Source organism: Manihot esculenta, chromosome 15 (genome assembly GCF_001659605.2).
Source record: "Manihot esculenta cultivar AM560-2 chromosome 15, M.esculenta_v8, whole genome shotgun sequence".
Taxonomy (NCBI): domain Eukaryota; kingdom Viridiplantae; phylum Streptophyta; class Magnoliopsida; order Malpighiales; family Euphorbiaceae; genus Manihot; species Manihot esculenta.
The window spans coordinates 3472330-3541436 of record NC_035175.2 but is presented as its reverse complement, the minus strand read 5'-3'; the positions used below and the strand labels follow the sequence as shown (position 1 = coordinate 3541436).

Sequence of the window (69107 nt, the reverse complement as noted above, 5' to 3'; positions counted from 1 at the left end):
CTCAACCCTTCCTTCCTTTCTCCAAGAATCGGCGCACCACTCCTTCTTCTCCAAGGCCGCTGGCCACTCCCTCTCTTCTCCTACTCTTTCTTTTATTTTTTTGTTTTGTTTCAGCCATGAGTGACTGTAATATTTTTTTTCTAGTTAAAGATTAGGTGAAACTTTGGTTGTTTTATGGATTGGGAGATCTGAACATAAATTGTTTATCTTTTTTTTTTTAATATTTATGCAATTTCATGCTTAATTCCATTGTTGCTTTGTGGTTTAGATCAATAGGGCAAATTGATTCTTGATTGCAAGGTAATAATTTGTTAGTTTGGATAGTTTTAAGTCCGTAATTGCTTGAATTATTCAAATATAAGTAACTCTTGGTGTAAAAACTAAGAAAATTGCATGATCTAGCAATATCACCATGCATTTGAATAGCTAGAATTAGGTATCTCTGTCTCTTTATGCAATTGATAGAGCCAAATTTAGACCCATTTTTCATATTGTTATTTATGTTAATTTATACATTTTCTACCTAATTTTGTGATTTTGATCTTATTTTGCAGAAAATGGAGTAAAATGGTAATTTGGCAAAAATGGCCTTAAATCTGCCCAAAAGAGGGCAAAAGAGAACAAGTATGGTTTGCCCAAACCAAAGTGAAGCTGAAATGAAGAGAAGAATGAATTGCTGACTGACCAAGTTGTTTGCCCAAGCAAACTGAGCAAACAGCGGAGCAAGGCAGAAACAGTGCACAGACAGCAGGCAAGACAGCTTGTCAGCCCGCGCCGTTTGCCCGCACAACCTGGGCAAACAAGGAACGGCCTGCAGACAGCAGAGACAACAAACAGCTTGCCCAGTCTGTTTGTCCACACAACCCGGGCAAACAGCACCAGCAACCAGCAGACAGCAGATCTGCCAAACTTGGAGACCAAGTCATCAAGAGTCCTTTTTCACTTCAACCACGTGGGACAGCTCATGCACTCATTAATACACCTCAGCAGTCTCTCCTACATAATTAGGAAGCCAAATATCAAAAAGACACAAATGCCCTCCATGAGTTCAAATAGGAAAAGGAGTCCCATCTCAACAAGGAAACCTAGGGCAGCCTCTTCAAGCTATAAAAGGGCATGCAAACCAGCAAGGAAATTATCTTTGGATCATCTCTCATCTGCGGAATCAAGTCCAGCAGTTGTGTGCCACAGCAGCCGCACCAGCCGGCCCTTCCTCTTCTTTTTTCTTGTTTTCTTTCTTTTCTTTTATGTTTGTTTCAGCCATGAGTGGCTGAAACCCTAATTTCTAGTTGAAGATTAGGTGAAACTTTTGTTGATTATGGATTGGGAGATCTGAACATATTATGTTAATCTTTTATTTATCAATATTTATGCAATTTGATGATGAATTCTATTGTTGCTTTGTTATTTAGATCAATAGGGCCCATTGATTCTTGATTGCAAAGTGATAATTTGTTAGTTTGGATAGTTTGAAGTTCGTAATTGCTTGAATTATTCAAACATAAGTAACCCTTGGTGTAAAAACCTAGAAAATTGCATAATCTAGCAATATCACCATACGTTTGGGTAGCTAGAATTAGGTCTCTCTATTTCTTAATGCAATTAACAGTTGTTAGATGCCAAAGGCCCAAGAACGTTCCTTGGCAACTTGTTGATTAGTGATTAATTAGAGGACGTTCCCTAATTAACCTATGCTTAAGGAGGGATATGGAGGTGAGAAGCATCTTCCACCTCCATAACTAATTTATTGAGTCAACTAAAAGATATAAGCATTAATGATCAATCCCAACAACTAAAGTGGATCCAACTATTTACTTAATTACTTGCTTTACTTTGCCATTTTTAATTCTAGTTTAGTAATCAAACCTCAAAACCCCCCAATTTACTTTTATTGTCTATTTATTTTCTTGGTCTTGATTAGGAAAATAAGTAAGTATCAATTCCCTATGGATTCGATCCTTTTGCCACTATCTACAGTTGTAAAATTATGGATAACCAAAAAGGTTATTTTTGATCGACTTCGACAACCGCACAGTCAGCAATTGACAGTTGTTAGATGCCAAAGGCTCAAGGACGTTCCTTGGCAACTTGTTGATTAGTGATTAATTAGATGACGTTCCCTAGTTAATCTATGCTTAAAGAGGGATATGGTGGTGAGAAGCATCTTCCATCTCCATACCTAATTTATTGAATCAAACAAAGGAACCTAAGTATCAATTATCAATCCCAACAACTGAAGTGGATCCAATTCTTCAACTAGAACTTTTCTCATATTTGAATTCCTTTACTTTAATTATTTGCTTTACTTTATTGCTTTCAGTATTAGTTTAATTCAATCAATCTCAAAACCCCCTGCCTTTTTATTTTACTTTCAGTTTATTTACTTAGTCTTGATAAAGAAAATAAGTAAGTATCAACTTCCTGTGGATTTGATCCTTTTACCACTATCTACAGTTGCAAAATTGTTGATAACCAAAAAGGTTATTTTTGACTGGTTTCGACAACCGCACAGTCAATAGGCATTGTCATTAAACTTCTAAATGATCAGGAATTGACCAATCTTCTTGGAGTCAAGCTTTTTTTGTCCTCCACCACTATAACGACCCGAAAACCGGACCGCTACCGACGCTAGGATCCAGATCGACTTAAGGTCGCCGGGACCTGTAGCAAGCCTAACATACATCCTGTCATACCTGATAAATCTCATACAAGATCATACATTTGCATAAAAACTTTAAACTTTTTCATACACCAAGCTTGACTTGTGTATGCACCATAACTATAAACATAAAACCCCACACTAGAGCCCTCATCAAATGCTTTAGTGGGGCAACATATCATATGTCAAGCCTGGTTCAACATAACTCATCATTAAAACATTTATTAAAGATCATGTACAAAAAGGGATTACTATACATTAGGGCCAAGCACAATACTAATCCTCAATACATAACCGTACAATACCTTACATTACATTACATTACATGTCATCTCATGTCCACTACTACACTATTACATAACAAGCCTTTATCCTTGACGACTTCCCGGACTATCCTGAACCTGCAAACCTGGGGGTTAGAGGAAAGGGGTGAGCTACTAAAGCCCAGTGAGTAGAACAGTAAAAACAGTTTAATAATCACATGCTTTCATGGAATGCATCACAACACAAGTAAATCACCTTAAGATAGTATTGTCACCAATAGTCCTCTACATATCCAATAAGTGTCTAGCCCTCGACGGAGCTCCTCAGGACTTCCTCTTAAACATAACATAACATATCCAATAGTGCCAGGGGCGTAGAATGGGCCTCGACCTGGACTTCCGTACCATACCATATCATATCATATCGAGGACTAATGGATCATCCAATAACCATCCACATCAACAATAATTAATGCAATGCATCATATTCGTGAATTCTAATGCAACAACCTATAAACATGAGAATCGTGATGCATGAACATGCTTAACATTTTAGTTGCTTTGAAATAAAAATAGAGTTGTATTCTACTCACCTCTGGCTGACTCTGAACTGACTCTGAACAGCTAACCCTGCTGGCCTCCTCGGTTTCTAGGGTCCGATCCTACATAGGTGGACTCAAATGAGGGACCAAACAAACTCTATTAAGACTCTAAAAATCTCCCCAAAAACCCCCCTAAAACATCATAAAACATTCATAGAAAACATGCAAAGGAAGGCTGGACATGGCACTTTCGGCGGCAGGTTCGGCGGCCGAAAGTACCTCCAGAGCCGAAAGTCAAGCACTTTCGAGGGCAGGGTTCGGCGGCCGAAAATCCTTCCAGAGCCGAAAGTCACCCACTTTCAAGGGCAGGTTCAGCGGCCGAAACTCCCTTTCAGAGCCGAAAGTCCAAACTTTCGGGGGCGAGTTTAGGCGGCCTAAACTGCCTTCCCTGGCAGGTTCGACGGCCAAACCTTGCTTCGGCGGCCAAGCCTGGATCCTTCCGAGTGGCAGAACCCGATTCTGCCATCCCAACTTCCCAACATGCATTCAACTATTCTAAAACATGCATAAACACTTATTCAAGCACATAGGGACATAAAACTAGCCTATACCCCAACAAACATCACATTTAAGCATGCATTTAACATAAAGGGTACATAAACCCTAACATTAAACAACTAGCCTAAACATGCATCAAAACCCCTTAACCCTTTATAAAACTTACTTAAAAACATAAAAGAAGATAGGATCTACACTTACCTCTTAAAGATCGAGAGGAAAGGTGATCCAAACTTAGAGATTGGGAGAAATCGAATTCCGGGGTCTCCAAGCTTCAAAAACTTGATCTTTAGCTCAAAATCTTCAAAAACCAAGTAAAAACTCATTAAAACTTGAAGGGATTGAAGGAAAACACAAAATCGACCAAAGGAAGGCGAAATCTCACCTATGCCCGAAAATAGAGAGAGAAAACTCGCCCATTTTCGGACAAGGGGCCCTTTATAGGTGGCTGGCCAGACCACCTTCGGGGGCCAAAGGTGCCTTCACAAGAGGCCAATGTTCGGCGGCCGAACCTGGCATTTTCCCCTTGGTCTTTTCTTTCAAAACTCAATTTATTTCTTCATTAAAACCATAAAAACATGTAAAAATATTTCATAAAAACATAATTTTACTCTTCTAGAGGGCTCCGACATCCGAGAAGTTCCAGATTCCAATGGAGATTCCGCCGGAAGGTAGGAATTCCGATGTCGGGGTCTAGCCGGGTATTACAACCACATTCCTTGTGTAAATATACCATAACTTGGCCACCGACATTGAAGGACTTGAAACGCCTATATTAATCAACTATAGCTTTATATTTGTCATTGGCTTCTGTAAGACATTGTTATATCTGTTTGAAAACATCCACATGTTATTAAAAATTTAATTTTTAAATAGTTAAATTTTAACTATTAATTTTTATCTATAAACAGTCGATAATTTTATCATTGATATTTTAAATAATTGGTAAGTCATGAATATTTTCTTTTAATTATTATTTTTTTCCTTGATAATTTAGTTAATAAATGTTATTATTATTAATTTTATTATACTATTAATTAATATTTAATATATGCATTTAATTGATTTTTTAATGAATTATCGATTGAACTTCTAATCTACTCCTCCTTCCTCCCTTCATCCCCAATGATAATGCTTTACATAATTGGCGGCAAGATGGATTTTTAATATTTCGGATAAGAGAAATGGTTTGTAACCGCTTTATTTTTATTTTTTTCTTAATAGACATAGTATTTAATTTGTTTAAATATATATATATATAAATAGATTGATATGTTTAGAATAGTTAATTATAACTAATGCTAACATTAGTTATTTTTCTAAAAAAAGATATGAAAGTAATGAAAGGAGGTAAATTACTTCAATCACAAATCACACACACGGTTAATTTAGCTATAAAAGATAGAAAATAAAGTTATTGTTTCATCATTGAATCTGAAAAGTCTTTTCTTTTACTAAAGAAAATAAAGATTCAATGATGGCCTCTGTGAAATGCTTCGTCATCTTAGCCCTCCTTATGGTCTTGACCTTTTCAAATATGCATCTTAGTTTAGGAGCTCACAGCCGTATGCAACAGTCATCGGTGCCGGTGGCGGCACCTGGACCCGCCTCTTTGGTGGCTGCACCTGGACCCGCCTCCTTGATTTCGGCTTCTACTTCTAACGAGTTTGCAGGCTTTCAAGTACTTAATCCAATGCCATGGCTACGGAGTTTATTTTCACATGCTTAATTGAACCATCGCCCCTTATATAACTATTACCATTTCAATTATCTTACACATCGTATCACTTAATAAATTAGGTGATATTAAAAAATACTTTGTAAATGGTGATGTTATTTATTTTTATAAAATTATTATTTAATTTAAATTTCTTCTTTTCATTATGCACTTACATTGATTGTTACTATTGAGATTTTCTATGTGGTAGGTTTCCTTTTTATACTTTTATGCTAAAAAATTTTGGAAAAATTTTCCACCAAAAGTTCTATAAATAACTTATTATCCTAAACCATAATACGCATTTAATTGCATACTCATTTCGTCTAAAAGGATAAGAGTTTATTTTTTCTATATTAAATAAGAAAAGTATAATATATATAACTAAAAGTAATAAGTTTCAGATGTATAATTAAATTAATAATTTTTATATTTTTAATGCATATGAAATAGCATATACTTTGAAATTTATCAACGAATTATGTCTCATAAAAAGATTAGCTATAATTTAAGATAAATAAAGAGACTTATTTTTATAAGACAAAAAAGAAATACTTTATTTCTCTTTGGATTCCTCCCTCTTTCAAGTATGCGAGGTTGAACCAATTGCCCTCTTCTAATCCTTTTTCTTTGTTACAAAAGAATACAGATCTCTCTGCCAATTTTGCTGCATTGTACGATTTATAAAGTCATTTTCTATGTTATTTTGTTGCTCTAAAGATTGACGACTTGACTTTAATTCGATCTTTTTCAAAACAGACTATACACCTTAATTAACGGGATTAACACGAGTAAGCTGCATTGATGATAAAGGACTGATTAAACTCCATCAGGAATTTTAACCAATTTCGTTTGGCTAAGACGATATAAAGGAAACGATAGGAGAGAAGCCGAAAAGTCTTTTTGAAATTCCTCAAGGATTGAAAAGTGAGTTCCAAATAGAAAAAGAAAGCTATTTATAATATAAAAAACCCTAATATGCAATATTATTAAAAAATATCCAAAAAAATTAAAATGCAAAATTGACCCCCTAAACGGTGGAACTTTTGCCTCAAACTTTGTGACCAGCCCTAAGACCCTCGTCACACTTTTGAAAGTTGTGCGTCTCGAAATTTCCTTTCTGAAAAGTGATCGTGGGTCTCCATCAGACGTCAGCAACAAAAGTTAGGTCTAGTCCAAGTCTGCCGTAAAGTCCAAGGCTAGTTGCCCCATGTCATTCCCTTCCACTTGTAAAGAACTCGACCTCGAGTTGTTATCAGTAGGGTAGTACTGAAATAGATCCACAACATTAAATGTCTTGAAAATTTTCATCTCATTTGGGAGATAAAAAACATATAGGCATTATCATTAATCTTCTAAATGATCCGGAATGGACCAATCTTCTTGGAATCAAGCTTTTCTGACCTCCACCACGTTCCTTGCGTAAATACACCATAACTTGATCACCGATACTAAAGGACTTGAAATGCCTATGCTTATCAGCTGTAACTTTATATTTGTCATTGGCTTCTGTAAGGCATTGCTGTACCTGTTTAAAAACATCCACATGCTGTTTTGCTAAGTTGCTTGCTGCAATACTGTTGTGAGAACCTGTAGGAAGGGCAATAAGATCAACTGTATGCGTTGGGACTTTCCTATACACAACTGCAAATGGTGACATCTTTGTGGAGCTGTGGATAGCACTGTTGTAAGCAAATTCTGCTTAGGCAAGAGCAAGATCCCAAGCATTTTTCTTATTATTGCAGATGCAACGCAAAACGTTGCCCAGCTTGCGATTCACCACTTTAGTTTGTCCATCAATTTGGGGATGGGCAGCACTGCTGTATGGAAATTCAATTCCAAAATATTTCCATAAAGTCATCTAGAAGTGAGCTATAAACTTCACATCTCTTTCAGAAGTAATGGTTGTAGGGACGCCAAGTAAGCGAACAATCTACTAGAAAAACAGTTTTGCAACATGAGAAGGATTATTAGTTTTCTTGCAAGGAATTAAATGCGTCATTTTGGAGAATCTGTCAACAACAACAAAAATGGAATCACTTCCACGTCAAGTACGTGGAATACCAAGAACAAAATCCATAGACATGTACTCCTAAGGATATGCTGGAATAGGCAGAGGAGTGTATAATATTAAAACATAGTTATAAATTTTTATTATTAAATTACTCTCTAGTTTTACATAAAATTTGTGTAAATATAACTTAATTTATAATTATTAAAAATTTAATTTTTACATAGTTAAAATTTAACTATTAATTTTTATCTGTAAGCAGTCGATAATTTTATCGTTGATATTTTAAATAATTGGTAAGTCGTGCATATTTTCTTTTAACTATTAATTTTTTCCTTGATAATTTAGTTAATAAATTTTATTACTGTTTATTTTATTATACTATTAATTAATATTTAATATATGCATTTAATTGATTTTTTAATGAATTATCGATTGAACTTCTAATCTACTCCTCCCTTCATCCCCAATGATAATGTTTTACATAATTGGCGGCAAGATGGATTTCTAATATTTCGGATAAGAGGAATGTTTCATAACCGCTTTATTTTTATTTTTTTCTTAAATAGACGTAGTATTTAATTTGTTTAAATATATATAAATAGATTGATATGTTTAGAATAGTTAATTATAACCGATGCTAACATTAGTTATTTTTCTAAAAAAAGATATGAAAGCAATGAAAGGAGGTAAATTACTTCAATCACAAATCACACACGTGGTTAATTTAGCTATAAAAGATAGGAAATAAAGTTATTGTTTCATCATTGAATCTGAAAAGTCTTTTCTTTTACTAAAGAAAATAAAGATTCAATGATGGCCTCTGTGAAATGCTTCGTCATCTTAGCCCTCCTTATGGTCTTGACCTTTTCAAATATGCATCTTAGTTTTGGAGCTCACAGCCGTATGCAACAGTCATCGGTGCCGGTGGCGGCACCTGGACTCGCCTCTTCGGTGGCTGCACCTGGACCCGCCTCTTCGATTTCGGCTTCTACTTCTAACGAGTTTGTAGGCTTTCAAGTACTTAATCCAATGCCATGGCTACGAAGTTTATTTTCACATGCTTAATTGAACCATCGCCCCTTATATAACTATTGCCATTTCAATTATCTTACACATCATATCACTTAATAAATTAGGTGATATTAAAAAATACTTTGTAAATGGTGATGTTATTTATTTTTATGAAATTATTATTTAATTTAAATTTCTTCTATTCGTTATGCACTTGCATTGATTGTTACTATTGAGATTTTCTACGTGGGAGATTTTCTTTTTATACTTTTATGCTAAAAATTTTGGAAAAATTTCCACCAAAAGTTCTATAAATAACTAATTATCCTAAACCCATAATATGCATTTAATTGTATACTCATTTCGTCTAAAAGGATAAAAGTTTATTTTTTCTATGTTAACTAAGAAAAGTATAATATATATAATTAAAAGTAATAAATTTCAGATGTATAATTAAATTAATATTTTTTTATATTTTTTATGTTATTTTGTTGGTCTAAAGATTAACGACTTGACTTTAATTCGATCTTTTTCAAAACAGACTATAGACCTTAATTAACAGGATTAACACGAGCAAGCTGCATTGATGATAAAGGATTGATTAGACTCCGTCAGGAGTTTTAACCAATTTCGTTTAGCTAAGACGATATAAAGGAAACGATAGGCGAGAAGCCGAAAAGTCTTTTTAAAATTTCTCAAAGATTGAAAAGTGAGTTCCAAATAGACAAGAAAAAGTTATTTATAATATAAAAAACCCTAATATGCAATATTATAAAAAAATATATAAAAAATAATTAAAATGCAAAATTGACCCCCTAAACGGTTGAATTTTCGCCTTGAACTTTGTGACTAAGCCTACGGCCCTCATCACACTTTTGAAAGTAGTGCGTCTCGAAATTCCTTTTTCGAAAAGCTATCATGGGTCTCCATCATTCGTCGGCAGCAAAAGTTAGGCCTGGTCCAAGTCTGCCGTAAAGTCCAAGGCTAATTGCTCCGTGTCATTCCCTTCCACTTGTAAAGAACTCGATCTTGAGTTGTCATTAGCAGGGTAGTACTGAAATAGATCCGCCACGTTAAACGTCTTGGAAATTTTCAAATGATTCGGAATGGACCAATCTTCTTGGAGTCAAGCTTTTTCTGTCCTCCACCATGTTCCTTACATAAATATACCATAACTTGGTCACCGACATTGAAGGACTTGAAACGCCTATATTTATTAACTGTAGTTTTATATTTGTCATTGGCTTCTGTAAGACATTATTATACCTGTTTGAAAACATCCACATGCTACTTTGCCATATTGCTTGCTGCATTACTGATGTGAGAACTTGTAGGAAGGGCAATAAGATCAACTGTATGCACTGAGACTTTTCTGTACACAACTGCAAACGGTGACATCTTTGTTGAGCTGCGGACAGCAATGTTGTAAGCAAATTCTGTTCGAGCAAGAGCAAGATCCCAAGCAGTTGTCTTATTACTGCAGATGGCGCAGAAGGTTGCCAAGCGTGCGGTTCACCACTTTAGTTTGTCCATCAATTTGGGGATGGGCCCGCCTCTTCGATTTCGGCTTCTACTTCTAACGAGTTTGCAGGCTTTCAAGTATTTAATCCAATGCCATGGCTACGGAGTTTATTTCCACATGCTTAATTGAAGCATCACCCCTTATATAACTATTGCCATTTCAATTATCTTACACTTCGTATCACTTAACAAATTAGGTGATATTAAAAAATACTTTGTAAATGGTGATATTATTTATTTTTATAAAATTATTATTTAATTTAAATTTCTTCTATTCTTTATGTACTTACATTGATTGTTACTATTGAGATTTTCTACATGGGAGGTTTCCTTTTTATGCTAAAAATTTTGGAAAAATTTTCCACTAAAAGTTTTATAAATAACTAATTATCCTAAGCCATAATATGCATTTAATTGTATACTCATTTCGTCTAAAAGGATAAGAGTTTATTTTTTCTATGTTAATTAAAAAAGTATAATATATATAATTAAAAGTAATAAGTTTCAGATGCATAATTAAATTAATAATTTTTATATTTTTAATGCATATGAAATAGTATATACTTTGAAATTAATCTACCAATTATGTCTCATAAAAAGATTAGCTATAATTTAAAATAAATAAAGAGACTTATTTTTATAAGATTAGCTATAATTTAAGATAAATAAAGAGACTTATTTTTATAAGACAAAAAAGAAATATTTTATTTCTCTTTGGATTCCTCCCTCTTTCAAGTATTCGAGGTTGAACCAATTGCCCTCTTCTAATCCTTTTTCTTTATTACAAAAGAATACGGATCTTTCTGCCAATTGTGCTGCATTGTACTATTTATAAAGTCATTTTCTATGTTATTTTGTTGCTCTAAAGATTGACGACTTGACCTTAATTCGATCTTTTTCAAAATAGACTATAGACCTTAATTAACAGAATTAACACAAGCAAGTTGCATTGATGATAAAGGACTGATTAGACTCCGTTAGGAGTTTTAACTAATGTCGTTTGATTAAAACGATATAAAGGAAATGATAGGCTAGAAGTCGAAAAGTCTTATTAAAATTCTTCAAATATTGAAAAGTGAGTTCCAAATAGTCAAGAAAAAGCTATTTGTAATTGAAAAAAACCCTAATATGCAATATTATAAAAAATTTCTAAAAAAGTAATTAAAATGTAAAATTGACCCATGAACGATAGAATGTTTGCCTCGAACTTTGTGACAAGGTCTACAGCCCTCGTCATGCTTTTGAAAATCGTGTGTCTCAAAATTCACTTTCTAAAAAGCTATCGTGAGTCTCCATCGGACGTCGGCAGTAAAAGTTAGGACCGGTCCAAGTCTGTCGTAAAATCCAAAACTAGTTGCTCCGTATTGATGATAAAGGACTGATTAGATTTCGTTAGGAGTTTTAACCAATGTCGTTTAGCTAAGACGATATAAAGGAAATGATAGACTAGAAGCCGAAAAGTCTTATTGAAAATTTTTAAATATTGAAAAGTTAGTTCCAAATAGTCAAGAAAAGCTATTTGTAATAGAAAAAAAACCCTAATATGCAATATTATTTAAAAAATCCAAAAAAATAATTAAAATGTAAAATTGACCCCTAAATGGTGGAATTTTCGCCTCAAACTTTGTGACGAAACCTACAGCCCTCATCATACTTTTAAAATTCGTGTGTCTCGAAATTTCTTTTCTGAAAAGCTATCATGGGTCTCTATTGGACGTCGGCAGCAAAAGTTAGGCCCATTCCAAGTCTGCCGTAAAGTCCAAAACTAGTTGCTCCGTATCATTCCCTTCCATTTGTAAAGAACTCGATTTCGAGTTGTCATCAGTATTGTAGTACTAAAATAGATTCGCCACGTTACCCGACTTGGAAATTTTTATCTCATTTTGGAGATCAAGAATATAGGCATTATCATTAATTTTCTAAGTGATCCACCACATAGTTATAATTTTTTATTATTATATTACACTATAGTTTTAAATAAAATTTGTACAAATATAATTTAATAATATAATTATTAAAAATTTAATTTTTAAATAATTAAAATTTAACTATTAATTTTTATCGATAAACAGTGGATAACTTTATCGTTAATATTTTAAATAATTAATAAGTCGTGAATATTTTCCTTTTAACTATTATTTTTTCCTTAATAATTTAGTTAATAAATTTTATTACTATTTAATTATACTATTAATTAATATTTAATATATGCATTTATTTAATTTTTTAATAAATTATCCATTCAACTGTTAATCTACTCGTTCCTTCATCCTCAGTGATAATACTTTACATAATTGGAGACAAGATGGGTTTCTAATATTTCGGATAAAATGAATATTTTGTAACTGCTTTATTTTTATTTTTTTTTAAAAATAAATATAGTATTTTATTTATTTAAATATATATAAATAGTTAATTATAACCAATACTAATATTAGTTATTTTAAAAAAAATGAAAATAATGAATAGAAATAAATTACTTAAATTATAAATCACATGCTATTAATTTAGCTATAAAAAGAAGTTATTATCTCATTATTATTAAGTTTGAAAAGTTTTTTTAAAAAAACTAAAAATTCAATGATGGGTTGTGTGAGATACTTCATCGTGTTAGCCCTTTTCGTGATTTTGACGTTTTCAAATATACATGTTAGTTTAGGAGTTTGCAGCCTTATGCAATAGTTGCGGGTAACTGCACTTGAATCCGCCTCTTCAGTTTCAAATTATGCTTCTAATAAGTTTGCCAGCTTTTAAATATTTAATCTACTCCCCAAATCCGTAAATCCTCATTTCTCATTTCATAAAAATAATAATAATAATATAATAACTAAAATGATAATAAGTTATATTAGAGTAGCACTCCAAGATTTAGTCTGGTGGAAAGTGCATCCTGTAGTTTTGAAAGGTCTAAGATTCGAATCCCCCAATCCCTATTTTAAAAAAAAAAAAAAGTTATATTAGAGTAAAATTTTAAAAAGGAAATTTGATATTTACTCAAATACATTTACTATTAAACTAAATCTGTAACTATATACATTCTCTTTTATATTTTTTATATTTCACTTAATAAATTAAATAATATTAAAAAATATTTTATAAATTATAATATTATTTATTTTTTTATAATAATTAAAAAAATGTAATATGTATAATCAAAAGTAATAAATTTCAGATGTATAATCAAAATTAATAATTTTTATACTTTTAATGCATATGAAACGTGCATATTATGAAATTAATCAATAAATTATAAGATTAATAAATTATATCTCATAAAAAAGATTATCTATAATTTAAGATAAATAAAGAGAGTTATTTTTATGAGACAAAAAGAATATTAAAACAATGAGAAGAAGCAATTTAAACTCCACAAGCCTTAATAACTATTGAAAACATGCCAAATAAATTACCAATATATAATCTACTGGGAAATTTGGCATACCTCTTATATGAGATATCTAAGACCAAGTTGATTTGTTTCAGCAATAATTAGGAAAATGTTTGTAATTAGTGGAGAATAACTATCACAAATTACTATTAGTGATTTAGCTTTTGTGAAAAATTAAGTATAAAAAAATTCTAAATTTTTAAACTAAAAAACATTTATTACATCTTAAAAAATATATATATTTATTTTAATTAAAATTTCAAAAAAAATTACTACTTAATATTTATATAATTTTAAAACTCACTAATTAATTTTTTTATTTTTTATATTAAAATTTCTTTAATATTTTAAAAAATTTACTAATTAATCTCTCTGTTAATTTTATCAGTTAAATATTTTATTATTTAATTATTATAATTTAAAAATATTTATTAATTAATCTCTTAAATTTTTAAAAATTTTATTAATTAATTTTTAAATATTTTATTTTTTATAATATTTAATTATTAAAATTAATTAATAAATTTTAAAATATTAAAAATATTTTAATATATTTTTTAAAATAAAAGAACAAATAAATGAGTTTTATCTATTGTAAATAGTAAATTTTCAAACTTAAATGGGCCCAAAAATACCGGGAACAAGGCCACAAGCATCGCATTGTAGTCATTGACTACCCAGCCCAAAAGGACCGTTCTCTAGCGCCGCCTCAATTTTCTATGCATCTAAACGCAGCTTAGATTTGTGTAGTTCTACGAACACCCACTGTTGCCATGGCTTCCCCCACCATCGTCCCTGCCTCCTCTTCCTTCATCGCCAACAAGGTTACTACTACTTCGAGCCAACAAATTTCTCAGTTTTTACTCATTGTTAACACTTCGCAAATCGTTTTGGTTTTATTTCTCTTTTGTTTCCTCCTTTCATTATACGAGTTTGACCCAGCTGCCCTCATCTAATCCTTTTCTTTGTTGCAGAAGGATCTGGGTCTCTCTGCTTTCTCTTCTTCGTCATCTTCATTTTCTATTCCCAAATGCAGGAAATCAATTTCAAAGAAAATTGTATCTGTCATGGCTCCCCAACAATCAGAGCGCAAAACTACCACCACTGGCTCAGTTAGTTTCTTTTCATTTTGGTTGATGTTTGACATTTTCGCTTAAGGGTTTTTGTTAATTTTCTCGTCCAATCGGGTTTATTCTTTTTCTTTATTGATTTCATGTGGTTTAGATTAAATGGTCTTAACCATTTTTGGTTTTTGAATACCTGTTTCTGTTGAAGCTTGAGGTTCATTCCTGCTTATTCCATTTTGCTATTGGCTTGTTTCGTGGTTTGTTAATGGATTATTTTTTTGGCAGGTGAAGACAGCAATGACGATGACAGAAAAAATATTGGCTAGGGCCTCTGAGAAGCCTCAGTTGAGTCCAGGTGAGAATGTTTGGGTCAACGTTGATATCTTGATGACACATGATATTTGTGGCCCAGGTTCCATTGGAATCTTCAAGAGAGAGTTTGGAGAGAATGCCAAGGTACTGAATTCTCTTTGGCTTATTTTTGTTTTCAATACAATCTTAAATGTTTGGGTGGTAAGTAACTGGTGGTCTAATGAGCGCCTGATATTTACTCCTTGGATAAGGTCACACATTGAAAGAATTATAAGTAGGTATGTCTTCCTCGTCACATTTGTGTAGCAAAGCATTTGAATATGTAAGTTCGAATTTTCTGACTACTGCATATTCTCCAAAATAAGTTTCTCTCTTTCTCTCTCTCTCTCTCTCTCTCTCTCTCTCTCATAAAAAGGGTTCTATTTTCCAAAGGCTGCATGAAGTGCAAGGTTGATCCAGATGTCATATGATGTCCAGAAACCTTTTATCGCCTTAGTGGTATAGGTGTTTGGTTTTGGGTCTGGTATGCCTCTAGCTAAGAACCGAAATCAAATCTTCAGTTCTTTGATTTTTGGGAATTAAACTTTGGTTCAATTTTGGTTCTGTTTAAGCAGTTTTGCACGGTTAACACTAATGTTAAAATAATAACAACATTAGTATAAAAATATATTATATGTAATTCTTAGTAAAATTATTATATAGTCTTATTTATATATTTCTTAACTATATGGTTTTTAATTAAAAGCTACTCATATAATTGTAATTAACATATAAAAGGATATTATATAACTAATTTGTATTTAGTCATACAGTTAAGGATTAGTAGGTAATTTAATACATTTATAACTGAAATTATTTAAAAAATAAAAATAAAAGATAAATATTGAATTATGTGTGTGTGTGTGTGTGGGTATATATTTAAAAAATTTATATAAGTTATTGCTATTTGATTCCCTACTCCCATCCTGTTCTATTTGTGCTTTTAATTTGTTTTATTTACAGTTTGTCCTTATGGAATGCTTGAACTACCTACCTGAATTGCTACGTAATCTTGAAGGTTTGGGACCATGAGAAAATTGTTATTATACCCGATCATTATATATTCACTGCTGATGAACGCTCAAACCGTAATGTGGATATATTGAGGGATTTCTGCCTGGAGCAAAATATAAAGTACTTCTATGATATCAAGGATATTAGTAACTTTAAGGTGCGCTTTCATGATTATAACTTGACTAAAAGTCTCAACTATTTTTATGGGAAATGTATTTTTTTGGCTCTTCACAGGCATTCAAGAGTTATGTTACTTCCTGACTTTGCAGGTTAATCCTGATTATAAAGGTGTATGCCATGTTGCACTTGCCCAAGAAGGTCATTGTAGGCCAGGCGAGGTTTGATTCTTTTACAATTATTCATTGCATCATTTGTCAAGTTTTATGCCCTTACTTCCAAGACACTCTCATTTAATCATTCATTACTGCCCTCAGGTCCTGTTAGGTACAGACTCTCACACCTGCACTGCTGGAGCATTTGGCCAGTTTGCTACTGGAATTGGCAACACTGATGCTGGTTTTGTATTAGGCGCTGGGAAGCTGCTGCTCAAGGTCTGTAAGATCTTTCCTTCTTTAATGCCTAAGTTATTATTTTTTCTTCATTTGTTCTCTGTTCATTCCATAGGCTTCATGCAGTTCCTGAAATTCAGTGGATCTAGTAGCTTCGTTTAGGTGTTCTGTCGGATGAAATTTGACACTTTGCAGTTGGGGTTAATTTCTAAAATGGTTGTGATGTTTCACTACTCACTTATTGATCTCCTCTTTTCTTAAAATTTTAGGTGCCTCCAACTCTGAGATTTGTAATGGACGGTGAAATGCCTGATTATTTGCTTGCAAAGGATTTGATTTTGCAGGTGAGTTTATTCTGATCTGAGACATTTGTTTGCTTTAGTTGGCATCAACTTATGCTTAAACTAAAGTATGTGACTTTTCTTTTTCCCTTTTTCTGTCATGTGATATATGGGAAATGGTTGTCCTTTTACACAGATTATTGGTGAAATATCTGTGGCTGGTGCAACATATAAATCAATGGAGTTTGTGGGTACCACAGTTGAAAGTTTAAGTGTGAGTATTTTTAGTTTTCTTGCTAATGTATGGTCACTTAATTACTGTTTGCACTTGTTAATATTACATCGACAAATCATTTTCTTGGTTTTATTTTCTGAGAAGATTAGATGGAAGAGCGGATGACATTATGCAACATGGTCGTTGAAGCTGGGGGGAAGAATGGTGTTGTCCCTGCAGATAGCACTACGTTCAAGTACCTTGAGGTACTTCAGATGGATTGTATGCCATTCCTTAGAATTTTTTTCCCTTGTTGCACATTTTGTTGGGAGAGAGCATTTTCTCTTGCATAATGTAGAACTTTTTTTTTTGCTTAGCAAGGGAAAAAACTGTGTTATCTTTTGTTGTCTACAGGATAAGACATCTGTGCCCTATGAACCAGTTTATAGTGATGAGCAAGCAAGGTAGATATGACCTCTTATTTTTTACCGTTCTTAGGATCCATGTAATTGACACTAACTGGAGTGAGTTAAAGTTTAAATGACTTGATACATGGATCTAGGTGTGTTTTGAACTATGATTTCAATTTTTTTTAAAAAAAATTTTCCCAGCTTAACATAACTACATTAAGACGTAGTATATCAATTAGTTCATGGTATCCTTGGCACTTTGGTCGCACTTGATTTAGTATGATGTGGATTTTTTTTAAAAAAGAATATCATTTGAAAAATACTATAATTATGTTTGATTTTTAACTGAAGTAGTTAGAAATATTCAGATCTATAATAGAAAATTTATATATTTCAGTTTTGACATTGAGCTATATTCACTGAGTTCTCTACCTAAAGTTTTCTTCGAAATTTACTTACACTTAGGTTATTTTTTATGGTTTTTTCTTTTTTTTTTTTTGAAACTTAATACTGGATTTGAAAAGCATGAAACTCGAAGTTAGATGAGTACATTGTAAATATTACTCTGTTTCTAGAACCTTGAAAGTAACTATAACTTTATCAGGTAATTTGTAGTAGAACATATTGTTTTTTCATGTAACATGGTGCTTCTGGTTTTGCATATTGGATCCTAGGTTTCTTTCCGAATACAGATTTGATATCTCAAAATTGGAACCATTGGTTGCAAAGGTGTGTGATTTTATTTAGTTTCCAGTGTATGAGTGTTACGGCTTCATACCATCAGTCATTATCTCATCTTAGTTTTTGGCTTAATACCCTTTTCCTTCATGAGGGTGACAATTAGCCATGTTTTTTTGCAGCCTCATTCTCCTGATAATCGTGCTTTAGCAAGAGAATGCAAAGATGTCAAGATAGACAGAGTGTACATTGGATCCTGCACTGGTGGAAAAACAGAGGATTTTATGGCTGCTGCCAAAGTTTTTCTTGCTTCAGTAAGGATAGATTATCTTATTTAAGTTACTGTTATTGCTACTGAACCATCACTTATGATGTTCGTGAATAACTCTTTATGTTGTTCTGAATAGATTAGGCTTCCCTCCTTTTTCTTTTTTGATGTTCTTATTGTTCTTGTGTGAAAATCTGTTAATTTTCCTTCATTAGTTAGTTTGATAGTCTGGAATCTTCTGGAGTTTAGTGCACCTGTAATAAGAATGTGCAGTATTAACCATGTGTCTTTACTCTAAACAAGTGAACAAAAAAGGGGTGGGGCATGATTGTGCTGATGGGATCATGACTGCATTGGATGAAGCCCGCCAGGTTCTCCGACTTCGAATTACTTGTTAAGGAAACTATTTTTTGATGAAGGCCAACTTTGGAGATTGATAAAATTTTCACATTGTCCTTTTTAAGCTGCAAAAAGGCATAGGATTAGGGGGGAAGAAAGACGGTCCAAAGGTTTAGGAATTAGGAATATATGGATTATTTTTTATGTCAGACATGCATTTCCTTTAATTTTTGCTTTTCTTCCCCTCATCAAGCTTATACTGTCTATTTGATTTATGTTCAGGGTAAAAAGGTCAAGGTTCCCACGTTTCTTGTCCCTGCAACCCAAAAGGTTTGTAATACTGGATAATTTTGTGTTGATGTTTGTGGATTCACTAGTTACGAAGGATACTGATGAATAATGATAAAAAGCATTTGTTATAAATTTACTGATAACATTTAATTGTAAAATTCAGGTTTGGATGGATGTGTACAGTCTCCCAGTTCCTGGATCTAGTGGCAAAACTTGCTCACAGATTTTTGAAGAAGCTGGTTGTGACACGCCTGCGAGTCCGAGTTGTGGTGCTTGTTTGGGAGGCCCTAAAGACACTTATGCGAGAATGAATGAGCCAATGGTGAGGAGTATAATATTGTTTGTCCCTTTAATCAGCACCCCTTAATGTGTAGGCATGGCTACTCCAGCCTTGTTTTTTCTGCATTAACATGAAGCATATGATCAATTTCTGTAATGGATTACTGTTAACAATGTGAAGGACCATGGGATTGCAGGTCTGTGTGTCAACAACAAACAGAAACTTCCCAGGCAGGATGGGACACAAGGAAGGCCAGATATATCTGGCTTCGCCCTATACAGCAGCAGCATCTGCTTTGACTGGTTATGTCACCGATCCAAGGGAGTTCTTGCAATAAGCTTTTTATGTTGTGTACTCTACCCATTGTTAAGAGTAATTTAAATGGTGGTTTCAAAAGTAGATTTCTGAGCCTGTTGTACCGAGTTGTGGAAATTTTTGTATGTCATGAATGTTAGGTTGGTATTATGTATTTGTCGAGTTAATGTAATGCCTTATATTTTGATGCAAATAAAAACATGGTTAAATGCTTGCATGAGAAATGTGAGAGACATTAAAGTTTTGGATTTTATGTTGCTTTCAATGGGAATGGAATTCTCATCCCTTTCGTCCGCTGGTGTATAAATTTTGCATAATTTTGCCTCGTACTGGAGCAGCTGCCCTTGAGTAAAGGGTATTTGAATAAGATGTTTGGAGATGGAAGTTTCAGATCCAATTGTTATTTCATACTCGTTTGGTGAGACATCAAACATTTTTGTTGAATTGATCAGCTGTTAGAGTTTTAATTTTTTTTTTTTTTAAAAAAAAAAAAAAAAACCTTTTTCTTCACTCTCTCTCTCTCTATAAACATAATAAATTAATAATGATATTGATTTAAAAAAATGATTGTTATTTGTAAAAAAAACTCTGTATTTTTCTCATTCTGTACAGTTGAAATCATTCTTTCCGTTGATAGAAAAAGGGCAAAAATGGTAAGCTTCACCAGTTTGAAAGGTAAATTTGGTTAAACATTTTCGGAAAAAAAAAAAAAAAGGTTAAAAACATTGACAATTACACAAGCCACCCGCTCCAACCAATGAAATTTATAAAAAAAAATTATCTTCAGATTCATATTTAATGTTGTAAGCATTGAATTTCATTTAAAATTTTAAAGACTTCTTGCATGTAATGATCTCACAGATCTACCCGACTACCCCCTGTTTCCTGGGCTTAATAGATCCGCTGCCCTCTTTCCATGGCTTCCCTGTTCTCTTTGCTTTTGTTGTTTGTCTCTATCATAATTCTAGTCGACCTTCGGGCTGCTCTTTATTTGCATACTGGTTTAGCCTGAATCTGTAATGGGCCTCAAATCACCTGGTTTACATCTATGACTCTTTTTCAAGAAAAAAAAAAAAAAAAAAAAAAAAAGACAACTTGCCCATTTAGGGAATTTAAGTAAATTGATGGAATAGTTCTTAATTTCAAAGAATTATGATTCTTACTAATAAGCTTTTGCTTGTCGGTATTGAAGATCGATCGGAGTCAATACTATGAAAAATAAACCTTGAATAAGTATTATTACTTATTGAAATGCATAACTATTTTAACAAAATTCAATTAAAAACTTTGGAATTATCAAAAATAATTTATTATAAATTTATATATGAATTCAAAATCTAATTAAAAGGTTTAAAATAATAGAAAATAGAGTATTGTGAACTCAAAATATAAATATACAAATTATAATTATTTTATATATCTTATATTTTATTATTTGAATCCATAACGAAAGCAATTTATTTTAGAGTTGTCATGATTTTAGAGTTGTGTTCCGCAATCTGAATCCCTCCAGCCACAAAAATCATGGGTGCTGGGAGTCCCTTCTCAACCAATAATAACCCATTCATCATTAAAGATTCAGAATAGTAACCCATGTTAACCTGAATATATTTTGTCGGTTTATTACCCACTCCCTCATCGCATGCCCTTCTCGGGTTAAAAACAAAACAAAACATTGGAAACAAAGACATCACTCGTGTCGTGTCTCTCTGTCTCGCACTGTCATTCAACATTTTGAAACAATCCAGACTACTTAAATATCTCCTGCCAAACAAGATCAATTCCAGCAAAATTTTCATAATTATGCAAATTAAATAATAATCAATAACAGTGGGAAAACAAATCATGGCTCTTCACCATGCTGAATCCCCACCATTGATTTAGATCTGGAATTACCCCCCACACTTCCTCTTTTCTTTTACTCAATTCTCATGTCTTGGCTCTCAAGTGCACACAATTCCTACTTTTTCTCCGATTGGACTCCAATCAATACATCAGCTTACAGCTTTCCAGCTGTTGTTAATTTCTTTCCCATGCCCATAATTTTTGTTTTTTCTCAAACTGTCATATCATGTCATCAAAAATTATATATTTAAATATAGTTACTTTTAAATTTAAATAATAAAAAAAATCACAGTGATTATTATTTATATAAAAAAAATTTACATTTTAATTTTTACATATTACCAAGTTAATTTTTATATTTTTAAAAATTTATTAAAACGTTTTTAATTATTTTCTTTGTCAATAAAATAATCTTTTTATCATTTTTTTTGTTAAAAATAGATAAAAAAATAATAAGAAAATTTTTAAAATTTAATTTTACATTCAAATAAAATTATTTATTTAGTATTTGAATATTATTATTATTAACAATTCATTTTTTATATTTTTAAAAATATATTAAAATATCTTTATTTTTTTTATATTTATTAAAATATTTTTATCGTTTTTTTTAACAACAAAATAATTTCTTTTCCTCTTTACAGAAGAAAAAGAATAAGAAGATGACGACGACGACGACGAATGAGAAGAAGAAGAAAAATAAGAAAAAAGAAGAAGAAAGAGAATAAGAAGATGACGATAACGAAGAAAAAGAAAAAGAAGAGGCGGAGGAGCTTCAATCAATAAAGAAGAAAAAGAATGAGGAAGAGGAGGAAATAAAAGGAAATAATTTGATTTTTTATTATATAAGAACGTTTTAATGAATTTCTAAAAATGTAGAGATTGACTTATTGATAATAATAATATTCAGAAATTAAATTATAAATCTCTAAAAAAAATCTTAACATATATTTGGATAGAGTAAAAATACGTTATAAATTAAAATAACTGAAAATAATAGAGTTGAGATTTTTTTTTTTTTCTAATTCGTCAATTTAGTGAGTTGTAGAATGAATGGAGTTGTGCTTTAATTTAATCAAATTGTAATAGAAAGTAAACATGGAATGGGTCACACTATTAATCAACACACAGTATTTTGCAGTCAAATTCTAAATGATTGCATAATCTTTGGCAATAAATCTGTCTCTATCTTTCCTACCACATCATCATTGGAAACCTGCCTTTCCATTTTTCCCAAAATATATATATATATATAATTATAAAAATAAAAACTAGTTGCAGATATGATGGGTTTCTTCCCTTTTCAGTATGTTAAAAAAAATTATTTTTACAAATAAATATATAAAATAAAAATCTTTATAGATATATAAATTTGTTCTTATAACAAATTGCCACAATTAAGTTTTTTTTTTTTTTTTTCTGAATGGTTATCTGATTATTTCATTGTAAATACTTGTTACATTTAAAATTGAAGGTTAATTAGACTATAATTAAACATTAACGTAATTTCCTAATTTTACTTTTGTCTTCAGAAATTTATTATCAGTTCAAATTTTTAATATTATCATTAAACTGTTACAGTGCCTCTGCCATAAAACAACTGCTGAAACTGACTTCAGATTCACAAGCGCATTGTAATGAAATGGAAAGTTAGATTAATAACTAGAAAAGGGTTGTTCAGTTGAGGTACAATCAATCCAAATGTGCCAAGCTGCACACTTCCAAAATATATAAAACAAAACCAACACAACGAGGAAGATCTTTTCAGACATCAAAACCACACCAAATATTGAAACTCAGTCCACTAGATTGCAGCAAACTCCACAGTACTCTCATATATACAGTATGAGAAAGCAGCAGTCAGGTGTGCAAAAAAGCCTGTGTGGCAGCACTGTATGCGACAGAAACTAAATGAATTTCACCTAGAAAACCAGATAGTGGTCAAGCGACAAAAAAGAATACAACTAAAAATGCAATCTCAGTGGAATGTTCTGATTCATCAGCTTTTTTTTTTCTACTGTTTTTGTTTTCAAACTATTAAGTTTTCATCTTTTTGGAGTTTTACATGATGGGCAGAGGTGATCCTAAGCTGGCTTGCTTCTTTGTCTTTCACTCCTCTCTTGGAATCTTGGACCTGCAGTTCAATGATAAACTAGTCTTAGAAGGTTGGGAGAAGCAACAATATCTTGAATTTTGATTGAAATTTCTTTACATACCAAGTCCATTAGCTTCTGAAGTTTTCATGATTCGGAGCCTTTTAACAGAGCTTAAGAACATCCTAAAAATAATGAAAAGCAGACGATCAGTACTAAAAATAAATGACTTCTGTCAACCCAGCAGGAGAGGGTGATGAAGATCATACCCCCATGGAACATCTCCGACGAGCATCCAGTCTCCCTCTTTATCTTCATAAGTTAGCACAAACTCAGATGAGTCATCCAAGAGCTTAGAGGGATTTGCTGGTTGTTGCTTCTCTCCACCTGATCCTATAAACACAAGTAGAATGTTAGTGTACAAACTCAAAACGCCAAATAAACAGAGAAAAAAAAATTCCCAGGAAATCGGACTTACCCATGGAGCTGACGGTTGGGGTGGACCTGAAAAACATTTCTTCAAGTGTTTGTGCAAGAGTCTCATAGGAAGCATGAGCATTCAAGTCCACTTTCCTTCCAATTGGAACTCCATCCATATTCACCTTGATAAATCCAAGATGCCCTTTCTCATTTCCAGTAGCATTGCAAATTTTCTTGGAAGCATCATTAGATTTGTCTTTTTCACCAGCTAACTTATCTTCTTCAGATCTTGAAGCCTTGGCTTGGTTCACCAGGCTGTTAATCCTATAAGCTCTTATAGGAGGCCACCCCACAACCTGACTGCTCCCACAAAGCAATTTACTGTAAGAGATGACTTGAAACATTAGGAAACATCAAACCGTGAAGAACAGGCGTTGAGTTAAGGGTGAAAAAACTCTGACAATAAGCTGCTTTCAAGCCTGACTTGGAAAATTACAATCGTTTAACAAAAAATGTTGCAGATAAACAGAATTCCATTGGCAAATAAAATGAAATAAAACAGACAAAAAAGAATAGGACAGAAATTAATATAACCAGTTGGTTTACTAGAGACTGGTATTCCAAGACAATATAGGAACATATAAAGAAGTTATTTTCTTACCAACCAAACAGAGTAGGTGAAGTAAAAAAGGGAAGAGGAATGTTGATTTTCACCAACCTGATAGAAGTAGGGGATCCACTCTCTTGGGAAACAGGCTCAGCAGCTCGTTTAGTCCCAGAAACAGCAACACAAGCAGAAGCATTGCTATTATTATTATAATGATGACTTCTATGAGGCTGAGAGGCCAGAGAAGGAAAGTCCCTGGCAGTCAGGATTCTTCCACACTCGCCCCATGCGCTTGACTTGCCCTTTCCTCCACTTCCACCACCAATGCTCAAACCAAGGCCCAGCTCTAGCTCAGCCTCTACTGCATATGAGCTAGCCTCAGCATCCACCTTTTTCACAGTAGACTCGTTTGCTGAGGCCCCAGAAACACCACCACCATTTACACCAAGTAAACCAAGACCTCCTTCCATGCTCAAACAAGAAATAGACTTTAGCTGTTTCTGAAGATCAAAGAAAGGTTTAAAGAAAGCGTTTTTCAGACAGAGAAGTGTTTGGGTAATGAAGGGAGAGGAAGAGTATGGAGTGGAGGAGGGAAGGGGAAGGGAAGTTTGAGAGGGGGAAGGTGGTGGAGGGAGTGATGATGATGGGGCCCATGTGTCTAGTAGTGCACCAAGCACTCTCACCACATGTCCACAGTACACTGTCAAAATTTTCTTGACATAATCATCATGTCTCTTTAGATTTAGAATCTGATTTTCACTGTTAGCTACACAAAATAGAAATAATACAAAAATAGTAAAAACAAGAAATCAGGAATAACAAAAGACATTGGTTCAAAGGATCGCACATATACATGTTTTCTAGGAATTTACCTCTGTCATTTCAAGAAAAGCTAGTTTCCCAACAGGGATAATATTTCAAAAAACATGCTGACAGATTTCACATTAAGTAATCATTCATAAATTAAATCCAAAACTATTTTAAAAATATATGTACATATAATACAAAAGTCAAGGCTTGGTGGGTAAGAAATTAACAGTGGACAGTACATCCTTAACCCTAGTTTAAGAAGAATATCTAAAGAATAAATATAGAGATTAGGTGTCTCATAACTTTAGTTTAGAAAAGCAAAAACAGGTTAAAGTGTAAAGGTAGAGTCTTTCTACAAGCAAAAGTATAATTAAATGTTTGGCTGCTTTGTTCCAATGTGGTGTCTACCATTTTATGGACAAACTCCACAAATCCTTTGTTTTTTAAAGTTGAGACCTAATGAGCAGTGGACGGCGGCCCTACCCATTAAAAAGCTTACCATAATACTCCAAAGCAACCGAAACCCACAAATTTATCAGAAAAAAAAAAAAAAAAAAAAAAAAGAAGAAAAAGAAACCATCATGGCAACCAAAGGAAATGTAATAGATTTATCCATTTTATAATAGTGAATAATAAGGTGTCCTAAATTTCCCTTTTACATAAAATAATATTATAATAAAATGTCAAATAAATAAATAAATAAAAACTCTCCTAGTAATAGATGATGATATTCTTTCAACTTTTGGATTGATGAAAAAAAGAGATCATGAATGATAAGATCCTTTGGACATGATCATGAGAATATTGTTTATTAATAAATTAATATGATTCAGAAATTTCAAGCGTTGATTAATGCACATTTTCAGTTCAATCAAAAGAAAATAATGTTTGTAAATTAATTAATGCTTTCTTAACAATTAATCTATATTTTTTCACACTAAAATTATTATTTGGCAGAGAAGCGTGAAAAAAAAAAAGAATATAACAACAGTAAACATGATTTTTTTTTTTAAGGAAAATATAATTTTATTAGCATGTGAACAAAATTCAAATTTTATTAAATAATAAATATTTTTTCTGCAAATAAATTAATCCTAATTATTTTAAATTCACAAAAACAATTGATTTAATTTTCTCATTATTAATATGATCTCAGCAGTTACAATTGTAAATATATTTAAAAAAAGATCATGTTTTTAATAGCCTTTATATTAAATATTTGTATTATAATTTATGTAATTAAATTCTATAGTACTATTTTAATTCAATAATATTATTATATTAATATTAATTTCATACAAGAACATTTTTGTGATGTATATATAACTTAATATATTAATATTAAAACAACTATATTTCATAAATACAGATTTATTTTTCTCTTTTATTGTTCTAAATTATAAATTATTTTCTTTTTTAAAATAATAGTTTATTAATTAAATTTTAATGTACTTTATTTAATTAATATGTATTAAAAAAAGTAAAATTATTATTTTAAAAGTAATTTAATAATGAAGCAAAATGAGCAGTTGTCTATTAGAAAATGTAATATTAACATAATTATATCAATTATATTTTTTTAATTTATATGAAAAATAAGGGAAAATATGTTTATATGATGGAGATGAGACGTGGTATGAATTTAATATTTATTGAAATATATTCAGATTGAAGATGGTCAATTTTTTGCTGTTGGCTTGGCTGGATTTAAAAGCAATGGTTGTAAGGTTAAGAGATTAGGATACAAATCCTAGGATTAGGCATTAGGCAAAGGCAAGTGGTTGTCTAATGGCCGCGACAACGGGACAAGCCGACAAGGTGGGAGCCAAAGCCACGTGACTGATTGCTTGCTGGCAGTTTTCGCCACGTCATCCGACAATGTACGCGGCTGACCGGTGGACCTATGCCACCTCGCTTCCCTCTCTTGGTCTGGGGCCAAACAGCCTTTTCCTAATGGCGTCTTTACCTGGAGACAGCTTGCCACTTAAATGTAACGATTACATTAGGATCTACCTGCTTTTCCTCACGCGCTATGTCCATACGTTGATTCTGAAAGCAACCTTCTCCAACCTCGATTAATCTCATTTTTCTATTATTTTTTATATTATTTAAATAAACCTAAAATCAATTATAAAGATTAGCCTTGGTGATTTTTAAATTTACTTTTCAATTTACTAATATGAATTCGATTTACATAAGTGATATAAAATATAGTATCAATTCCAAATTGAATCTAAGGCAGGAGCGCGTGAGAAGAGTGAAGTGTGCGGGAACGTGAAATTTTAATGAGCAGGATTGGTACGGAAGATGGTAAAATGGGACCCAGAAATAGTGGATGGGAGAATATAACTACAAGAGCATGCTGAAAGATGAAAATGCTGGTTTTTAATTTTAGTAAAGATTTAATTGGCTGCTATGATTTTGGCGCTGCCTTTGCACGAAAAATTATGTAGTTTTTTCTTTTTTTAAAACGAAAAATTATATTACTTCCACCTTCCATAAAAAAAATTTGTATTCATTCAAAAAATATTTATAATATTGTTTTTAAATACTGATGATACTTTTTTTCACATATATAACTTAAAAATTAATAAAAAATAAATTTAGTATTATTTAAAAATTCTCAAAACAATAAATACTTTGAAATAAAAAAAATATACCGTATGTGACAAATGTTGTAGAATTTAATTTTACAAGGATAGCACATATGAAATATAAATTAAATTCAAAAAAAAGATATCTAGATAAAATGGGTACAATAAACTAAAAAAATATAAACTAATAGTAAGCAGTTGCTTTTTTTAAAAAATAAGCTAAAACTATTTGTTTATTATTAGTTGATTTACCATTCTATACAAAACGCTGTCGTTTTATCCATCTGTTTTTGCTTTTTTATCAGGTCTTAGTTGAGATAAGTTTCACAAGTACGCACAAAAATAAAAAATTCAAAATTTAAAAGGAAAAATGATTTTTTGAGAATCGTCTTTATCTCTTTATTTTTTTTAAAATTAAAAAAAAAAGCTTTATTTCTTTTCTTAAAGATGCAAAATGCCCTTCTTTCTTTTTTATCCTAAACCTTAATGATAAGATTCTTGTTTCGAATCACGCTGTTCTCTTTTTGAATTGTTATAAAATGGGCACGCTCACTCGTAAAAAATAACTCTATATATGTATATTTTGTGTTTTTAAATATTTTCCTTGTTAATTTAATTCTGTATACATAAATTCAATCTCTTTATTTAAATTAAAAAAGTTTGAAACGATTAAATTCAATTAAATTTTTTACATTTAAATTAAAAGAATGTAGTTAAACTTTGTATTTTAAAATAAATAAAAATTATATAATATTATGCAATTTTTTTAAATTTTTTCTCATAAATGATTTTTTTTTTTTCTAAATGAAGCAAATAAGATGATTTAGCATCCTCTATGAAAAGAATTAACAATGTAAAATGTATTGATAAATAAAAATGTCTAGTGTATTTTAGCAAAAAATGAATAGATATAAAACCCGTAATAATTCGGGTCAAGTCAAAGCAAACTAAAGCTACCCACTGAAGAGCTTCGTTTCACCCGCCCGGATTCTTTCCTCGGGGAGGGTTCGCCGTCTCCAGGATCGCCACAAACAATGGAGCATTCAACACCGCATATGGTACCGAAGCATGAAAATACTCCATCGCTTTCGCTGCTTCTTCGATTATGCTTAGTTACGACTCTTCTATTACCGACGATGCTGCTGTTGCATAAACTGGAGAAATCGCTATGAGCGTATCCAGGTGGAATCTCCGTTCGCCATCTTTCCAATTTAGACTGAAGCCCTTCCATGTCACTTTCCAAGCTCCATGAACCCATTATCTCGCTCTCCGAATCTTCTACTGCATAATGATTCTTTTTCCTCATCATTGCTGCGGCCACCTCCGACGCTGATGGACCCAGTTCTGATTCTGCTATTAAGGATCCCCCACCATGTAAATTCTTCTTTTTTGGAGCGCCAAATTGCAATTTACCAAGGTTAAATTTCGATAAGGAACCATCGTCACTTGAACTGGGATTTTTGTTTCTCCCCTTAACCTTATTGCCGCCGGAGACGTTTGTTCTGTACTTAGCCCTTGTCAATGCACCGTAAGTGGATCCACTGGAAGTTAAATCGGGCTTGCCATTCTTGCCTTTATTAAAAATATCAGAGCCGGTGATCATGGAGCTAGCTTTTGAATTCGGTTTGTCATAAGCTGAGCCATTCAACATTGAACCGGTCTTCTTTTTATTTATCGTTTTCTTAGGAACCGCATCAAAGCCTATCATGGAACTACTGTCGCTCTTCGTACGTCTCAATTCAGGCATGGGATTCCAAGGAAGCAAGAATTGGTTCTGGCTGTCGCTGCTTTTGTCGTCGTCCTTCTTCTTATTGTTTTTATCCGTCTCGCCCATCAAATGGTGGTAACCAACAGCAGAAGCGTCTTGGGAGTACAATGGCATGCTTCGCTTGGTGGAGTCAAGAAGCGCCACTCCAATGTTGAGAATCCCCTGAGGACGTCCAGAGCGACGACGTATCTGAAGGGCAACGAAGCGCATGCCAAGATGAACGTGATGCTGCTTGTGCTGGCGGGGGAATTGGACAGGGGGGATGAGGTTTCCGACAATGACGCGAACGGTGCCAACATGAACATCACGGAACCAATGGAGGGCATAGATGTCAATCATAATGGCGGAGGTCTCACCATAGATAAAATCATTGTCGACTCGGAAGACAAACTTGTCGTTCCAGGTGGGGTTGTTGTGACCAGGAGTATCGACTCTGGTTGAAAGTTTGCGGTCAGGGTGCACCCAGGCAACCGCATAGGTCTTCATCTTGCGTGTAACCTTGGCAAGGTCTTGGGCAGATATCACATTTAGCTCCAACAATTGATATGGCGGAGCCAATACACGAGACATTTTATTTATTTTCGACTTCTTTCACAATAGAGGTTGATAATGCTGCTTATGGTGGTGGAGGAGGTCATCATGGGTTCCACTCGCCGTCCAAGAAGAGGACGACGAGGGAAGAAAACTCCATAATATTAGACTTTGTTCGTATAGTGTGTGTTCGTTTGTGATCTGAAAAGCAATGGAGGAGGTTTATCCGTTGACAATATTTTGAGGGGAAAAGGAAATAATAAGAGTTGTGAAGATATGATGAGGTTATTAAATTAGAAAAAGAGCAACAGCTATAATTAGTTGATTTTTCTGGTTATATTTTCATGTAAATTTTAATATTTAATTCACTATAATTAGAGTCTATAATAATATTTCTTTTCATTATCCTCTCTTCCTCTCAGACTCTTGGGAAGTGGTATACGAGGGAGATAATTGCATAGGAGAATTCAATTAATTGGGTAAAGATTTGAGATAACTCACATTTGTGGGAAAGATTCTAGATTCCCATAAAATGAATCCATGCGTCTTGCTCTCTTAATAAGCTTTCTTCTAGTTTCTACTATTCACATTCCAGGCGCTGAGGAATACTACTCGTGCTCTGTACTAGCTGATCCTGGAGATGATGAAATCATGTCACAGTATGCAAAGTATGTGTTGTAACTTCATACGAACCGAGAAAAAGCCTTAAATTACTTTCAGAGATAAGTTCATGTATGAAAGATCTAAAGCATGTTCCAAGGAATCTTAAAATGTTAAAAACTTAATAAATAAATAAATTGAACCAAGTAAATAACTTCATGAACCAGAAAGATGTTAGATTTTACATAAATCAAATAATCTCAAAATTGCAAATGTTGCTATAAAAATTTGAATGTTCAGCAAGAAACCAAAGAAAACACGCGTGATTCATATGCCTGACATTATCTAAATTAACCGGACTTGTGGAAATACAAATTATATCATTCTTGAAACCAATGAAGCTGAATGTGCTGAGTGCAATGGCTGGACCCAAAACTTTGTTCTCTCCCTAGTTAATAAAACTAAACTGTCTACTCCCAATGGTTGTCTCCATTTCTTGATAATTGGTAACCCGTGAACCCTCTATCTTGGCGGGGATTTGGCATATCATGACCATTTCCTCTTGATCTGTTGTCTCGGTCACCTCCATCATAGCTACCACCTTTGTCAAAACCTCGACCACCAAAACGACCCCTTGGAGCATCTGATGGGTAGCTACCCCTGCCTCTACCCCTTCCCCCTGTTAAAAAGATGCCAATCACAACAAAATTACCAAATTAATATTATCTAGTGCAGGCTATCGTAGCTGGTTGTTTTTCTTTCTGCAGGATTAACACAGGATTAGACATTTATTACGATTGAGACGTTACTGTCACAAATTCGGCAGAGAGCGGGAGAAGTTAACAAAAAGATTCAGTAAATCTCATAATAGCAAATTTTGTTATGCATCCTAGAAATAAAAAGCAAAATATAGACAGGAAATTATAGCAAAAGAATCTGTTTTGCCAATATACTTGATTGTATCTTATCAATGTTAAAATTTCACACTGCCCTTACAATCTAATGTTCATTCTGTACCACTTAATTTTTCTCTAAAACGAGAATTTCATGATAATAAGAACTAAGAAGCACACTGTACAAAAGCTGACCCATTATTAATAACCCAGGATTAAGCAGGACGGAAAGTGGAGTTGTAGCATTGAACCAATATATCCAGGAGGATGTTCAAAAATTTAATCACTGGCAGTATCGTGTAGATTCAACACTTACTTAGGAGCAAGTGAATAGTGAGCATGATATAAACACTAATAATGAGAAGATAGGGAATAAAAATGCATACTTCCTGCACGGGATGGGATGTTGCTATTTGGTCTCCGCTCTTCAATGTATACTTGCCGCCCGGCAACATGTGTGCTACCCTCCTGAAGACATAATAGAATAGTTTTAATTGCACAATCTAGTAAAAAAGCAACTTCTACAGATTATGTGAACATATACAGGCAGGAATAATTGTCAGCAACAGAAAACTTAAAATTGAAATCATGTGAGCATAGTATCCAGAGACTATGTCGGGAGAAACATTATTATGAGGCAGCTTCGAATGCCTCTGTTCTATACTAAAAGACTACTTATAAATGCTGTTTTTCAGGTAACTAACATATAATCAGACCTTCACTGCATTATGAACTCCAGTCATATCTTCAAATTCAACAAATGCATAACATACACCGACATCCTGCACATTTTTTTTATAAAAAAAGTTAGCAAAATATATTTGAGGAAGCAGGTAAGTACTGTTAAAAACAAATGCCAGTAATGAACCTTGCGACTTCGAATGACAACACCATCAGGTACAATTTTGCCAAAATTCTTGAATTCCTCCTCAATTTCAGCTGCAGATACAGTAGTTGGCAAGTTTCTTACATACACAGACCTTATTTCACCTACATACACAGACCTTATTTCACCTTAAGTGTTCAAATAAAAATGGAAAAACAAATCACTGTGGGTGCTGAAAGTTAATTTGAAAAATTTTGAAGCCCTGAACTAAAAGCAAATATGTTTACTCAATCCACTAAGCAAAATACAACCACCCAAAAATCATTGCAAAGCATATGACAGAAATGATGATGAAAACTGACCATCTTCTAAAGCTGAAATCTCCTCAAATGTTTCTGCTCTGGACTTTTCAAATGAATTTGATGTCACAGTTGCTTGCTGAGAAGTGGGCTGTGGAGCATGATTCAAATCTGAAGTAGGTGGGGCAACTGATGGCACGGACTGTCGTTTAGCTACCTGTAACTTACAATGGGGGAAGGGGAGGTGGTAGGAGTAAAATGTTATTGCCAGAGGTAAGACTAATTCTATACATACATGTAAGTGTGCAACTGTGCATGTTATACTATGTGAAATCATTGTAAGAACCACGAAAAGGAACATACAATAGAAGCATAAGTATGTTTCTGGGTCTCCCCAATAGGTTCCTTAACAGAAGCTGACAGTTGGTCCTCTGCAGTAGTCACTGTGTTTTGAAGTGAACCATTTGAGTCCATAGAATTTTCCTCCCGAACATTTTCAGACTCACTTACTTGCTGTGGTTGTTGCTCTGAGAAACCGTAGCTGTCAACTGCACCATTTTCCTTGGCTTCGGCGGGCGCAGCAAACTCCCTAGTCTGGTTTTCTCCACCCATCAAATAATTTTGAACTGCAAAAGTCAGCATTTTGTATGTGAAAGAAGTTTTAAGTTTTAAATATTTCAGTACCCAACAAATAGGACTTCTCATCCAACTTCTCAGGGAAGACACTAGCTACAAATAAAAAATACTTGCTATGAACACATTTGAGTGTCACTCGTTCATTAGCATAAAGACCCTCAAACATAGTCAAGCCAGCACTCATAAACAACTGACTGGAAAAGATGATTATCTGGCCCTAGGTCATTGCCATCAGAACTCAGTAACATAATCAAATACAGAGCACATGCTTCCTATAAAAGAATAATGACAATGTAAATTGCTTCCTGCCAACATTTGTTAAATGTGTTAATTGCTTCATCCTATATTTGTTTAACAAAACCTTCAATATGACAAAGAAACTAGCTTTCTATATTTAGCAACACAGGTTAGATACCTGGCTCTGGAATAGCAGTAGGAACATAAAGTTTGGATTCAAGATTGTTATGGGCTAGTAAGACAGCTGGATGGTGGTGAATTTGTTCCTCATCAATGAAATGAAAAACATCATTGAGGACAAAATAGCCCTTCTCCTGAGGTGCAAGGAAAAATGTTTCCACAAATTTTCTCCGTCCACTGAAATCCTTCACTTGAACAGAACCAGAAACCATCACAAGAACACCCCCATTCCACGATTCCAAGGAATGTGCTGTCCTTATCTCAATTCCAGCATAATTTAATGACATAATCAGCGCATGGATTTGCTGGCAGAACATAAAACGGAATAACATATTAGCCCAGTGCTCCACTTGACACATATAGACAATAAACAAAAGAAGTGAAAGAAATATATATACACATATAATCCCTAAATTCATCAAGGCTTGTTAAAGGAAATGGTGCTTAAAATAGGTTGCTGTATAGAACTTTGATGGTGCAAGGTCATCAATCATCATACTAGACTTTTTTTCTAATATGTAAAAATCATATTGTCAAAACTCAACATCTTAAGAAAATTTCAATGATATCCTTGCATAACCATGAAAACTTTTTGAGTTATGTGATGTGTAGCACATAAATGTCACAAATGTTTTTGCTTGGTTAAATGTGTTTCAATGCACAAAGAAAACACATTAAATATATAATTGGGGTTAGATATGGTCTCTGTGATCCTAGCATATAACACGCAAAGACAAAAGCCTAATATTAGCTCACTACTGGGGTCACATAATCCTATTCAATTCATGGAATCAGTACCAACTTCTCATACGACATGAATAGCAACAACTTCACTTCAAGGCAGCTAGAGATACGGTCTTCACAACAAAAATAACCATAAAGAATCATATTGTTGCAGTATTCACATATTAAGGCAACTTTTCCATCACAATAAAGGGTGCCAAATGCAGCTACTGATGAAAAGTAAGTAAAATTATAGATTCTTGACCACAGAGACAACCATTGCTGAATGTAATCATTGAGGAATTTTATTAATTCTTCACACAAGATGCTCCAGTACTGAAAATGTGCAAATGACCATTATTCTCACAGTGAATGAAACCTCCTTTCCAGTTGCACATTATTACATGATGTTTGTCATATCAAATGTTAAAGTTATCTAAGGTTACCATGTAAAGTATATAGCAATCATTGCATGCATAAAGCAATACAAATGGTTACTCTAGAGCAACCTGCAGTCCCAACAGTGTAGAAATTGAAAGCAAATTAGTTAGCCGAGAGTAGGTCATGCTTTAATCAAAGATATCAAATGAAGTTCAAACTAGACATCAAAATCAGAGGCCCCATTTATTCACAAGAAGTGATCAGGAAAAGAAAATCATAACCTATTATCAAAAACTTTTTGGAAGAAAGTTAACACCATAAAATAGAAAATGTATAAAAAGAAAAGAAACAGAGATATGCCCATAGGATTTCATACACAACAAGCAGGCAAGCTCATTTTCACACACTGGTCTTTCAAGAAAGAAAAAGAATCAAAGTCCTACCCGTTAATCTTTTGACAGCTAAATTAACATTGGAAACAGAAAGAAACACAAACATAAGCAGATACAGATGAGAGACATAGAGAGAGATACGAGCATTGTAGTGGCGTTTTCTCTAATAGTGCCATCGATACGAAGCATAGTGCTGGTATCACTGTAGAACTGGTAAACGAATTCCGGCTGTTGCTGTAGTAACTGATAGTACTGCCCCACAAAGTACGTCCCAACCTACAAGGCAAAAAAAATTGGAAAAAAAAGTCCAAAAACAACAGGAGAAACAACACAAGACTTTAAGAGAAACATTATAAGAACCTGAGCAGCCGTGACAGGAATGGGATAGGGAGTCGACATTGGAAAGGAAACACCAGCGAAACCCTAATCTGAAAAGCCCAAACAGATCGAGAAATGGCCCTCCCCGCAAGATCTGCAAAAGCACAACCAGCAGCAGCAGCAATAGCAGCATGAAAAATCCTGGATAAGGCAGCACAACATATATATAGAGAGAAATGAAGATCTAAGGTATAAATAGCATGGAGAAGGAGAGAGAGGAGGAGGACTGGAGAATGATGCCTGGGCAAGAGGAAGAGGGATAGATTTTGAGGGAAGATTTTCTCCACTGTTTTGCTTTTTTGTTTTGTTCCTTTGCTGCTGTGTTGTGTGTTTGAGTATCACTCCGCCTTTTCTCCTCCTTTTCTTTTATTTTTGTTAGCCGTCCGTTTTATTTTCGTTTTACGGTTCAGGAAAATGGCGTGCGCTAAAAATAAAGGCCCTTTTAGCTGTATATATATATATTTATATTTTATTTTCCATATGTTAATATTCAGAAAATAAATATCTAGAGACGTAAAATAATTAAAAAATAAAATTTTTCTTACGTCTCTAAATTATATCAAAAATATATATTATTTTAATATAACTCAATCCTAAAAACCAATTTTTCTAAGGTTCATTAATCTAAATAATTTAAAGATTTTAGCAATTTATATTTCTATTGTAAAATTTTAGTTTAAATAATTAAATTTAAAATTTAAAATTTATCGTAATGTTATTTACGAAATCAAATTAATTTTAATCAAAATTTAAAATGTTAAATGTCATTTATGTGGTTTTTTATTAATTTTAATTAATCATATTTTTATTTTTTTATAAAATAATTTAAATTTCTTTATAATTTTATATTTATATTCCAATCTTTTTAAATATTAAACAAAATAAATTAAACTTTTTTTATAAATTTATATTTATATTTTAATATTTTAATTTTAAAAACTAAAAATACATTAAATAAAATATGACCCTATTTTGTATTAGGATATCCATATAAAAAAAAATTAAATTGATCTACAGCTTTTATACTGCTTCAATGCCATCTCCAATCCTATGCACCATTTTTTACACTATTTTAATGCTTTGTATCAAAATAGTACAATATTATCTCCAACTTTATGTACTATTTTTAACACAAAAAAAATATTTTATTTATAATTTTCTCTTTCTTTAAAATTATATTATTTATTTTACTTTAATTTTATTTATATATTTCACTCAAAAAATCATATAATTTTATATATTCACTCTAAATATTTATATATTTTATATTTTCATTCAATATTCAAATATTTAATTATTTTATAAATAAACAAATAAAAATATATTAATTATAAAAATGTATTAATTAATTATTATAAATAAATTTATTTATTTATATTATTCTATATAATATATTATAAATAAATTAATTTATTATAAATATTATTTATAATTGTGAATATATTAATTTAAATTAAATTTCAATAATTATAAAAATATAAAATAAATTAAAAATATAATAAATTATGAGAATGAAAAAAAATAAACTTAATTGAAAATATATATAAATTTTAAATTATATTATAAATTAAAAAAATAGAAAAAAATATAAATTTTAAATTATATTATAAATTATTTAAAAAAAAAGAGAAAATGGCGCTGCTACACTATCACGCCATATTTGACGTGATACTGTAGCGCAGCGCTAAAATCTCGTGGATTTTATTTCTGTATTTGAGGGACATCTCCAACGCCAAAATAGAATTTGGCGCAGCGTTAGAGATGGTCTAATTATAAGAGACTATAGAATTTAAATAAATAGATTAGTTATAAAAAAAAAAAGTAATAAATAGGTGATATTAGTTTGAAGAAAAAAAATAATTATATTGCTTTTAACTATTTTTTTTTTAAATTAACCTCTTTTATTTATTATTTTTATTTTTATTATTATTTATTTAGGTTTTTTACTGTCAAGACTGGGAAAGGATACTGATCAATTTGATTTTTTCATATTTATCTATCGCTTATTAACTAAAAATACAACCACTAATTTTCTAAGTATTTTAATAATTATTTTTACAACTATTTTTGATATTAAAAATTAATATATATATGTAAATTTTCTGAAAATTTTAAATTATTTTATTTAATAAATTAAAAAGGTTTGACATTTAAATTATTTTAGTTAATACATAAAAAATATAAATTAAAAAATAATAAAATGTTAAGTAAAATAATAAAGTGATCATCTCATATTTTGATCAAAATTAATTTAAATTTATAAATAAAATCTTGATAAATTTTAAATATTGTATTTAATTATCTTAGAATATAAAAACAAGCGTTTGGATTATTTGAATTAATTATCATTTAAAAAAAAAGCAAGTTTAGTTTTTTTTTTTACATTATTGTTAAGATCATTAGTAAAAACATTTTAAAAACATTGATAAAAATATTTAAAACTAAAAATAATTTTATTTATTTTATTAATATTTAAAACTACAAAAATTTGGTAATTGTTATGTTTTCTATGGATAAAATAAATATTTATTCAGTATTCAATTATTTATTTATTTATATATAATCAATTTAACTACAAATGACTTTTCTTTTGACTTTCCTGGAATCTTATGTCATATATCGATACTAATTCTGTGTGTTTTTACCCTAACTAATGTTAGAGTGCATGTTATCGGCATGATGTTTGAACAACTAATGTTAAAACAAAACAATGTCGCATTCAGAAATTTGTAGCTTGGGAAGACATCACAACATTACATAGCTTGTGGTATAATGAGTGTCTTTTGTGTTTGGTGTCTGCATATGCTTCCGCTAATCGCTGCCAAATGTTTGCTTTACTTTTGTTTAGGAATGGTAATGCATCAATTTTTTTTGTATTCGATTTAATTTTATTAGAGTGAATTTGTATTCGAGTTTGAATTAAAAATGAGTATTCATAATGATTTTAAATTTTATATATTAAATTTTTATCAATTAAATTCAATCATGAATAATTAATTAAATATAAAAATATAATTTTAATACGATATTCATAATTGATAATTGATGGGTTTCACGCGTCTCAGGAAGAGACCGGTCCATGAAGGCAGTACCGGTTCAAAATCCATGAGGCTTTCCGAACAGACCGGTTCAACATCTTCAGTCTTGATCCAAACTTGCGGAGTGAACCGGGTCACTCATAAGCCCAAATACATCAGAAAGAAGTTCAGCCCGATGACGTGACGTGAGAAAGGATAGCGGTCTCGTTATCTTGCAGCCATGTCCACATGCACGCCGAAGAGAATTAAATGGCGGTTTGGCATGGAGAGGGTGCCTGCAAGATAGGGAAGGAGAGGAACACTCTCACTATAAACCCTATTCTTTAAATTTCAGAATATCAATAATTATTTATTTATTATAATTTAAATAACACAAAATATGACTATTAATTTTTTAATATAATATCTCTATTATAATCCATTCACAAAAGAAAAAAAAAATTCTTTACAATCAGAACACGTATTCATAATTTGATCAGTCACTGTAGATCGAGCATGATTTAATGCAATAAAAAAATACACGTAAATCTTTAATGAAAATGGTCGACTCTACTAATATTTATCGAGTTCATAAATACACATATTATAGAAAATGTTGACGTGATATAAATAAAAAAATAAAGTATGCACTAACTCACTTTATATTTATTAGGTGATTGTTCGCTGTGACACACTCATATTTTTATTCCCCTCATTCTTCAGATTATGGGATCAATTCATAAGGTATCATTCAGCATTGTAAGGGATCCAGATTCTCTTTGGACTTGCCTTCATTGCCAATGGCAATAAGTTTTCTAACCTCTTATTTAGATATAGGTAAATTGGGAAGGAAGGAAAATAAATGTTGAAAAATAAAGAAGGATTTTTACTTTTCCTTGTTTGGAAAGAAAGAAGAGAGGAAAATAAAAGTTATTTTCTCCCACTGATTTTCTCTCCACGTTGAAGTGAAAATCATAAAAGAGAGGTTTTAATTTGAAAAGTGTAGAATTATTATTTTTTTACAAAAATTTCTTTTCCATCCTTCATTTATCCAAAAAAAATTTTAAAAAAAAGCATTTTTCCTTAGTCATTTTCCATCCCTCCCCTGAAACTATCCAAACAGAGTCCTTTCGTTTTATACAATATTTGATAGGATATAATCAAATATTGTATTTCATTATCTTTATTGTGTTATTAAAATTTAATAACAAAAGATAATTATACGTAATAAAGTATGTTATAATTAATGTTGTAATCATTATTTATCAAAATATATGTTATAGTTATAATTATTTATTTTATTTTTTACTATTACTATTTTCGCTACCCTCCATTATTATAACTCAATAACTGATTTTACCATATTACGTAACAATATATATTAATAAGATAAAATTATTATTTAATTTTTAAAATTTAGTGAAACTCATTTATTACTCATTTAATTTTAAAAAAATATATTAATATATTTATGATATATTAAAAAATTAATTAATTAATTTTTCATTTAATTTTAATTATTAAATATTTTAAAAGATCGACTAATAAATTTTATTCATATTATAAACATTAAAGAATAAAATATTTAATATTTAAAATTAATAAATGACTGATTAATAAATTTTTTAATAACTTAAAGATATTTCAATTAATTTTTTAAACGTTTCATTAATTCTGAAAAATTAAATAAATATTTTTTCTATCGATAAATATTAGAATAAGCGATATTTAATAACGTGAAACTATTAAATAATCCATCATTAATAAAAAAATTGAAGCGACTATATATTATTAAATAAATGATATTTATAGTCTAATTTTTTATATTATTAAAAATAATATATTATTATTATTAATTTATTTATTTTGATTTTATCATTTTTTTATTTATTAAAATTAAATTAAATTGAAATATTTAAAAATAAATAAAAAAATAAATTTAGAAATTATTTTCAATTTGTCAATTTTTTCGATTTAATCAAATGCAGCTCCCTACTTAGGGATGCAAACACTATCAATCAATAACGGTGGTTACTACTGCTATTACAAAACATTTAATTATTTTTATTACTCAATAATTTTTTCTTTTTTCAGTAAAATATTAAAGGTGAGACTTGATCAAAACTATTCCCACTCTATTATTATTATCACTATAAATAAATTAAAATACTAAAATAAAAATATTATTAGAATATATTACAGTTTTATTTAGCAATCAAATGAAATATAAAATAATATTTATTCATTTAATATATTATATGATTGATAACATTATATAAAAAAAAGTCAGCTGAAGTTAAGAACAGGACTTGATCTTCACTCCGTCTCATCAACGGTAAATAAACTGTAAAATGTAAAATTAATGCTATAGTTTCCCCAATCAGAACTCATAAATATTACAATGAAAATGATAAATTTTCTTATTTTCGCATCATCAACAAAACAATATTCTCAGACAAATAACCATTCCCAGTTGGAAGTTCATCGGATCAGAAGATAGGCAAAGGGTCAGTGATTTTACAAATTTAATGCTGATCTTCATCCCTCCTCAAAGCAGCGTTTCCCGATCAGCCACCAGCTTATGATTTTTTCCCCTGAGCTAAGCTTACGCGGAGCGCTCGTCCTTCTAGTTCCTATAACACAAACGAGAAGCCAGAAATTATTTTCGTCCTGCATAACATCATATCAAATAAAGAGTGCAGGGAGAAGAGAGAGGTGGACTATACTACTCCATTAAGAGATTCAAGGGCGTTTTCCATCTCTGATAGGGTTGAGTAGCACACAAAACCATAACCTCGGGACCTTCCGGTCTCCCCATCATATAGAACTCTTGCTCCGACAACATTTCCATACTCTTGAAAAGCTTCAGTCAAACTTTCTGATGTTACTGACCAGGATAAGTTCCCAACAAAAAGCTTGTGTTCTGTTTCTGGATATAATGGTTCTTTCGGTTTTGGTTTGTCAGAGAAGTTCACCCTCAAGATGCGACCCATGTATTGCTGTAAAGGAGGAGAAAATTTTGGGACTTGAAGCTTCAACTGGATGGATTCATTAATACATGTAAATGAAAAAACCAGAGACCGAGGAAGCGATAGTTCTTACACTTCCATCAAGATTTTCAATCACTGCGTTACAATCTTCAACGCTGCTCATCGTCACGAATGCAAAACCTCTGCTTCTTCCAGTATCTCTATTGTAAAGAACCTACAAGTATCACATTCTTTGGTACAGAAGTTGCTAAAAAGACATTGGGAAAATATAGTAAAAATGTGAAACTAAAGATGGCCAGAAAGAAGGGAATCTAATTTAAGCCTTTATTGGAGGTTTTATGGTTTTGAACTTTTGAGGGTAAAAACTTCTGTAGCAACAAAATTGAATACCAACTAAACAATCTAGTTACAAGGAGCCATCAGAATCAATCAAAATCATTGACAACTAATTAACAAGATATAGTGAAATAGGTAATAAATTAATAACAAAGGTAGTCATGTGGCAATGCTCGGTACCTCGACAAGCTCAGGAGTACCATAATCTTGAATGATTCCAGCAAGCTGTGCACTGTCAACATTATAAGGTAAATTCCCAAAGTAAAGCTTAGTGTTGAGGACGACCTGATCAGCTTCTTGTTCACCTTCTCCTGCTACTTGCTGCTGTTCATCCTGGGGTAGACCCTCTTCCACAGGAGTAGTTGCGGCAGCCTCCTCTTGAGCAACAGCTGCGGAGACTCTAGGGACACGCCATGAGACTGCAACTAATGAAAGTGGTTCTATAGCATAAGAGCGAGAGATTATGGAGGTTGCAGTAGTGATGCGAGTTGAAGGAACTTTAAGGAGAGAATCAGATAGAAAATTCTTGGTGTTTCTGCATTTGAGGGTGTGAATGGATGGAGAAAAAGAAGAGCCTACGGCGGCAGCAGCAGTGGCAGCCATGGTGGACGAATTTGATCGCTTTAAGTGGTGGCGGTGGCGGTGGAAGTGGTGAGGAAGGGTGTGATGGTGGAGCAGACAGTAGACAGTTGGTTAGAGAGATGGGGAAGTGGAAAGCTATCTAAGCTCAAGGTGATGTGGGTAGATTGTGTCCAATGACACTGGGTGGAGGTATGTGTGGGGATAAGGCAAGTTCATTTTACTGTTGGATCTGCGTCTCTCACTTATTTCACTGCTTACTTTTTAATATTGATCTATTCTTTTTACACTTCATTCTCCATCCACCCACAACCACACACACACCGTTACAACAGTAAATCATCAGTACGAGGATAAGGATTTACTAAATACGTATCAGCTAATTTTTTTTATATTTTATAATTGATTTTGATTGAAGTTTAAATTTAAAACATTTTAATTTTAAGTACAATTTCAATATTAACGAGTTAAAACATATTAATCATGTCAAAAGCATGAAAATAGTGATTCATAAGATATAAATATATAGCTTTTTTATTTATTAATAAGAATCCGTGAATTTATATTTAAAAAAGCATATAAAATAAGAGCACTATAATAATATTCCCTTTTATTTCATAATTTTTATTCATTTTATTTGTTCAGACATATTAAAAATATAATTATTTTTAAAAAAATATATTATGATTTTATTTTTTATTAATCAAGAATCATATATAGTTTGAGATTGGGTGCTGTCGGAGAATGATCCTCAACTCTAAAAAGGCAAGTAGAAAGCTTGAATATTCAAGTAAATAAAGACAAAGTTATAACAGGAAGATAATGCTGCACTAGTATTGCCTCTTCATATATTCTTTTTTCATACAGAAGACGCGTAATTCGTCGCATTCCCAAGGAAACAAAAAAGCTCACGTTATTGATAACTTAACTACAAACCAAACTATGAGATTCTTACAGATCTTGGTTTATCAGTTGTAATATTTCTTCTCCGGCTTGATATTGCAGTAGTTGACCATTTCTTTCCTTTAAGATTAGTATCGGTAGTGTCCTTGGACTTCCTAGTGTTCAGACGACTGTCATCAACGGCTTGACTTGAGGCAACCTTACATTGTGCATGTCTACTTTGTACGGAATGATGATTCTTCAAAGCTGAAGGTCTTGGAGCCTTCACACTGTTTTTATTTCCGATCATTGTGTCATTGTCTAAGCACAACATTAGGAATTGCCAAGAGTTAGAGGCCTTTGTGGTATGCTTATGATAATGTGGCAGCAGAAGCAAATGCAAACAACCTATTCCCTTCAAATGTGTGTGATTATTCTAATGTTCCGAACGCGATATAGCAGATGATATGACATTGTTAGAAAGAAAAACAAACAATGAATTTACAACAAAATAGTTGAACGAGAAATGGAAATTACCAGGGCTAGATAAGACAGCACGTGGACGCAGGACTGAACCAGCTCTAATATTTGGTCTATCCTCCTCATCAAAATTGCTTTTCTTATCTGCTTCTGTGAATTAAAGACTCATTTGAGAACAGAAAGAAAGAAAAAACCTTCATTAATGGAAATTTGGGTTAGAAATGAAATAAGTGTAGAACTTAACCTTCAGAAGCAGACTCTGTTTGCAGGATTATGTTTGGTAAAGAAGGCTTGGGAATTCTTGCAGTGGACGACGGAGAAACATCTCGGAACTCCTTCACTGTATATGATAAGTATCATTAGGAACTATATGATCGAACTCCGAAAATCAAACTGACACAAATTTTGGAAAGGAAAATGATAATCGTTGATTTCATGTCATATAATTCCTCTAAGTAAATAAGAAAAGTTTTGACCAGTTAAATGGTTTCTACCTCTTCCTTCAATTCATCCATCACCCAGCAAACGATCACTTCTGTTACATAAAATACTCCTTGTCAAACAATGATAAGATTCCCCCTCAACCCCAACCACAAATTACTGGCTGTGACATGCGTGTTATTAGCAAGAATAGCTGGGAATTCTAAAGAGAAAATGCCATTCCCATAGTACCAAAAGGGAGAATCTCAGTCTAATATTAAATAGGCAACAAAAGCTGATAGAATCATAATTCTCATGAAAACAAATTTGGGGATCATATGATTTGAACCACAAAGACTTAGCAGATAAGTATCAGAAACATTAGAATTACACAGTATGGTTCAATCAATCCAAAACAGCTATTTTAAAACAACACAGATTCCAGTTTTAACCTAAATAGCAAATAAATATAAATCTAGAAGAATTGAAAATAAAGGCAGACTGGCATAGAATAGACAAGAGCTAGAAGTACCAGGAAAATAAGAATCCTGCAGTAAGAGAAACTGAATATCCTTCAAAGAAAGCAAGGAATTCCAATTATATTCATGCGCAGCATGAGCATGTTGATCGTCTTGGCCTTCTGTTCTAACCTTAACCTTTGGATACACTGAAATAAAAATTGCAGAGAAAACAAAATACACAAATCAGAAAAACAACCTTATTCTTGAATAAAGGAACCCAGATAAAAAAACCCCACTTTCTTACTTGTGTATTGAAGAGAGATTATTGTGCTGGTAATGAAGCTAAGCTACAATAATATGATATGGGCAATGAGTAATGGCTAGGAATATGATATGGAAGTTTCAAAGGTAAGCAAGAAAGAAACAGAAAAGAAGAGGTTGAATGTAACTTGTAACGGGGATATTCCACAGAGTGTTTTGGGTGCGGATTTGGGAACTAAAGTTTTGGAGGAGATTGCCTATGCTTTAACAGGAGAAAAGGAATCACCTTTTGGTCAAACACTGAATTAATGCATAATGTATGGCAAATGGCAAGAGCAGTGGCTTGCTTAGCCCTACCCATGTTTCGTTTACGGATCATTTTGAGTTTTGACTTCGAGTCAGATACGCCATCATATTGGAACATCTTCAGCCGCGTCTTTAGATGGCGGTGGCCGGTGGGCCTCTTTAACCAAAACAAAAAAAAAAGGTAATTTACAACAAAGTCCCTTAAATTTAACAAAACTCATTATTTAATCTTTACTTCTCTCGTTAAAAAGCAATTTACTAATTTAGCTGTCAGATTATAATCATTTAATAATTTAAATTTTATAATAATTTAATACTTTTAATTTTAATTTTTATAATAATTTAGTCCTTGATTAACGATAAATAATAAAATAATTTTATAACAAAGTAAAAATTAAAAAGTTAAATTGTTTTTTTTTAGCTGAAAAAAATTGCATTAAAAAAAAGTTAAATGGTTTTTTGTTTAAAAAATACAAACCAGCAATGAGTGTTTAGATAGATGCTGGACTGATGAAAATGAGGATGAATAAATACTTGCAGTCAGGATTGAAATTCATCATTAAAAAATAAAATTATAAAATAAACTTTACTACTCATTTTGGTCTCATTGACAAGTCCATAAAACGACGACGTTCAAATGAAACGACGTTGACTATAAATTACTAACCGGATTTTTTTTTTTTGAATAAAAATGTAAATTTCATTAAAATGATAATCGAATTCAATTTCGAGTCGAGTTTTCATTTAAATTTAGCCATCTCACTTACGTGTCAAATAATGGTTCGTTATTATCTCACCTATAAAAGGGTGATATTTCTCTTCCAGCAAACCCCTCAAAGACGGAACCAAAACCCTTTCAATGGCGTCTTTGGGGAAGAAACGACTTGGTGTCGGTAACAGCGGCGGCGGCGAAGGGATTGTTGCTAGAGTGACACGCACCGTATCGGAGTCAGCGATCGTGAACACTGCGAAACATGCGGCGAATGACGCGACCTACGTGGCGAAGAGGCTCGCTAAGAGCACGGGAAAGGCCGCGTGGATCGCTGGGACTACTTTTCTCATCCTGGTGGTACCACTCATCATCGAGATGGACCGCGAGCAGCAGTTCAATGAGCTTGAGTTGCAGCAACAGAGCCTCCTCGGCGCCCCTCCGGCCCCAATCAGCAAGTGAGACCTTTTCTTCCTCCAATAGGGTCTGTTCAGGCCAGAGTCTTTGGCGATAGTGAACTAGTGATCTAGTGTTGTTCTTTAATTACTCGGACCATGAATGTGGAGTTTCCAAGTGAAACTTGAGGTTTAGTTTTGATGTTTCAGTATTCTTTGTGCGGCTCTTGTTATTTCATTTTGCGCAAGGAAATTGGTATCAGAAATACTTCCAGTGAAGAAGCAAGTTAAATAAATTAGGAGCTGAATTAGAAGCATAAGCTAATTCACTTGAAATGTTCTGGTATGCCCTAATCGATTTATTTCTCGACAAATACATATGAGGATGAAATTTGGATTCTTAGTTGAGATGTTGAATTCCAGCTCATCTGCTCTAATAATAGGCATTGTTACTTTGCACTGGAGAACTGAATTTACATTTCAAAGAATGCCCCTTTTATCTTCTCTTGTTTTCCCCTTTAAATCCACTCATGAATTTAGGGAAAACTTCTTCTTTTTCTATTTTGAACTCATTCCCCATGTTGCGGTTGCAACACTCGTGTCTGTTTTGAAAAGTCAGTACACTGCTGTACCAGGTCCATTTTGTGTTTGTCAATGAAACTTGATCAAAGTTTAGGAAAAAAAAAAAGACTTATGGCTCGTGTTCCACTAGTTTGGTTCCAGTGTTTTATTTTTTGACCCGTGCACTGTCGATGAGAGAGATTTGTTGCAACTCTATGTGGCCTCAAATTTCTAAGGGGAAAGGAAAGAGGCTTCAGTTGTGGTACTGGTAGTATTAGGTTTTGCAATTTCTGTGTGGTGGACTTCAATTGATATTAGGTTTTGCCAAATTTTGGTTGTAGACATTTTATAAATCAGCTAAGGGTGTTGGAAATCCCTCTTTGTCCCTTAAGTTTCTTTTATTTCCATAGAACTGCTGAAATGCTGCAAAGCCTTGGGGGAATCCTTACAAATCCTCCGCTTCTAACAATAGCCTTGCCTGGTGGGGCTACTGGCTACTCCACTGGCCACACCAAATGCGAGGGCCAAGTATTCGCGAAGATACCGAAGTGCTTTTCTTTGCAGCCTCTCATCCCAGACCGGCACATATCCTACTTTCCCAATCTTCTCCATCATCCAGCAAACTCGAAATAAATTTCTGTTCTTCTTTCTCACCTCCTATCCTCTACACATGAAACTTGCATTTCACTTCAATCCAACTCTTCTATCCTTCCCTCACATTCCTCTCTGATAGCTTCCTCCTAAACAAATAAACTTATTTACTGCAATTGCATGAGCAGGGTTATCACGTGAGTCTAATTCTAATTGCCTCCTGTAAGTAATGTATGAAAACTTCACTTGCTGGATTGAAAAATAAGGCAATCACTCAGATCTTGTCGCTGCACCCTGATGTGCACAAGATGCCAACAATGATTGGCAGACTGCTGCATCCGGCAATTGAATTGTTATCGCATTTGCTGTACTTCCTCTAATCGCCTTGCTTGCCCCCCTGCACCCACGGAGCTTGTATAATGCTCCAAACAAGCTTAAATGCTGTAATCCACTCTCATTCTTTGAATAAACTGTTCACTACCACGAACAAACTATGATTACGGAAAAGCCATTAAGATAGCTGTAAAAGCGAACGCATCACGTACAAGCCCTTTAGCCTGCGTTGCAATATACAAGCCAAGGATTTCCCTGTGGAGCATAAACAGCCATCAGAGGATTCCCCCCCACCTTCTCCCCCCAACATATTTAATTTTGGCGATAACTGATGAAATTTCATCCTAGCATCTTCGACAAGCCCCACTTTCCCATGTCCATCCATCAAGGTACTCTACAACCACATTCCTGTCAAATCCCACAACCGCAACATTGCCATGAATTACTCAACACTGCCCCAATATCGGTGCGAATGTGAAGAGATTTTATGGCTTGGGCAGGGAGGTCGCGTGGGTCAGTGTTGTCTAAATCTGGCAATACGTTCATGGTGTGAAAAATAATATAGAGCATGCCAGTAGACTACTATGCTATACATCTATTTAGGAGCTGCAATGTTTCTTCCTCTTCAGAAATAGGCGGAGTAATGGTATATCACTGAACACAACCTTCAGGATGTTCTAGTCTCTCCTCAAAATAATTGCAGGGTTACTTGAAAGTGAAAATTATATATGTAGCATGCCGGCATCAAGGCTGACAGTAACAAAATGAATTAAGAGATAGTACTGTTCTTTATTGGTGCTGTACTCAACTCTCTCTTGGATTCTTCAATTCTGGAAGAATTATACAAAGAGCTATCATTGCAAATCTATACTGTTGAAGCTGGAGTGTTTGTTCTAATATGCGATTGAATCCAGTACTATATCTCAACTGGCTAAATGATGGCAATTGTGTACATTTCTCATGATGAAGCAAGTCTAGCAGATGCAATTTCACAAGCATGAAGTACTGCATTATTATGTTTGCAGTATTCTGCTATTTCTGTTTTCTCTTCTCAGGCATTTTTAGGCACTGCATAGATATCTTCCACTGATTTTGGATTCTTGGCATTGAAATGCTTGTGGTGGTAGCTGTGAAGCTTAGCATGTTCTATTAAGCAATTTTCAGGATCGCGAGTCTGCCAGATTAATCTACTACTTCGTTGAAGTTTATGCACGTTTAGAGTTGTGATGTGGTAAAAACTCGTCTTCAGTAGAGTTTATGGGTGTGATGTCAACTGATTTTTTTTCCCTTTTTATGATAACACAACTGTCAATCTCTCATACCCAGCTGTCATCCTTAAAGTTTTCAACGCTATTATGTTGTTTGTTTTTCTTGAATATATGATTATATATATAATTTTTTTATAAGCTATTATTTAGAAGAAAATATCCACATCTTGGTTATGATTATGAAAGGGAAGTTAGGAGAAGTGGAATTGGGAAAATTGGAGCATTGCAGTATTTCACATGTTGAAGTTGACCTGCTACATATGTGAACATTTTGAAGTGTACAGCTATGGGCTTAGCCTGGAATGTTTTCTATTCAGACGGCTCTAAGTGAAAAGGTTTTTGTCTTTTCTTTACTTCATTAATGAGATGAAGATGATCAATCAATTCTCCATCCACACCTGCTTACTTAATACTTATAAGCTGTTTACACTATTTTTAGAACCCCACATCAACTATTTAGTGGTCAAACTTCAGAAGCTTTTCCAGGTTTCTAAAATCAACCCAAGCTAATTAAATTGAAAATATAATCAAGGATTGCTTCATTTGATTTTTCATTAACTTTAGTTTTTTATGGAGTTAAATTAATTAAATTGATGTAGTTGCTTTATCATTAAGCATGGGATTTTTAATTTTGATATTTAAGAAAAATTAAATGAACTAATAAAACAAGTATGACTAAAAAGGTAGGCAGTATTGCTATAAAATAATAAACAGAGCAATAAGTTCAATAACTCAATATTCAGAGAGACAAAAGCATGTGAGTGGATGCATTATTTTCTTGCCTTCAATCTTTAGTAAGTTTCATTAATTATTTTCCTGTATGGCAGCTTCTCCTCCAAGCCCTTTTTGAAGCTTGGGGTTAAGGTGCTTTTTGGGGTCTAGGAGCATCTGCACTCAGACCCCACCACCAGCAAAACGGCCATGACCAAGAAATGCTGTGAAATCTATTGCTAGCTAGTTGGCTGTTGTTTCTTTCAAATATCCCAGCAAATGCATATTCAAGAGAGGATTATACTCGAGTATTATAGCAAATCCAAGCAAGAAAATTAGAAATGTAGGCACTTTATTTAACTGTGCTTTTGAGTGGAGATAGAGATATCACTGCTTTTCAGTTGTCAAAGGGAGAAGTTACAACTTTCTGAAAAGCATAAAGTTAGTGAAGAAATAGAGGAAAAGATACAAACATCCACATGGACATGGCCATAGCGAAAAAAAAAAAAAAAAAAAAAAAGGAAAAGGCCATAACCCATTCATTAATTCATTTCAACCTTCTCTATAATCCATCCAAATGGCAAACATTCAAACATCTTTTTCACCTTTGTAAAAAAGAAAAAAGAGAAAAAAAAAAAAAAACAGAAAATTAATGCCCTAATATGCTTGCCTTCCCAATAAACTCTCCCACCAGAATGTAATAAAGACCCCACATTTACCAACCCTACCTATATTGCTCCACCATAAATTTAAACCCAGGTTTTACTTTTGAAAGAATTGGAAATATAGGAAGAATCCAACCTCAAGAAAGGGATATTTGCCTCTTTTTAAGGTCCATCTATTGCTGTCAAAAATCTGCACAAATAACACACTCCAACCATTTCAGTATTAGAAAACAAAAGAGATAATAAATAATGATAAGGAGAGATAAGATTCAATCTCATGTAGTAAATTCATACCATCATGTTTCTTCATCAATCCTCTTGCAAACAACAAACATATAGCCAAGAATCCCACTGCAGCCGCACCTCCTAATACAATAGCTACTGTCTTTCCTGGATTTTGCCCTGTCCAGGTATCCACCAAATTCATTCTATATTAACATATTAAATCATGGTTCAAACACAATTAGAAATTACTAATCTTTCTTCACATAAAGTAAAAACAAGCCAATTAATGTCAATTGAGAGAAAGGCCCAATAGATAATGATTGTGAGAAAGAACTCAACCACCCAACAAACCTCACTACACAAAATTATAAGCAGACCAATAAAAATCTGACAACTTTTGTTTCATCTCTAGATTCAGAGTTTCAAGGAAAAGAAAAAGGAGAAAAGGAAATCCATCACTTTACCTGATGAAGATGGAGAAGAAGATGAAGAAGAAGATGATGATGATCTCCTGGGTACCCCATTTGGATAATAGCTGTAACTAATAAAACATTTGTGCAGATAGATTTGCCCTGAAATAGCGTTCCCACATTCAACCTGAGCTCTCTGGGCAGCATTTTTCACGCATTCACCACAATCTGAATCCCCCACATCGCCTTCACATTGGCCTAAAACATACACAGATTGGTAGCTAGTTGTATAGAACCCATGTCCACTAACAACACCATTTTGCATAACTGAAAACGCAGTATCCCTTCTCTCTTCAAACCCACTTCCTGCAATGTTCGTAGCTCCACAAGTCTTGAACAACATTTCCATGCCTGAAACTTGAGCAAACCCAGCAACCTCATACAACATATAGCATCCATAAAGTTGAACTCTTGCAGCTATGGTTTTGCCGCAGAGTTTGTCAGTCAACACAGGCAGTCCACTGACACACTTGTAGCAGTCACCAGTACTGAGGTCTCCTCTACATTGAAAGAGACCAGTGATTGTGGTTTGGCCGGTCCCAGTGGTGGTTTTAAAGAACTTGGTTTTAGTTGACTGGGAAACTAGCGACCCAAAGAGAGCAGAGAGGGCTTGTGAGTATACACCAGTTGGATCTTGAAAAGCCTGTTTTGCACAGCCCTTATACACCAAAGCGTTATAGTCAGTGGCAGATAGAGCTAGATCGGTAAAGAGAAGAAGAGAGAGAGAGAGGAGGAGAGAAAAGGGTTTTGAGGGAAAACCCATTTGAGTGTAGGCGTTGATAGATCAAATCATGACAGTTTTGAAAGTTGTTAGAAGGATTTAAGAAAAGGGTTTTGGCTAAACTGGAAAAACCATGAACCTTGAAGGTCTGGGGTGCCTTGATTTGCTGAAGAAAGAGTGTTTTTGGGTGTTGGCTCTGGTTTTATGGCGTTTGGGATTTGCTTTTTCTCTGGATGGCCTACCTCTGTAGATGTGCAGACTGCAAGAGGTATATCTTTTTGCTCTCTCCACATGAAGGACAAGAATCCAATTGGCAAACTGATAATAATAATAATAGAGAAGTAAAACAGTTTTTTTTTTTGAAGTGGTAAGCTACATATTTTACTTTTAGATTTAGATTTAGCTTGTGAATTTTTTTTTTTTTTAATATTTGAAGAGAATGAGAACAAAATTGGTTTAAATAAAAAAATTTAAAAAAAGCAATATTCTCTGGACCTGGAAGGCATGAATGTAAAGCAATCTGGGTATATGGGAAGGTTTGACTGGAAGCGTTGTACAATTGAGCGAGGTTTTTGAACTTGAATACTTTGAAAAAAGAAAGGAGGAATTTTTAATTTTACATTGATGGAGGCTGAGATCTAGAGCTTCAAGAAACATGTGACATGTTAAAGAACATGAAGCCCAACAGCCATTGGAGGATTTATTAACGTTGAGGAAAGCCACGTGATCAAATCTTGAATCTTTAATAGCTGGCACATTCGTATTGGTAACTAATTTATTATGCTGAATAATTTAGTAACCATTCTTCCTCAACAATAAAGACGTTTGATGTAATTTTTTTTCCAATTATATTTAAGAATGAAATAATACCATTTATAAATATTTATATATAAAATTAAATTCTCAGAAAGAGTATCAAACTACTTATTTTAAATTTTTTTTAATTAAAAATAAAAAAATAAATAATTATTGATGATATGAAATTCAGAACATAAAGTTTTACAATGGATTCTGTAAAACTGGAAAAAGCTTAGATCTAGAGCAGAATATTTCTCTTTTTATATATTTCTTTTTATCTGCTAGTGACGTGCTAACAGAACGTATATCGTTGGTCCACCTGTTTCTGCTACATTGATACGGACGTACGAGGAAATCAGATCTTTGCTCCATACGTAACGACCTTTGATTCTCCCTGTGCGTGTATAGATGGGTCCACAAGGCAGATGAATGAATCTTTCTTCTGATTTTGGGCTGGACCGGAAGATAGGAGCAAAGCTGGGCCCAAAGGAAATCGGTCCGAGGTGCAGTGAAGGCGAGACCGGCCTGGTTGAGATATTCAGAGGGGCTCGGTATCAAAGCTCGAAAGGGCCTGACCTGTTAGTGTAGAGGATGTGTGGGCTTCTGAGCGATGGGCCGCGATCGAGGGCTTTGCCCCTGACTGGGGCGAAAAATCCGGCGTTGATTAATTATTATAATATATTGAAAAAGGAATAAAAGCTTAAATCGTATCTCTAACTTTTTATCAAGTCTTAATTATGTTTAAAATAGTGTTTATCCAATTAATTAGTTATCACTGTTTATTTTTATGGCCGAGATGGAATTGCTTTTGCTATTTCCTATCAAATTTATTTTAAAAAATTATTTTTATATTTTTATTAATTAAAAATATAAAAATAAAAATTTATTATAAAAACATATTTTATTATTAAAAAATTATATTAAGTTAGAATTTATTTAACTTTCAGAAAAACTATAAAAACTTAATTAGTAAACAAAATAAATTAAAATTATATTTTTTATCTCATAATTTTTATCTATTTTATTTTTTTATGTATATTTAAAAATATAATTTTTAATTATATTTTTTAAAATACATTAATTTTTATTAAATAGTAATAAATATTTAGAAAGATTTTTTAAAAATAAAATAGAATAAAATTATAATAGTTAATTTTTATATTATTATAGTTTTAAAAAATAAATAATAATTTTAAAATAATTAAAAAATAAAAATCGAAAAAAAAAATTTTAAGAGGGAAAGGAAAGTACGTGAATTTAATCGAGTTATTTACAAAAATTATTTTGAATTATTCCGTATTGTAAAAGGAAGGGGAAAGGAGATGCGTATAAAAGGAGCGCAGCTGAGAGAAGGAGGCCGACGACCAATCAAAGCATTGTCCAAAGCCGAAGGAGTTACGAGAATTCTTAACTTTCAATGCCAATGTCATTCCCACACACGATTTTTATATTTTTGGTTTCCACCGACTCATAACTTTCCTTTCTCTCTCTGCCTTTTACAACCCAGGAAACAAAAACACCAAACACCAGCTCTATCACCTTGGCTTGCAAGATTCTCTCTGCTAAATTTATACGGACAGCTATCTATATGATTGCGTCCAAAGTTGTCAAATTTTCTGCAAAAGAGTTGGCAAACAAAAGTTGGAGAATATGCATACATTGAAAGAGAAACTCTCAAACCAGCTGTCTCGTTTCTTTGTTGAATCGCAAAAACCTCCTCCCTCTCCTCCTCATCCATCTTCATCACCCGATAATTTTCAGGTAAACTTGTTCGTTTGTTCTATTATTAACTATTTTGTTCATGGGTTCCTTCCCATTGTCTTGTTTCTTTCCTTTTGAGTATGTTAGATCTGATATAATGTGGTTACGCATTTGAATTTGTTTTTTGATCTTCTGGAATCTTTGATAGGTTAAATGATAATCAATGTGATACCTTTTTCTCGTTTTCGATTATTGGGAAGAAAACGAATTCAGTCCATGGCCAACTTGTTATTGGGGTTTAAATTTGAGGTTATTATGATGTTGTTGCTGGATTATGAAGATATGCTATCTGTGTTTGAAATATTATGTTGTGACCTATGAACATGTCATGTTTGGTAGCTCAGAAACCATAACAGAAAGACTGAAGATTTTGTTTTGTAGCTGAATACAAAGAATTAGAGAAAGAACATACTTATATTTTTATCCAAGGAATCCCACAAAACTTAGGATTTTGTTTGTATCTTATAATCCACAATTTCTGTGATTGTGCATTCAATTTGGAGAAGATAATTGCTTTCTTTTTGGAAAAAAGAAAAGAAAATTCATTGCCCTTGTGAATTTATTGAATTGGTTGTGATGCAAAATTTTTGAATGTGTAGGCCAGGCAGTTTTCTAATAGGGGGAAATCATTTTCTTCATATTTTCCCTTCACTGCCCCGTTCTTCAACTTTGGAGGGTCTAGATCAAACAAGTACCAGTTTGAATTAGAGCCAATTCGATCACCGCAGAGGCGGGGCAGTAAAGATTTAAACCAGCAAGATGAACACTCAGTTAGATATCATGATTGCAACATACTAAATTCTCGTGAAGACAGCAAAGAAAGCATTACAGTTTTTGTGAACAAACAAACAGATAAAATCCATGACAGCAATGAAGACAATGCATCTGGAGGGAGCAGTAGTGATAGTGATGTATTTGAGGAAGCACAAGAGCAGCAGACTCCAAAGAGCTCAATACCCCATCTCATTAATGAATCATCTCTTATTTCCTCAGAATTATATGAGTTCTTGCATTCATCCCTTCCTAATATAGTGAAGGGATGCCAATGGGTTTTGTTGTATAGGTAAATTTTGTTAGCAAAATCTATAGCCAGCAGGCCAGCTTAACTGCTCTTCTAGCATTTAGATCTTGATTAATGTTGATTCTTTCAATTGAAGGGCAGTACCTTAAAGCATGGCATATCACTGCGGACTCTCATTCGAAAGAGTGCAGATCTTTCTGGTCCTTGTTTGCTGGTATGCCAATATTCATGTTCTAGTGAATTACCTTTACGACTCCTTATCATTTATTTGTTTCTTACCTAGTTCAGATTGTGTTATGAAATTTTTAGATTGTTGGTGATAGACAAGGTGCTGTATTTGGTGGTCTGCTAGACTGTCCATTGAAACCTACACCCAAGAGAAAATATCAGGTAAGTCAACACATCTTACATGATCGGTGTGCTTTATATTCCCTTTTTCTTTCTTTTCCTCTTTCAAACAGTTATTGAATAACTTCACCTTTTGCTTGTACCAAATGTAGGGGACAAACCAGTCATTTGTATTTACAACTATATATGGTGAACCAAGGCTATTTAGACCAACTGGTAAGCTTTTTGCCATTATCTCATGGATAGTGTAAAACAAGTTCAAAAACATATTTATAGAAAAATGTGATGAGTTCTACTTCCTAATTTTCAATGTCATTAACATTTGGGTAGGAGTAAATGGGAACTTGGAACCACGCCCTATAGTTGGCTTGGGCCATGGTTTTATTATAACAGTTTGGTCATTTGAGGATACTATTATTTGAGAATTAGTATTTTTGAGAGTTTGGTGAATGTATGCATCATTTTCTTAATGGTGAATGGTGGAAATTTCTTATAATCTACTAGAGATAGGAGTAAAAATTATTTCTTTAATGAGCCTTTTGGACAATTTGGTTCTCTACTTGCGGAGAGACATTTAAGGTCTCAAAGCCCTCTCTCTCTTCCTTTCTTCTTCTTTTTTTCCTTCCTTTTCCAATGCTAATGTGAAACAAAGTAAATCAACAAGGACACTGTGATTCCTATATTCAGAGGAAAGTGTGCTTAAAGTTTGCTACTTTGATGGATGCATAAGTTGTAGCCTCTTAGGATTTCTGTACAATTTTACCGATAACTATGACTCCAACATCTAATAAACCCCAAAAGAGAAAGTTCATTTTGCTTATATTTCTAAACTGGTCTTGTGAATGACTGATTGAAATAGGTGCCAACCGATATTATTACATCTGTTTGAATGACTTACTAGCACTTGGTGGTGGTGGCAATTTTGCTTTGTGCTTGGATGGAGACCTGTAAGTTGCTTTGTCATATATTCTAGTCTGAATTTTCTGCAATTGATGGAAAAAAAGTTCTGCTAGATAATTTTTCCTTCATGTAATCATTTTAATATCTTTACTTCCTTAAAACAGGCTAAATGGAACTAGTGGACCTTGTGAAACATTTGGGAACTTATGCCTGGCCCACCAACCAGAGTTTGTATTGAAAAATGTTGAGGTAACCTAACTATTCTTTACTGACCTCCTCCTGAAAATAATGCCTGGATTATATGGTGCTTCATCATTGTCATCCTCTTATTTAGATCATTAACATTATTGAAACATTGGCTGATGTAGTGCAAATTATCTACTGCTATCCATCCTTTTTTGGTCGCCTTGCTTTATTCATCAATACCAGTGCTCATTACCCTTTGTTTGCATCTGATCCCAATAAGAGTTTGTCAGAAATCTTGAATTCCGTAGTATCATTCTTGCGATATACCACATTCTCATGATGGATACTATTAATTAGAAACACGAATCCAGAATCCCAAGACACGATCCTAGTCTAAAGACAGCACACTTTAGGAGTTAATGCTGTATGCTTTGTCAGCATGTTGGTCTTACTTTGTAGCTTGATTCAAGTAGGTGTTATGCTACTCAATATGCAAGGACTTTGAGATATCTTCTCTTCTCGCAATATGAAAAAGAAAACAAAACATCTAATTAGTATATAATGTATTGAATACCCTTTTACAGAGCAAAATTGAGTTGGTAAATCCTACAATTGGTAAGAAGCTCTCACTTTCCCTTTTCCTTTTGTTATCCAAGGTCTCCCTTTTGACTCTCCTCTCATAGAATTAATTGTCCACATGACCTACTCTCTTCAAATTTTATGCTCTTTGAGATCAGCATAGATCTTAGTGCCAGTAGATATTGGCGCATTCTTTTCCCAAAATGACTGACCATAATACAAGAGTTTGAGATGGTGAATTAGTCAGATGCACAATATTACACAATTTGAACTTTTCCACTTTTAACTTATTGTATATATTATCAGAAAACTGCTTTTGTGTTGATGATAAATTCTTACTTGTGCAGCTTTGGGGCTTTACACATTCATCCAAATACCTTTCCTGACACAAAGGAGATGAAACATGCCATTTTACCTTCTTAATATTTGTGACTTTATTCTTACAATTATGGAGTGTGCTTTGCGTTGGGCTTCTTTTTCAGTAAATACTAGGTTGGATTCATAATGCCACAGAGATCAACTTGTGCAGCAGAATTCATTAATCACTACAAAGGAGCATTTGGTCCTTGGAATGGATATTACTTTCAATACCATATTGAACTGGCATGTAATTAAGGTTTGGCTTTAGGGCGAGAATTGTACAAATTATTATTGTTAGTTCAAGTGGCTCGTTGCATTCACTTATTTCGTTACTTTTAGGACTAATTTTATTTGCTTGCCATTTCATCATTTATTGCTGCTGCTCCCTGTAAAATATTCCTTCCCATATCCTTTTCTGATTGTTAAACAACGTCGTATAAAATACAATCTTTCTACGTTTGATCGACGATGCCATAAACGCCTTAGCAGCTGATTAAATTAATAGACTACTTCAGAAAAAAAAAAATTATTTACCTATATAAAATTTTTAAAAAATGACATGATAAATTTAACCTTTCAAGTGCTGTTGTTTTGGGTTGGCTTTTTTTCCTTGCAAAATGCCCAATCAAGAGCATAAAGGCAAGCATTCTCCATTTTGAAAAATGATCCACAGCAAATAGGTTTGGAATTGAACCACTCAAATAGGATAAAGGTTTCCAAGCATAAATCAAATTGTACGCCTCAAGGAATTCCACCAACACTCGTTTAGGGCATAAAATCTATTGCCCCTTACTTTGAGAAAATTTTGAACTCGTACCAATAAATAAGGTGATGGTAATGCCTAAGCTAGTGTATTCCCCAATAAATTAGTAGGATAACATTTACCTAAAAATACACGTTACAAATCTAGAAGGATATGAATTGAAGGAACAAGCATAGCGTTCTCCCAGCAAGCAGAATTTCATAGCGTAGATTAAACGCGAGCTCTGTATGTTCTGAAAATTCCATGCAAAATTACCAACTAGCTATTCAATTTACCTCTTCAATCTCAGTTGACCCTGCATCTAGGCATATGGCCCCATTAGTAGAAAAGTTGAGCAAAGAGCCAACTCTGTGCAACTGATGAGAAATCAAGTTCTACCCCCATTTGCTTCATCAGCCATAAGAGTACACAGCCCAACAGATGCAGTAAAAGCAGCTGCAACGGACATCCACAACCCACTTACAATATCAAGCAATGAAGATATTTCTCTACTCCGGCTGAACTTCATTCCCAGGCAGTCCAAATATACGGAGGTTTCGATCCATTGATCCAACTGCTACATATTTTGCATCAGGACCAAATTTTACACACGTTGCTCTTCCTGGTAAGTGATGCAGAATCATCAGTGACAACTCCAATGATGCATGGAACAAATAATAAAGGATAAAGGAAAGGGGAAAAACCTGTGCCAGACAAATCAGGGAGAGTTTTGATACAGTTCCATTCTGCTTTCACACTAGCAACTTGGAAAACTCTGCACATAAAACAAGCCACAAAAGTAGATGGAGATAAGGTTAAATCCAAGAAAAATTATTACTTGTCAGGACAGGATTAGGGAACATGTTAATAGGGCACCAAGCAATATCATCTTTATTATAGGAAAAATAAATAAAAAGCTTTTCTGGACAGCTCAAAACATTTTGGAAATGAGCAAACGACTTTTGATATAGAGAAAGGAAAATATAAGAATCTAATCTGTAGAAAACTTAACATTTAAAAAGAAAAAGTGATGGAAAACCCAATGATTGAAATCCATAAGACACGCCCACCTTATATCCGAGCCTGCAACTCCAAGGTAACAGCCACTGTGGTCAAATTCCACTGCAACAACAATAAATAGAACTCCCATTACACATTACTTTTTGAGATTGCTTCATTGAAAAGAAAATAGTCAAGAAAACAATTAAACTGAATGACTTCTGCTCTCTCTCTTTCCATTCATTAATAAGATATCATATTGCCATGGAACAGGATTTGCTAATTCCATAACTTTTCAAGCTATAAAAGACCATCAAAAGCAAAGGCAACCAAACTCCCCATTAACCAAGCATAAAAGTTTTACATGGCACAGAAGATTTACACTATGACAAACCAAATAATGAGGGGATTTTTATAGCCCTTGTTTGGTATGTAATTCTTTTAGGAAAAGAATTGAATTCTATCAATAGAATTCAATTCATTTCTATTCATGAAAGAATTCATTTGTTTGGAATCAATTTAAACGTAATAGAATTCAATTGAACTCTTTTATATTAGATAAATTAATAATAAAATTCAAATTGATTTAATTTATTCATTATTCTTATTATTTTTAAACTAAACATAAATATTTATTTTTATAAATAAGAATATTTTTATCACATTCATTGAAAAATAATTATTAATATTTTTATAATATTTAAAATCTGAATTTTACATAATTTTTTAGCATTAAAAATATAAAAATTGTTTTTTTTAATTAACAAAATAATATAATAAATTGCTGAATATTAATAGTCACCATTAAATTAAAATAATTTTTGTAAAGAAAAATTATTAATTAAAAAATAAGAAATAAATTTAAAATTAAAACAATAAAAAAAAGAATAAAAGAAAAAGAAAATGAATTGAGTTTTCAAGGACTAATTAAATAATTTTGAAGTAAATAACCTTAAGTAAAATCATTTCATTTCTTGCAAAATTCTAACAATTTTGACAAGATTTACTTTTAATTCAAAATCAATTCTTAAAAGAATTCAAGGGAATTGAATTTTTATACTATTGGCTTTGCCAAACACAAAAATTTGACGGAAAGAATTCTTTTTTTTTTTTTTTTGAATTCTTCCAAAATTTGGCATTTTAAACAAGGGCATAATGATTTGTATGTAGAAATGGAATTGTCGTCACAGCAACAAAGACAATGAAAGGTGAAATGTAATAAATTGGGTAATAAAGGGCCAGGCATCGCAGTATTACATCATCACGTACCAGAGTTTGTTGGTGTATCTGACTCATAAAGATTGAGTGTCCGAAAGTTCTTCAATTTGCGCAAATCCCATAGTTTAACACTATCATGTGCAGCAGTCTGTCCAGTTTAACCATGTAATTAGATTGCAAGAAATCAGGTCATTCATTCCCATCACATTTTTGTTAAAAATACATACTGCTAGAAAGTATCCATTTTCGGAGAAAGATATAGCAGTCACTGCTCCAACATGTCCATCAAATCTTGCAACATTAGCCTATAAATCAATGAAGTAAACTGCAGAATAAGAACTTTAAAAAATATAATTATGCGAAACAAAAATAAAAAACAGATCAACAGATGAGAGGTTCCATCTTTTGCACAAATTGATGGGAATGTGCACATATCTCTTGATTCCCAAGTTTTGCACTTTGGAAAAGCAACAAACACAATTATGGTTGACACTGGAGCAATACCTGGCTTTTTACATCCCAAATTTTAACAACAGCTTCTGAGGTGCCCGTTCCAAGGATGAGACCATCAGGATGAAAAGCCGCAGATGTATAGCCCTCGGGTTTAGAATTGTCAGATTTTGAAGTATCAGAGACCTGCAGAACAAGATCAGCATATCAATCATCCAGATCAAATGAACAAATGATTTTTTATTTCTTCTCATGCAATTGGTGTTGCCACTTCACATTAAGATTAAAACAAGCAAATTTTAAGCAGAAGACAACATAAACATTTGAGAGTACCACTTCCCTAAAAATGTCTGCCACAGCACAAAACAATGAAACAGAAAAGAATTTCAAGCAAATCTGAGAAGGTTGTGCGTGCGTGCGTTTGAGAGAGAGAGGATTGGGACCTGTGACAAGCATAAGCCAGAGGCAAGATCATAAAAGCACCACGTATTATCAAGAGAAGCAGTCACAAAATAGTTGTTTGTGGCATGGACAGTGACAGCATGGACCTGACAGAATTGACAAGCAAACCCTTAGTATGTCAATAAAATGGCACGAAATAAGATCAGCATCACAATCAGCTCAAGCAAAGAATTAAAAGACTGGGAACTAAGAACTTAGGTTAAGGTCCTTCTCAGCAGATCATGCCATTAAGAAACTAGTAGAGCACCACCCTTTATGCCTTTTAAATTCAATTTGCTAGGCTATGATTTTGGAATGATGATCATGTATTCATTCAACTACAAGAGATACTTATGCTGCTACTACTCAAAACTTGACTTGAAGCCAAAATCTTGAGAAACTTCCGGTTAGCTCACCTCAAGGTGTGTGCATGTGAAGTAAATCACCCTCACCACATCAATGAGAGAGAGGGAAGGGGGGCAATAGGCATGATGATCAATCAAGGATATATATATGAGCCCCATATACTCAAGCAGAAGTCGCAAGACAAGCCACAAGGTAGCTGCAACAGCCTTTTGATGTATGCTACCAGAGAGGCCCAATTTGCCAGATATTACCTATCCAGTCCTATTTTAACACGGATAATCTAATACATGAATATATAAATACAACATACAGAACATAATTAGAATGCCTACTGACAATATGCTTGAATTTCATAAAACACATGCAACTTCTGGAATTAGTTTCCGAAGCACAAAATATCTAGTGGCCATTTATTAAAATGCAGATGAATGGCATTCACCTCAGCAGTATGATCCTTCAAGATATGTCTGCAGTCATAGTTTCCATCTTCAGATCCTTGCCATATACGAACAGTCTACACCATTGAGAAGAAAACTATAAAAAAGATGAGAAATAAAGGATAAATGCTGATGGTCACAACGTGGACAAGCATGCAGATATTATTTGGTTTTCCACTATAAAGCCAAAATATGTGCCATTGGCTATAAAGCACTCTCTCGTCATAAATTAAATAATAACTATGACTTTTTGGCTCAAAGTTTCCTTTTACTTATAAATGTAATGTCTCCAATCCACACCCTTAATTTTTGAAGTGATGTTAGTTTTGTGAATTGGAATTACTAATCAACAATATTTGAAAAACGGACTAGCAGGCTTGGCTTACCTTGTCTGCAGATCCAGTTAAAAAAAAACCACCCTCTGCGACAAATTTCACACTAGTAACCTACAAAACAAATGGCATGTGATCAGCCAAGCAATTTTCCTTCAAAAGAATAAATTGTAACGATATATATAGTAAAAGAAAACCTTCTTCGAATGACCACTTATTGTCGATAGGATTTGTCCTGATGTGCGATTAAAAATTACTGCAGTAGAATCAACCCCTCCAGTAGCAATGATGTCCTGAGGACCAGAAAAAAAAAAGTTGCTTAATTTGAATACAGTAACATAGTCAGCATGAGGCATGCATATATATTCAATTTTTGAAACAAAGAATCAACAGAAAAAGAGGTATTAGTAAGTTAATCCCCACACTCTGATATCCCTACAAAGCAACCCTGAACATGTAAAAGCCTCTAAAGATTTTTAACATTCCACTTGAATTACTTAACATTAGGAGTTTAGTACTTCAATTTTCCTTTTCACATGACTGGACATTAGGAGTTCATTGCTTTTTTCCCCTTTGCGGTTATTCAAATCACACTTTTCATTTTGGCTAAGTCACTCAAGTCAGAAGTGACAAGCATGCAATTGAATGAGAGTATTACAAGAAACACCTGCCTAAATCTTGTTGGAAAAGCCTACAGCTGTCATAGTTTAGGGGCAATTGCTACAACATTCTTGATCAGAACAACACTTCCAAGACACAGCTTCAAGAAAGTTTGCCATAAACTCTAAACACATAACACATTGCAAGTAAATATCCTTAGAAAGGAGTAAATAGTAGACATTCCCATACCTTGGAGTAATGGATATCAATAGATACAATGCCTGGCTTGCTGGTTTTGTGAAGGGGATGACTGGAAAGCTGTGTGTACCTCTCTACAGCATCGACAGGAGCCAATGTTGAAGGAATCTAATCCACATGGAAAAGGAAGATGAGAAATCAACATGGACAAAGAAACCTAACTTCATTAAATTTGCTGCTAGTCTTAGGGATTACAATGAAAAATGTTACGAGATGTGAAAAGAAAAAAAAAATCATTGCAATAGAGGTACTTCAAAATTGGCATTCTATAGACTTAAGGATAGACTACCTGCCGCTTTTTCCGATGTTGTGAAAGGGCTGCATTACAGTCTGTTAACTCGGTAATGATGGCGGCAGAAATTCCAGAACGTATTCTCTTTCCAGGTGGACCCAAATCGTCATCCTCGGCACCTAAAGTGACATCAAATCCTTAATGAGGCACTAAATAATGATTGTTATAAAACCAAAAATCCTACAAGGAAAAACCTCTTTTCCCATTGCTAAGAGCAGAGGCATTGGCTGTAGCAGGTGCTGTTGCTAAAACAGGCATCTGCCTCTCAGCTTGTGCAAGTAATGACCTTGCTTCATCCCTTTCCTTTCTAAGTCTTGCAATCACACGACAAGCAGCATCATGCTGCCAAAACAAACATAAAAAATACACCAGGTCCATGTAATCTAGCCAGCAAAGTAACCAAGTGAAATTTTCAATAATCCCATCTACAACAAATTTACTAGGAAAGAAAAGGACAGTAAAAATGGAAGAATAGAAACGAACCTCATAAAAAGGATTAAGTAAAAGTTTCACAGTTCTCTTTTTTCTTTTAAAAAAAAAGCAGCACCTTTCAAATGCTCTTTACCTATAAACATCAAAGCTTTCAATTCCAACCCTAAATAAGTATTTCAAAACAAGTTGAAACAAATAACTTGCCTCACAGTGTAAGCATCTCAATAAGGATTTTACGGATGCATTCAAAAATAAAAACCACCAAAAGGTTTTGAGACAATAGGCTTAGGAACCATATAAGTTTTATCTGAAGCCACACTGTGAATGTCAAAAACCAACAGCTCACAATAAACCAGCTCCTCAATTCATTACTGTTTATCTTCAAATCAATGCAGACAGATGTGGAAAAAACAGGAATTACTAAATAGACATAACATTTGCGCTTGCAGACACAACTACATGCTGATAAGCTCTTTTTCAGAATCAATAAAAGGCAAATGTTTTCAAGCAAAAGCTTTGCCATAAGGTTTGAAATGAAAATGCATTTTTTAAATAGCATGTGACACTAATGCACAATGATTTGAAGAAGAATCCATTAATGCAAAAATGATTATAACTAATAAAACAAAAAAGAAAAAAAGGAAGCAAATACAGGAGTAAGGAAAGACAATGCTGAAGCCAAAAGAAGAAAGAACGGGAACATAAATGCCAACGAGTAAACATGAACCATGATTTGTTGAAATTTCAACTAGAGGATGATATGCAGCAGATATGCATCAAAAAACAATATTTGCAAGCTGTAACTAAGTCCAAATACCTGGTATAATGCATGACTTAGCTCTTGCCTTGCAGTATGTAGTTGTTGCTCCAAAGCAAAATTAGAAAGCATCAGACCATCCCATTCCTATAATAAAAGAACAGACTTCAAAAGTAAATTCAAATGCAAAAGCCAGGGAAATTATTCTCAACAATATAGGCCACTGTAAAAAATTTGTATTTGGTAAAATGAACTGGCAAAAAGCATTTTAATGAATAGACATACAAATGCTCAGGTATCTCAATTATCTAACAAATCCAGAGTTTAGGACGTTACCAGTACAATCAGGTGAACCTTTCTTTAGAAGGTTAAGCCACTAAATATCAGGCATTTGAAGCCAAGATATCTTCATATACAATTAGATGTGAAATCACATGCAGGCAACATTCTCATATTTAATATAAATGGTTTAATCGGGGAATGATTATAAAACAAACTTCTGCCCTTTCATCTCATAAAAAATTCTCACAAAATTAGAAGTTCACAGTACAGAAACAATACTTGACACATGTCAATTTTATTTGAAGATTAGAACTTAATAGCATCTCTTGCCATAAAATAAATAAAAAAAAAAAGAAAAGAATTTGCACTATCAAAGCAGTAGGTATACATACATTCTGGAACATTCCAAGCATCCCTGGGATGCTAGCAGTCTGTACTGTTCTTGGCTTCACAATCTAAAGGGCAAGCCAAAGAAAAAAAAATTTATACCAACATTGAATCTATATATAATTTTAATAAGAAGAAAGAAGCAAACATACCTTTCCTGTTTTGACAAGAACAATATCATCCATCGTAAGCGGTTCCCCAGTAATTGGGCATTTTCCATGATCCTAATTAGATGATAGGAAATAATACAGGGTGTATCAAACAGAAGCTAAAACCTTTTTTAATTAAAAGAGAGAGGGAGATAGAGAGAGAGAGGCTACTAATATATAGATTGCCAAACAGAACAACACAACAAATTATGTCGTGGAAAGGGACATATCCTATGCGTCCTTTCTTCTTAGATGATGAATTGTTCCGGATGAAGCACAATACTCAGAACGCAAACGGAAAAATGCCAAAATGACCCACAACCTTAGCTCAGTTAAGCAAATGGTTTTGTTACCTCAAAATGTTCATTTAAAAAAAAAAATCAATACTCCTGCTACCAATTTATTTCCTTTCAATTGTTTTTTTTCTCAGTAACCAAACTGAATCCAGCCTCTCTTGAGAAAAAAATATTCCAGCCCTCTGATCAAAAACCTAAACAAGACATGTTTAATTTAGTTACATGCTTCCCTAATTTTTCAATTTAAGTAGAAAAACCATGAAAAACGTTCAAATTTTTCCTAGCTCTACATTTTCTCCCATGCCCAAACAGAAACCTAGATTGCATAAAAAAATTAAAAAAAAATAAAAAAAAATTAAAAAAGATAGAATAACATACGGATATGTGCCTCTCGATTAAACGCTTCTCATATAGAAGCCCAGACTTCTCCGAGACAACGGGCTCTTCCGGCACCTCGCCGGATACTGTAGATATAAAACAGTACAATAAAAAACATAGATCCACAAACCTATAAGTGATATTGGAGGACGAAAATGAGAGACACAGAGAGAGGGAGAGGGAGTTACTTGAGCAGTGCATCGTGAAGAGAGCTAGGGTTTTCTGTGTTGGGATACTAGCGTTCAAAAGTATGACCTAATGATTCATGAAATTAAGCAGTAAAGGCAGGCAGCAGTAGCCGCAGCAGCAGCGACAGGGAAGAGGGAAAGGGAAGAGAAATTAGAAGCTGGTGCTTGTGCTGGTCAATTCTGTGAATTAGGGATAGATCGACCCAACTGGACCGCGAGGATCGGGCTCGGGCATGGACTTGCACTTGCAATTGGAATTGGACTTATTGTGGGCCACGTAACCCTTAACACGAGCAAGCAGACAGCGAACAAGTCCATGATGTCTAATAACCACTTTGTGGCTAGTCTAATGTTCAAGTACTAAAACAACGTGCAACCAACTAAATAAGAATATTTTATATAATAAGATTCTAACCAAACACCTCTCCCAAACTTTTATTTTTCTCTTTTCTTTTGAATAAGTTATCTTGCTTGTATGACACCTTCGACGGCGGCAGAAGAAAGGCGGCGCTTCTCCTTATCGATCAACTGTTTAGGATTTTCTTAGGTTTGAATTTGTGGGCTTTTTTCTGTTGTTAATCCTCTTAGCCATGGACCTATTTGCTTTTTTTTTTATTTTCTCATGTAATTGGGCCTCGGCCACGCTTTTATTACTGAACTTTGATTTTAGGAAAAAAAAACTAAATAATAATATTTAAATATTTCAAGCATTTGTTGTCCCTCACTTTAGATCATATCCAAATGTTAGTCTTTTATATAAGCGTGGTTTTTTAATATAAAATATTATTAGTCTTTCCATTTGATATTTAGAGTATAAAACATGAAGGATGAAATATATAATTCTATACAATTATGGGAGAGAGATCTAGATATGATTGAATAAATTAGTTTTTTTTTATTAAGTAGAATGAAGGAACTAGTTGATTATGATGAAATTTTATTTTATATTTTGAATAATTGATTATGATCGGAATTTAAATATGGGAAGTCACAGTTCTAAAGAAGACTATAATATTACCAAGTTAAAACTCCTTAGGAATACTTAAATTTCCTTTTAGGCATAGGCATTAAGAGTATTGCACCTAAATATTTCACTATTTCTTAATAACTTGGTGCTCCGCTTTTACCTGCTGACAAGTTAAGCATTTCGAAACAAACTCTGCTATGTCTCTTTTTATTCCTGGCCACCAATAGTTTTTCTTCAGATTTTGGTACATTTTGGTACTACCAAGATGCATTGCATAGGGACTACTATGAGCCTCTTCAAGTATACTCTTCTTTAACTCAGCTATGTCTCGCACACATATTCTGTTTTGGTAATATAAGCAACCATCAGCTTTCATTTCAAACCCAATATCCTTCCCTTCCTGTATTTGTCTTACCTTCGCTGCAATATCTTTATCTTCCTACTAAGCTTCCTGGACTTGTTGAAGCCAACTGGGCCTAACTTTCAATTCTGCTGTAACAGTCCGGAAACCGATACCCTACCGTAACGGCCCGAACCGCCACCGGCGCTAGGATCCAGATCGGCTTAAGGCCGCCGGGACCCATAGCAAGCCAAACATACCTCCTATCACCTGGTCAAATCCCATACATGATCAAAACTTTAACATAAAAACTGAAACATAAGATGTATAGACTGAGCTTGACCTGTATGCAACATAACTGGTAACATAAAGAACCCCCTACTAGAGCCCTAATCAAAACTCTAGCTGGGTCAACATAACATACATCAAGCTGGGATCGCATCCAAAGAACTAGAACCTAACCTGTGCATGCATCAAACCACAAACATAAGACCTCCACTAGGGTCCTCATCAAATTATAGCGTGGTAAACAACACATGCCACCAGTTTAGCTCAAACA

The 69107-nt window shown here is 33.2% G+C and overlaps 10 protein-coding genes across 23 annotated transcripts; 3 read left to right on the top strand and 7 right to left on the bottom strand.

The window, feature by feature from the left end:
* Positions 1-14336: 14336 nt before the first annotated feature.
* On the top strand, positions 14337-19941 carry LOC110602289 (3-isopropylmalate dehydratase large subunit, chloroplastic). The gene is made up of 15 exons (XM_021739774.2): positions 14337-14497; positions 14648-14785; positions 15026-15196; positions 16110-16262; positions 16375-16443; positions 16540-16656; positions 16884-16958; positions 17092-17169; positions 17280-17375; positions 17524-17573; positions 18194-18248; positions 18380-18511; positions 19087-19134; positions 19259-19417; positions 19572-19941. Exons 1-15 carry the CDS (start codon positions 14447-14449, stop codon positions 19710-19712), a joined length of 1533 nt encoding a protein of 510 aa, XP_021595466.1. The 5' UTR covers positions 14337-14446; the 3' UTR covers positions 19713-19941.
* A 3226-nt stretch (positions 19942-23167) lies between these two features.
* Positions 23168-25455, bottom strand: LOC110601296 (auxin-responsive protein IAA13). Of its 3 annotated transcripts, none has more exons than XM_021738380.2 (5): positions 24767-25455; positions 24107-24429; positions 23898-24021; positions 23752-23813; positions 23168-23669 (listed from the first exon to the last, which is right to left on the bottom strand). In XM_021738380.2, exons 1-5 carry the CDS (start codon positions 25123-25125, stop codon positions 23620-23622), a joined length of 918 nt encoding a protein of 305 aa, XP_021594072.1. In that variant the 5' UTR covers positions 25126-25455; the 3' UTR covers positions 23168-23619. The 3 variants fall into 3 exon arrangements, with proteins under 3 accessions (XP_021594072.1, XP_021594071.1, XP_043806857.1); XM_021738379.2 differs by having other exon boundaries at positions 23898-24015; positions 24107-24408; positions 24767-25379; XM_043950922.1 differs by lacking the exons at positions 23752-23813; positions 23898-24021 and having other exon boundaries at positions 23168-23683; positions 24093-24429; positions 24767-25351.
* A 3441-nt stretch (positions 25456-28896) lies between these two features.
* Positions 28897-30404, bottom strand: LOC110601783. Its single transcript, XM_021739089.2, has one exon. It carries the CDS (start codon positions 30395-30397, stop codon positions 28997-28999), a length of 1401 nt encoding a protein of 466 aa, XP_021594781.1. The 5' UTR covers positions 30398-30404; the 3' UTR covers positions 28897-28996.
* Positions 30405-30859: 455 nt separating this feature from the next.
* LOC110601784 (nuclear transport factor 2) lies at positions 30860-36294 on the bottom strand. Of its 9 annotated transcripts, none has more exons than XM_043951185.1 (10): positions 36144-36294; positions 35886-35997; positions 35667-35801; positions 34028-34334; positions 33340-33602; positions 33040-33199; positions 32720-32865; positions 32568-32633; positions 32238-32319; positions 31130-31637 (listed from the first exon to the last, which is right to left on the bottom strand). In XM_043951185.1, the coding sequence occupies exons 2-10, from the start codon at positions 35922-35924 to the stop codon at positions 31429-31431; spliced, it is 1407 nt and encodes a 468-aa protein (XP_043807120.1). In that variant the 5' UTR covers positions 35925-35997; positions 36144-36294; the 3' UTR covers positions 31130-31428. The 9 variants fall into 9 exon arrangements, 8 of the variants coding, with proteins under 8 accessions (XP_043807122.1, XP_043807120.1, XP_043807119.1 ...); XM_043951184.1 differs by having other exon boundaries at positions 35886-36044; positions 36144-36288; XM_043951187.1 differs by lacking the exon at positions 31130-31637 and adding an exon at positions 30860-30992 and having other exon boundaries at positions 35886-36250.
* A 4941-nt stretch (positions 36295-41235) lies between these two features.
* On the bottom strand, positions 41236-43075 carry LOC110602393 (31 kDa ribonucleoprotein, chloroplastic). Its single transcript, XM_021739895.2, has 4 exons — positions 42427-43075; positions 42023-42124; positions 41647-41919; positions 41236-41553 (listed from the first exon to the last, which is right to left on the bottom strand). Exons 1-4 carry the CDS (start codon positions 42847-42849, stop codon positions 41500-41502), a joined length of 852 nt encoding a protein of 283 aa, XP_021595587.1. The 5' UTR covers positions 42850-43075; the 3' UTR covers positions 41236-41499.
* A 503-nt stretch (positions 43076-43578) lies between these two features.
* On the bottom strand, positions 43579-45773 carry LOC110602394. Of its 4 annotated transcripts, XR_002485967.2 has the most exons (6): positions 45373-45766; positions 45140-45274; positions 44682-44722; positions 44432-44527; positions 44245-44337; positions 43579-44028 (listed from the first exon to the last, which is right to left on the bottom strand). XR_002485967.2 is itself a non-coding variant. In XM_043951524.1 (5 exons), coding segments are annotated over exons 1-5 (330 nt in total). In that variant the 5' UTR covers positions 45374-45766; the 3' UTR covers positions 43579-44138. The 4 variants fall into 4 exon arrangements, 2 of the variants coding, with proteins under 2 accessions (XP_043807459.1, XP_021595588.1); XM_043951524.1 differs by lacking the exon at positions 44682-44722 and having other exon boundaries at positions 43579-44143; XM_021739896.2 differs by lacking the exon at positions 44682-44722 and having other exon boundaries at positions 45373-45757.
* Positions 45774-46451: 678 nt separating this feature from the next.
* On the top strand, positions 46452-46948 carry LOC110600988 (mitochondrial import receptor subunit TOM9-2). The gene has a single exon (XM_021737950.2). The coding sequence runs from the start codon at positions 46495-46497 to the stop codon at positions 46804-46806; it is 312 nt and encodes a 103-aa protein (XP_021593642.1). The 5' UTR covers positions 46452-46494; the 3' UTR covers positions 46807-46948.
* Positions 46949-50713: 3765 nt separating this feature from the next.
* On the bottom strand, positions 50714-52654 carry LOC110600892 (plasmodesmata-located protein 2). Its single transcript, XM_021737806.2, has 3 exons — positions 51558-52654; positions 51163-51270; positions 50714-51058 (listed from the first exon to the last, which is right to left on the bottom strand). Exons 1-3 carry the CDS (start codon positions 52324-52326, stop codon positions 51051-51053), a joined length of 885 nt encoding a protein of 294 aa, XP_021593498.1. The 5' UTR covers positions 52327-52654; the 3' UTR covers positions 50714-51050.
* A 1728-nt stretch (positions 52655-54382) lies between these two features.
* Positions 54383-58569, top strand: LOC110601793 (oxidation resistance protein 1). Its single transcript, XM_021739108.2, has 8 exons — positions 54383-54843; positions 55443-55906; positions 56006-56078; positions 56174-56254; positions 56365-56428; positions 57072-57159; positions 57277-57361; positions 58225-58569. The coding sequence occupies exons 1-8, from the start codon at positions 54733-54735 to the stop codon at positions 58261-58263; spliced, it is 1005 nt and encodes a 334-aa protein (XP_021594800.1). The 5' UTR covers positions 54383-54732; the 3' UTR covers positions 58264-58569.
* A 370-nt stretch (positions 58570-58939) lies between these two features.
* LOC110601792 (pre-mRNA-processing factor 19 homolog 1) lies at positions 58940-67448 on the bottom strand. The gene is made up of 18 exons (XM_021739107.2): positions 67242-67448; positions 67054-67139; positions 66383-66454; positions 66236-66298; positions 65622-65708; positions 64567-64714; positions 64370-64491; positions 64072-64188; positions 63420-63515; positions 63277-63336; positions 62893-62967; positions 62090-62194; positions 61701-61832; positions 61424-61501; positions 61248-61344; positions 60050-60101; positions 59684-59754; positions 58940-59601 (listed from the first exon to the last, which is right to left on the bottom strand). Exons 1-18 carry the CDS (start codon positions 67252-67254, stop codon positions 59489-59491), a joined length of 1587 nt encoding a protein of 528 aa, XP_021594799.1. The 5' UTR covers positions 67255-67448; the 3' UTR covers positions 58940-59488.
* Positions 67449-69107: the final 1659 nt, after the last annotated feature.

Coding starts and splice junctions, on each gene's coding strand:
- LOC110602289 (XM_021739774.2), top strand. CDS start 14,447: ATGGCTTCCCCCACCATCGTCCCTGCCTCCTCTTCCTTCATCGCCAAC. Junction 14,786..15,025: donor AAACTACCACCACTGGCTCA/GTTAGTTTCTTT, acceptor TTTTTTTGGCAG/GTGAAGACAGCAATGACGAT. Junction 16,657..16,883: donor CTGGGAAGCTGCTGCTCAAG/GTCTGTAAGATC, acceptor TTAAAATTTTAG/GTGCCTCCAACTCTGAGATT.
- LOC110601296 (XM_021738380.2), bottom strand. CDS start 25,125: ATGGAAGGAGGTCTTGGTTTACTTGGTGTAAATGGTGGTGGTGTTTCT. Junction 24,430..24,766: donor GGATCCCCTACTTCTATCAG/GTTGGTGAAAAT, acceptor CATCTCTTACAG/TAAATTGCTTTGTGGGAGCA. Junction 23,814..23,897: donor GTCGGAGATGTTCCATGGGG/GTATGATCTTCA, acceptor CATTATTTTTAG/GATGTTCTTAAGCTCTGTTA.
- LOC110601783 (XM_021739089.2), bottom strand. CDS start 30,397: ATGTCTCGTGTATTGGCTCCGCCATATCAATTGTTGGAGCTAAATGTG.
- LOC110601784 (XM_043951185.1), bottom strand. CDS start 35,924: ATGTCGACTCCCTATCCCATTCCTGTCACGGCTGCTCAG. Junction 34,335..35,666: donor AAAACGCCACTACAATGCTC/GTATCTCTCTCT, acceptor ATGTTCTGCCAG/CAAATCCATGCGCTGATTAT. Junction 31,638..32,237: donor CATCCCATCCCGTGCAGGAA/GTATGCATTTTT, acceptor TCTTTTTAACAG/GGGGAAGGGGTAGAGGCAGG.
- LOC110602393 (XM_021739895.2), bottom strand. CDS start 42,849: ATGGCTGCCACTGCTGCTGCCGCCGTAGGCTCTTCTTTTTCTCCATCC. Junction 42,125..42,426: donor GTACTCCTGAGCTTGTCGAG/GTACCGAGCATT, acceptor TGATACTTGTAG/GTTCTTTACAATAGAGATAC. Junction 41,920..42,022: donor TTGAAAATCTTGATGGAAGT/GTAAGAACTATC, acceptor CCTCCTTTACAG/CAATACATGGGTCGCATCTT.
- LOC110602394 (XM_021739896.2), bottom strand. Junction 44,338..44,431: donor AACAGAGTCTGCTTCTGAAG/GTTAAGTTCTAC, acceptor TTTAATTCACAG/AAGCAGATAAGAAAAGCAAT. Junction 44,029..44,244: donor TGCTGTCTTATCTAGCCCTG/GTAATTTCCATT, acceptor TGTTGTGCTTAG/ACAATGACACAATGATCGGA.
- LOC110600988 (XM_021737950.2), top strand. CDS start 46,495: ATGGCGTCTTTGGGGAAGAAACGACTTGGTGTCGGTAACAGCGGCGGC.
- LOC110600892 (XM_021737806.2), bottom strand. CDS start 52,326: ATGGGTTTTCCCTCAAAACCCTTTTCTCTCCTCCTCTCTCTCTCTCTT. Junction 51,271..51,557: donor TTCTTCTCCATCTTCATCAG/GTAAAGTGATGG, acceptor ATACCTGGACAG/GGCAAAATCCAGGAAAGACA.
- LOC110601793 (XM_021739108.2), top strand. CDS start 54,733: ATGCATACATTGAAAGAGAAACTCTCAAACCAGCTGTCTCGTTTCTTT. Junction 57,160..57,276: donor TTGTGCTTGGATGGAGACCT/GTAAGTTGCTTT, acceptor TCCTTAAAACAG/GCTAAATGGAACTAGTGGAC. Junction 57,362..58,224: donor TTGTATTGAAAAATGTTGAG/GTAACCTAACTA, acceptor TTACTTGTGCAG/CTTTGGGGCTTTACACATTC.
- LOC110601792 (XM_021739107.2), bottom strand. Junction 65,709..66,235: donor TGCTTGGAATGTTCCAGAAT/GTATGTATACCT, acceptor CTTTTATTATAG/GAATGGGATGGTCTGATGCT. Junction 59,602..59,683: donor CCCTGATTTGTCTGGCACAG/GTTTTTCCCCTT, acceptor ATCACTTACCAG/GAAGAGCAACGTGTGTAAAA.